This window comes from Spea bombifrons, chromosome 12 (assembly GCF_027358695.1).
Source record: "Spea bombifrons isolate aSpeBom1 chromosome 12, aSpeBom1.2.pri, whole genome shotgun sequence".
Classification (NCBI taxonomy): Eukaryota; Metazoa; Chordata; class Amphibia; order Anura; family Pelobatidae; genus Spea; species Spea bombifrons.
In genome coordinates, this window is record NC_071098.1 from 31,683,777 (window position 1) to 31,744,724 (window position 60,948).

At 42.3% G+C, this 60,948-nt stretch overlaps 3 protein-coding genes across 6 annotated transcripts; 1 reads left to right on the plus strand and 2 right to left on the minus strand.

Annotated features, from left to right (window-relative positions):
* Positions 1 to 175: 175 nt before the first annotated feature.
* LOC128469604 (uncharacterized) lies at positions 176 to 7,591 on the minus strand. Of its 2 annotated transcripts, XM_053451419.1 has the most exons (7): positions 7,460 to 7,591; positions 6,366 to 6,410; positions 5,853 to 6,052; positions 5,629 to 5,757; positions 3,105 to 3,380; positions 2,543 to 2,593; positions 674 to 825 (listed from the first exon to the last, which is right to left on the minus strand). In XM_053451419.1, the coding sequence occupies exons 2-7, from the start codon at positions 6,404 to 6,406 to the stop codon at positions 689 to 691; spliced, it is 834 nt and encodes a 277-aa protein (XP_053307394.1). In that variant the 5' UTR covers positions 6,407 to 6,410; positions 7,460 to 7,591; the 3' UTR covers positions 674 to 688. The 2 variants fall into 2 exon arrangements, with proteins under 2 accessions (XP_053307395.1, XP_053307394.1); XM_053451420.1 differs by lacking the exon at positions 2,543 to 2,593 and having other exon boundaries at positions 176 to 825.
* Positions 7,592 to 33,721: 26,130 nt separating this feature from the next.
* LOC128469608 (uncharacterized) lies at positions 33,722 to 44,212 on the minus strand. Its single transcript, XM_053451424.1, has 8 exons — positions 44,087 to 44,212; positions 39,384 to 39,445; positions 37,786 to 38,159; positions 37,505 to 37,570; positions 36,979 to 37,242; positions 35,942 to 36,071; positions 35,608 to 35,739; positions 33,722 to 33,990 (listed from the first exon to the last, which is right to left on the minus strand). The coding sequence occupies exons 2-8, from the start codon at positions 39,416 to 39,418 to the stop codon at positions 33,951 to 33,953; spliced, it is 1,041 nt and encodes a 346-aa protein (XP_053307399.1). The 5' UTR covers positions 39,419 to 39,445; positions 44,087 to 44,212; the 3' UTR covers positions 33,722 to 33,950.
* A 2,666-nt stretch (positions 44,213 to 46,878) lies between these two features.
* Positions 46,879 to 58,655, plus strand: HPN (hepsin). 3 transcript variants are annotated; one of them, XM_053451414.1, is made up of 14 exons: positions 46,879 to 47,041; positions 50,512 to 50,605; positions 51,360 to 51,437; positions 51,926 to 52,027; positions 52,619 to 52,660; positions 53,014 to 53,143; positions 53,761 to 53,883; positions 54,042 to 54,082; positions 54,340 to 54,505; positions 54,667 to 54,857; positions 55,709 to 55,804; positions 56,238 to 56,380; positions 56,532 to 56,696; positions 56,834 to 58,655. In XM_053451414.1, exons 3-14 carry the CDS (start codon positions 51,398 to 51,400, stop codon positions 56,870 to 56,872), a joined length of 1,278 nt encoding a protein of 425 aa, XP_053307389.1. In that variant the 5' UTR covers positions 46,879 to 47,041; positions 50,512 to 50,605; positions 51,360 to 51,397; the 3' UTR covers positions 56,873 to 58,655. The 3 variants fall into 3 exon arrangements, with proteins under 3 accessions (XP_053307389.1, XP_053307387.1, XP_053307390.1); XM_053451412.1 differs by lacking the exon at positions 46,879 to 47,041 and having other exon boundaries at positions 50,288 to 50,605; XM_053451415.1 differs by lacking the exon at positions 46,879 to 47,041 and having other exon boundaries at positions 50,288 to 50,605; positions 53,019 to 53,143.
* The last annotated feature ends 2,293 nt before the right edge of the window (positions 58,656 to 60,948 follow it).

Here is a 60,948-nt window from a genome sequence, read left to right on the forward strand (position 1 = left end):
CTTAGACTGCAGAATTCATATTCCCGTTGGCTTGTGTATTCCCATTGGCTTGTGTATTCCCGTTGGCTTGTGTATTCCAATTGGCTTGTGTATTCCCGTTGGCTTGTGTATTGTCATCTTGGCTGCGGACCCCAAGGTAATTGCCGGTTGTACGATTGTTCCTCCTCCGCAGAAAACCCACACGCGTAGACAAATATTTCCTAAATGCGCCGGAAAAACAGAAAATTACTAATCATCTTTCCAAAACAAATGACATTGTTCTCCGCTAACTAAACTCTATGAGTAGAGGACATCGGCCACCGGCCTCAAGTTCAACACCAGCTTGAAGGCACATGTCGCCAACCACCTCTCAGGAGCAGCTTCAACGACCAACAATAAAAATGGAATAATGATGATCCATCTAAGTCATATATGCCCACGGAATCTCAATTAAAGGGGGTCTTTAAATTAGTTTTATTGTTCAACTACTAAGATTGCAGAAGTTGAGCCCCTCCAGAGTATTATAATTTGCGACATGTTCAATTTTTCAATAGCAGAAACATGTCTAATCAATAAAAAAAACACTAGTTTTCCTTATTTCAGAATTTGCAGATAGTGCTTTGAACATATAATAAAAATAATAATAATAATAACATGACATGAATATAAAGTTGTCCTACCCTTTTAAACGATTAGCTGTGATACTTTCTTACCATATCAGATATATAAATCCAATCCCTGCGACCATTGCAATGGGAATAACGATAGCAATCCACCACGGGGGAGAATTATTATTATTACTATTAGGGAGCGTTTCATTGCTTTGACTTGAATTATTGGTTTGTTCTGAAATAAAACAAAAAAAGCAATGTATACGTTATATAAGCTGCCATTTAGAACAGAGTGGGTATTCTGACATCTGTATGTATGTCTTTGCTTGGTATAAATAAAGTTGCAGCCTTACAACTTCCTGTTCAAGGTTATTCCACTGTAAGCAAGTCTGAGGAGAAGACGGTTAGAACAGTTATGAGCTCTCCCTTTTTCTTACACACAGGCCTTGGAAATATAAGTCTGTAAGTAATTGTTTTCAATGCATTAGTATATACTTTCACTGAGTTAAGTTCTGTTTCATGTTGGTGTATATTATTTTCATGTCAGTAAGGTGATATGAGCCTCGCTAGCTAGGCTTTTGTTTTCTGTCAGTTGACATTTGAATAGTCATGTATGCCCGTCACTTGTATGCATTGTAGTTTAAAAATGTGTTCAAACAACGTCCTAATATATGTTCCTAATTCTGTATATTTTGCAGTTTTACAAAAAAAAATAAAATATATATACTAAAATAAAATCAAATAAAAAGTAGAAGTTAGTAAGAATCCAAACGGTACCCTTGCTTCCTGGGTATTTATTGAGAAGTTGTTTGCTGTCGGCCAAACCTTGCACCGGCAACACATCGTGAGGGCAGAACAGCGGGGGGTATTTGATTATTTCTGGCGTGCTAACTGCTAACGCTAATACTGTTTAAAATATGTTGTTCCGACGGTTGAATTAAATAAAAAAAACACAAAGCAATATCAAATGAATATATATACCGTATTTGCTTGATTATAAGATGACCCCCCCAAAATTTGAATATTAATTTAGGAAAAAAAAAGAAAAAGCCTAAATATAAGACTACCCAATAAGACAAAAGTTTTACTAGTAACTATTCCTTCACATGTAAACTATTTTTTCATACTGAATAGAAACTATGATTGAGAAAAATGCATTTTTTTGTTTTTATTTCTTTTTTTATTTGCAAACCTGCCCCCAGTTTTGCCTTATACCCCCTATTTGCCTCTCTGCCTCCCATATATGCCTCTTGACCCCCTATTTGCCACTCTGCACCCCCCCCAGATATGCCTTATACCCCTATATGCCACTCTGCCCCATATATCCCTCTTTAACCCCTATATGCCACTCTGCCTCCCTGATATTCTTTTTACCCCCTATACGCCATTCTGCCTCCCTGATATTCCTTTTAACCCCATATATGCCACTCTGCCTCCCTGATATTCCTTCTAACCCCCTGTATGCCACTCTGCCTACCTGATATTCCTTTTAACCCCCTATATGCCACTCTGCCTCCAAAAAGCCCTTATACCCCCATATGCCACTCTTACCCTGCCCTGACTTACCGATGCTTGCCTAGACTTTTCCCCATGCTGCAGATTCTTTGGTGCCTAGTTGGGCAGCCGGCGAAGGTCTGCGGGATGTGCACAGACAACCTTCACTGCTGCTGCCGGCACTTCCACCTATGAATGAGCACCGGAAGGTCATGTGACACCGGCGCTCCTTCATAGAAGCCCCAGAGGATGTGCCGGCAGCAGCGGAGGTTGTTTGCGTGCATCGCACAGACCTCCACCGGCTGCCAGAGTGGGGGATCCGGGTCCCTACAGCGCTGCAGAGGATCTGGATTTTAGTCTTGTAGTCAGAGGTCTAATCAGAATACGACCTTGAATATAAGACGAGGAGTATTTTTCAGATCAGAGACTAGACGGGGGCCGAATGAGGTCTAACCTACCGAAAAATCCTTGTTTCTGATCTGAGTCGTTATGTTCGTCACAAGGCAGTTCTGAAATAAAGCAAAAACCAACATATATGGCAAATAAGCTGTCAAATAGAACAGAACGGGGGATATTTGTTTGGTTATCTCTGGTATGCTAACCGCTAATGCTAATACTGATAACGTATGTGTAAAGTGCGCTGTTCTGACAGTTGAATTAGGCGAAAAACACAACACAATATATAGCCTCCATCAACGGCGAGGAATAATCCTCTAAACCCTTAAAACAGGTAGTTGAGGTGGGTGCTTTCATGGTACCCATGCAAGGGGGGGTTCTGATAAATATGAAATGCAAATTGTGTTTGGAGGACAGCCGGAGTAATATGACCAGTCCGTTTTAACCACGTAAAATAATTTGCCCCCCCTTTATTGCACCCACTAACTGTATGCAGATGAACGACCCTGTATTGTGGCAGTTTAATTACATATGGCGTCTTGTGGTGACGGCATTGGAGGTCCGAGACTCATAAAGCCCCCTATCATCCTTTTAATAATTCGGTCCCAAAGCGCAACTACTTACCCGTGAGCTTTAAATATTCGGAACTCCCAATCTTTCCGTATCCGTATTCTATCCACAAGCATTCTAGAGAGGCTGGAGTTTCCAGAACGCCACAGCTGTCATTGGTAAGGAGGACTGAAGCGTTAGCGTTACACGGGAAGTTTTTAGCCGATGCTTTCCATACGCAGTTAAAATCACGTAAAGTTATGATTTGGCCAGTGAGATATAGGGAATTGTTGCAGAACGTATATCTGTGCCAAACGGCTGAGTCTGTTGAGTTTGTTGCTGAAATCCCGCCTGTTGAAGGAAATTGATATTACAATAAAAAATTCACTGGAAGTTTCACTTTACTGAGAAGGTGGTAGATAAGTGCAATAGCCACCTAGCAGAAGTGGTAGACATACCTGGTAACTTCTGAGCTCCGGCTACCCGGAGCCTTCCCTTGCGGGACGTGGCCAGGAATGCCCACAGGAATAATTATTTATATATATATATATATATATATATATATATATATATATATATAAAAGGAAATATAGCTTTAGCATAGTAGTAGGCTCTTAGGCCCGTGTAAAATAAAAATACTACTAGTAATTTTACCAGTTAGTTGATTATAGTTAATCTTGAGTTAATAACACCATTTAGTCGCTTCAGTTAACTAATTTTTAAATAAATTGAGCACTTTGGCAGATTGCACAGCACTGAAGAGAAACTTCCTCTAATTTTGGGGGGTTTCCATTTTTTTCTATTTTTTAAATCCTATTTTTCTTTATAAAGTTATTTTCCTCGTCCCCCTAGTTTTAAACACTACACTACACACACAACACAAAATTTGAAATGGATCCTCCTTTTGGGACTAAGAAAAGGAGGGAGGGACAAGCTCTACCACCACCAGTTCTTCTACGATGCAGCCTTTGCGTCAGTCTAGTCGGCCAAGTAGGCCAAGCTCTCGCTTATCATTTGGGGAAGCATTGCTTGAAGGATCTTTGTCATCAAGTAAAGGAAAGGCACCAAAATCAGGCAATATGTTTTTTTTACGGAAAGCCTAAAGCACCAGAAGGACGTTCAAAATTAAAGGGTAACACAACTAGTACTTCTGCTTGCCCAATGAGTAAAAAGAAGTGCCTTTTGCCCCAAGCAGCATCTTCCCCATCTACGAGCAGCATGCAAGGTACCAAGCAGAGCAGAATTAGCAGCAAGACTCAGAGGGGTTTTCCCCAAACCAAAGCAAGGAAAACCACCACCTCTACCACCACTAGTGCTGCGCCTGCTGTTCCCCCCGGTACCACCATGTCATGTCCTCCTAGTACCACCTCTAGCAAACCACCAAGTCTTGGAAGAGGCACTTGGGAGTATAGTTGGGCCATCTGAGAATAGTGCTGCTTAACCTCAGTTAAGTTCCTTCTGTGCCTAATGTTTATCCTCTTAGCCACTGGGATGAAAAGAAGAGTGTGTGGCCTGCACTCTCATGGGTTGCACAGCAGCTTCTATCGTGTCCGCCAACCACTGTTCAAAGTGGCACCTCATTTGATGGAGCAGATTGCCTTTTTTAAATTCAATCTGCCCAAGTTCCAAGAGTTTCCAGCTCTTAGCTTGGAAAGTAAATTTTCCCTAATGGAGAGGGTAGTTTCTCCCCCTGGCTGCCTCTGTTTGCGGTGTGGCAACGCCTGCTACCTCCGTTGGAGTAGCCAAATTACGCTAGGGCCTTGTGTCTGAGCTCTGGAAGTCCGCTCCCAAATGTCAAGGACTGACAGTGTTTGGATGCTTTGTCCTTTGCCAGGCGCGCCCCCCTGCCGGAGACCAATACCGTCGCACACACGGACGTTTAAATCATGGCCCCAAAGCTCCAATGTGTTTCTCAACCCCGTATTAACCCCTGCTAGGAAACTGAGAAAAAAACGAAGCTGAAAACAAAGAAGACAAAGAATGTCCACGAATATTCGCCCCGAACCGAAGACAGGAATGGGCGAATATTCGAAGAATATGAAGAATTCTTTTCCCCGAAGACAAACACGAAGACTTCATCAGCGCCAAAGTCTACTCAAAACCCTCCGTTACGGTCACTGTCACACGATCCAACTCCCATCAGTCTGTGGCTGCTACCGACAAATTAAAAAGATTGAAAAAAGGGAAGAAAAACCCCCCACAGATTTCTTTTGGCTACTTCTACCAGTCCCTCCCACTTTACCTCATCAACGAGCGCCAAAAAGGCTTGTAATGGTGCCAAAATGTGGAAACTGAGTGTCAATGAAATTTTTGAAACATTGCCGTTCATTTTCATTTGATTGGTTGGGAGGGCCTTCTTCATTATCGGAGATTCGTACAAAATTGAGAAAATGTATTAATTACGAATCTGAATGCAAAAAGCTACTATGCAGTGATTATAGAGCAACGGAACCGTGTAAACCAACATTTTTAGGAATATTAAGAGAGGGGGAGAGGTTTTTTTTGGGAAAAAATAGTATTTTACTATGGAAAAGGTTGCCCACCCCTACATTGAATTGTCGCCCCCCCCCAGCAACATAAAGTAAAATTAAAAATTCACCTTTGGATAAACAAGGGCTAGCGGCAGTTGAGAGTGCACACGTACTCAGCATCAGCAACATAGCGAGTCCAAACAGAAGTCCACCTTCCATCTTTCTCGAATTGCGTCTTGATCGAAGACTCAAAGGGCCTGGAAAATTTAAAATTCACCTTTGCATAAACTACAAGGGCTAGCGGCAGTGGAGAGTACACACGTACTCAGCAACATAGCGAGCAGAAGTCTACCTTCCATCTTTCTCGAACTGCGTCTTGATCGAAGACTCAAAGGGCCTGGATAATTGTCTTCAGGCGTCTCATCAGAGACATGCAGGTCTTCATTCTTACCGCCAACGTCCATCTCTTCATCGGCCGCAGTTGGCTTTTGCAAAGAACTTAAGGGATGCGTATGATATCCTCTAGCTTTTTCCAGGTTGACGAATCCTGTCCTGGAAAAAAAAAAAAGAAGAGACAAATAAAAATGAATTGTTATTATAAACATACACCGTGGGGATCGATACTCCATAACTGTTATTTTCTCATACGTCCTTTCTTTGTTTTACGTTTATACAAAGCTGTTAAACCCCCAGACCCCCCCCCCCAGATTTTAAATTATCTGCCATCGTTACGCTTACAGAGCTTGTAAAAAAACAGCAAATATACTAAAAGATAAATCAATTTTGAAAAAAATATCGTGTCCCACGGAACATGTAGATAGTTCAAAATACGACAATTATAATAACACAGGTTGGTGTTTCTTACCCTGTTTCTTGCACAGGAGTCTTCAAGTCCATGACTGCCATGATTCTGCAATATTTCCTTAAAGACATGAATAGCAGTCAATACATTTATCTCGGGTGTTTTTTTCATTGAGTGAGCGCACGATTTAATATCTAGATTTCTGGTTTTTGTCACTAGGGGGCGCACATGGTGTTAAGACAAATCATCCCGGCACACAAACTGTGCGGCGCCATATTGATTTCGAGAAACACTGATTTGGGCCATGCATACAGTAGTGACCAGATAGAACTGGCCATTACCATTTTCCAGGACTGTAAAAGCAACTTCTTTTGTTTGAAATTAGGCCCTCCAGGGCTGGAGACTGCCACTTACCCAGGGAATATCTACTAAATGGGGAATCTCAGAGTTTATAACTCAGGGAGTTATGGGAGCAAAAGCACAAATAGCACCAAAAAATGTTCTTAATTTTTTATGTCCATGTAGGGTTGCCACCTTTCTTGCCAAAAAATACCAGCTCACCCCTTTTTAAGACGTGGGACGAAGTTCTGAGGCAGGGCCCTGGCTCTGGGCCCCTCCCCCTCCCTGCAAAAATACCGGCAGGGTGCTCTAAACACTATGTCCATGACCGGCGCATATCTATAAGTTAATTATGAATTAAGGGGGGCCTTAAAATGGTTATAGGTTTTCTGTTTGTATATAACATAAGCTGACAAACTGTATAATCGATACCAAAAATGTTAAAATACATGTATCCCTGTTGATTAGCTAAAACACTGTTTTACCATTCCACTGTTGTGTATTTTTTTCTTTAAAAAAATGTTTTCTTTAAAATAGCACCAAACTTTAAGGGTGCGGCCTCTATTGGAGCCGATACGGTATATCACATATACACGGATTCACATTTACACACCGTCACATACACAGAACGGACATTTTATATTATTTTATATAAATTATTAGGAAGCCCTGGGAACCATGTTGATTTCAGATTTAATATTATATATTTTTTTTATTATGTCTATATACAATCATAACAGATATGAGCAGTTTTGCATAAATAACCCCTCTATTAGCAGACGCGAGCAGATTTACAGAACTAAAGTAGCAAGGATTACCTTGTCGAATGGAGAGGTCTCCTTAAAGGGGGGTGAGAAGGTCCAAAAGTTTTAGCACGGATTGCGTAAAGTTAGAACAGGAATTCAGTAGGGCAGATGCGATACCCCTACCGCTCGGCAATGCAATGAGCTGTTGTGTGTAGAGCGTGCCTTTAGAAAGGTAAGGAACGTTCCATAGCAATGATGTCAGTGTAGGTGGGGCTTCCGGTGACTGAAGGCTAGAAGGTCCGTCGACAGGAAAAAGACCTGGTGATTACGCGGCCCCCAGCAGGTAAGTGGGAGCGACTCTGAAGTGCAGCAAATGTAATCAAAGTGGTCAGTAGATTGTAAAGTACCGATTTGGGGAGGTCTAATCCAGTATATATACATTGTGTGACCGAGCTCCTGGGCGATCGCTCTCAGAACAACCTTTAACAACGTCACTTCAGACATTTTTGTTGACTTGTTCGCTCCGTCTTTAGCCTGTTAAAAGAAAAAGGTAGAAAGTAGTAAACTTTTGGGGGGCCTCGGAGCTCACTTCCTCCGAGTGTTTATGAGGAAAAGATTCAGCTTTACGGTTTTTCAACTGCCAGATAAATGGTATAAAACTTCGACTAAAGACTCGCTACATTGTGTCCTCACACGAGCAGTTATAACGTACCATTCCCGATTAACAGACAAAGTTAGAAAAGAAATGTAACCCTCTGTGACACCTCACTTACCTCCTTCAGAGCTGGAAGATTGCTACCTTCGATTAGCAAAAGTTTAAGCCTTCCTTTTTTTTCCCTTACTTCCTTGTTGTTGCAAAATCAGCACACAGCTAACTATTAACCATTTGTATGCTTGCAGGCAGGGTTCCCTTCCTGTATTGTTGGCACTATATCAATAAAAGATAATTATCTTGGCGTGGTGTTTGAGCAGGGAAAACCAACCAAAATATCACATGACTGACAGCAATGGCGGCTTCCAGGTCTGCAATTGTTACACAATGTTTGAACGAGAGTCCTAGCCCCGCAGATGCCAAAAGCCCCGGTGGGACATGGCTCCTCAAACCCATTATGGGCAGGTGTATATTCTTTTCGTACAGATAGCTTGGGAAATCTGATGCTATTTTATTCATCAATAAATCTGTGGCCAACACAGTACCCCACAATCAGCGTCTGTTGGGGTAGTTGGGATAGGGTCCAAGCACTCCAGCACAAGGTGTTAGTATGTTGTAACATACATGAGAGATAGCTTATTGGCCTCATATGTAGGCCAGCAGTCATGCTCCTTCTTCCTTAGTGGCCCCAACGTTTTGTGTTGGCTATTTTTGCTACTGGCCGAAGCATTGCAAGGAGTGGCCATTTTGTTATTGGCGGCAGCCATTTTGGTTATTGACGGTGGCTATTTTTGCACATGGCTGTTAATCATACACAGAGCCTGAGCCCAAACTCATCTGCTCAACTAGTCACATGTAACAAAGTAACTAAATTTACTTTAAATGGAGCCCACAAGGGTCAGAATGGACTAGAGTGGGCCCTGACAGAGTGCTGAGCAGGGCTAGGCTAAGCAGGAATTGTGGATTTTAGGGGAGGAGTTTTGGTCGGAGGAGATTTAAGTTTGGTGATCACAGGGGTAAGGAGCCATTTTGTTTAACCTTACCTGGTGTTGTTTGTCCCACCCTCCCTCCACCTTATGTGGTTGAGTTTGTGGAGTGGTGTTGCTGCATTATTCACAGTCGTGGGCGGTAGCTTGCCAGGTATCATAGGGGTTAATGTGGTGTTATGATCATTGGTGGTCATAACCGGTGGGAGGTTCCTTGCAGGGAGTGGTGCTCGGAACCTCAGGTCTGGGTTGGGGCATCCGGGTGTGTCCCCTCCCACAATTTCTGTCATAGCTTTAATTAAAATAAAGCAGCAGCTGGGGAATTTAACCCCTGATGTGCCAGAGGTTCAGGAGGCTTGCAGTGGCTCTTCTGGTTCCTTGTGGGTGACCGGGTGGCCACGGGATTCAGGGATGATGGGGGCGAATGTGCTCACGTGCCTACAGAAGTTGTGAGCCCTGAAGGTAGTATTCCATGAGAAGGTGCTGCACTCACAGACATGGGTGTAGGAACTGGGGGGGACGGGGGGACAGATCCCCCACTCATGCGGGGGGACCGATAATTAAGAAATTCCCCCCTTCGCCAATAGAAACGTCGCAGGAGGAGAGAGAGGGGTGCCGAGCGGTCGTTTTCAGCAACCGCTCGGCGTCCTTCTGTCTCCTCTGCTCCCTGCTGCTGCCGCTGCCCCGACTGCAGTGGCGGGAGTGTGAGGCGTCTGTCTCGGTGCCGATGCTGAGTGCCTGCATATGACGTCATATGCCGGCGCTCAGCAGTGAAGCCGCGAGACAGAGGCCTCGCGCTCCCACCACAGGACTGCAGGGTAAGTGAACTACAGGGGGGGGGTAGCTAGTGAGAAGGGGGGTAGGGAGTGGGTAGATAGTGTGAGAAGGGGGGGTAGGGAGAGGGTAGATAGTGTGAGAGGGCTTGGATAGTGTAAGAAGGGGGGAGAGGGGGAAGATAGTGTCAGGAGGGGGTGTGAGAGTGGGGATCTGATGGGGGCAAACCGATGGGGCAACAGCTACAGAGGGTAATATAGTATGAGTAGATGAAAAAATAAAACCGCTGACACCGCAAGGAACTCCTGGCCACGCAGAGTTTGTCAGCGAGGCCGAGAGCCTGGGATCCATACAGGAGGACAAGGCCAATGAACATCTGTTTTCTATCTTGGTTGAAAATGAGTCACTTTTAGTTCTCTCAAGCAGGACATGAAAAGAGGAACTCACCATCGCCATTCACCCTCTTCATTTCATCTGAGTCAACCAGAGGGAGATTGTGATCTGCAGGCTGCAGCTGCTGATTTGCGGCTGTGTCCCCCCCCCCTGCAGCTGCCCCCAAGGCTAGTACCGCTCTCGCCTCTCTCTTCCACCGCTCCTGGAAGAGATTGATTCAGGGGTTGGAAGAAAGTGCTTAGCTATGGTGTGTGCTTTGCAGATGTTGCAGCCATGCTTGTATGGTTGTGACATTGGGGTTATAATTTCTCACAATTCCCCTCCCAGGTCAGATAGAGTTATCTACCCGCGTAGATTCGCGTAGAGCTCTACACGCGGCCCGGACTAAGCACCGGATCCTCCTGTGTTATTCCCCCCCCCCAACTTACCGGTGCTTCTGAGTCCCCGGTGCTTAGTCCGGGCAGTTCTACACGCTGCCCAGACTAAGCACCGGGGACTCAGAAGCACCGGTAAGTTTGGAGGAGGGGGGGAGTATTAAATGGGGGGGCATAAGGCATTTCTGTAGGCAGAGTGCTCTGTGAAATGCCTTTTAACCCCCTTAATGCCACGTTGCCTCCAGAAATGCCTTTTAACCCTCTATGTGCCACTCTGCCTCCTGAAATCCCTTATACCTCCCTATATGCCACTCTGCCCCATAATATGCCTTTTAACCCCCTAAATGCCAGAGTGGCATATAGGGGTATAAGGCAATTCTGGAGGCAGAGTGGCACATAGGGGGGTCAAAAGGCATATCATGGGGCACAGTGGCATATAGAGGGTTAAAAGGCCTATTATGGGGCACAGTGGCATTTAGAGGGTATAAGGCATTTCTGGGGCAAAGTGGCAAGCCTGGGGGCAGATGTGCATAACTGGGGGGGGGGCAGGTTGAAAAAAAGGAAATAAAAACAAAAACAAAATATTTTTCTCAATCATCTCAGCTTTTATTAACAAACAATTGTTCACATAATTTACATGAATTAACATTTACTGGTAAAACTTTTTTCCTATAGGGTCGTCTTATATTCAGGCTTTTTCTTTTTTCATAAATTAATATTCAGATTTTGGGGGGTCGTCTTATAATCAGGGTCGTCTTATAATCGAGCAAATACGGTATATATAAAATGTATCACATAGACACACCGTCGCATACACATGAAATTAATCTTATATTGAGACCTCCTTCACTCAGACTTCTCATCCCGGGACAATAGGGAACACAGCAGCATTTTCAAATGAAAAGTAGGAAGACAAAAATCTCTTTATTTCATTACAGTTGATTGTAAACATAAAGACGTAATAAATAACGCTCGGTACCTGAGTGCTGCTTCCAGGCATCTATAATAACTATCGGTATACGGCCGGAAAGCATAGACGAGGTGGAGATGTCAGGTTATATACACCGTTGAGTTTTATATTTACAATCAGAATAAGAATAAGCTTGTCACAGGGTAAAATTCTATTTCTTTATATAGAGATCCTAATTCTAGAATCGGACACGCTATCCTGGTCACAGAAATCCGCTGTCCATTATATTGGCCGTTTCTTAAATATTTTATAAATATACACATATATACATATACATACACACACACACACACACACACTACCGTTCCAATGTTTGGTGTCACAAAGCAGATTTTGTCCATTAAAATAACATGAAATGGATCAGAAATCCAGCACAGATTGGGTTAATGTTGTAAATGACTATTGTAGCTGGAAACGGCAATGGAATCGCTTTATCACTCCCATCACTCCTGTGTTCCAATGGCCCTTTATCCCTCCCATCACTCATTCACTCGCATCACTCCTGTTCACTCCCATCACTCCTGTGTTCCAATGGCCCTTTATCACTCCCATCACTCAATCACTCGCATCACTCCTGTTCACTCGCATCACTCCATTGTTCCAATGGCCCTTTATCCCTCCCATCACTCAATCACTCCCATCACTCCTGTGTTCCAATGGCACTTTGTGTTAAGTTTAAAAGGCTAATTGATGGTTAGAAAACCCTGTAAATGTGTTACAGACAGAAATGTGACCCCAACAGTATATGTATTTACCAGTAACAGCTAATAAAGCGGGGCCAAAACTGGCAATAAGGCACAGAAAGGCAGATGATGGAATATTTGAGGGAATGTTGGCAGCACCTTAGCGGGTGGATCAGATGTGGACCTCAGTTTTCTTCTGAGTCTCCTTAAATACTCTGCTGGTTTTATTAATTCACATTTTTTTACTTCATTGTGGATCAAAAACACTCTCTGGCCAGGCTCTCCGATTTATTGCACGCCCGTTATAGAAGGGCCTCCCTTTATAGCCAGCGTTTTTTCCACGAACACGGCAATAAATGCGGAACTCTGCTCGCTCGGATGCTCCGTCCCCTTGGCCGTCGTTCTCACATCCACAAGATTCGGACGGCGGGTGGTCAGGTGTCCCCTTTCCCTGCTAAGATTACGGAAGCCTTCCACGCATACTACTCTTCGCTTTACAACATACGGTCGGGGGACCCCTGGGGCGCCCGCCAGGATGTGCACGACCGGGTCTCTCAATACCTGGCCCGCAATGTTCGTCGGCGGCTTACCCCTGAACAGGCTTCCTCCCTGGAGGATCCTTTCTCTGAGGAGGAACTCACCTTGGCGCTACGTGCCAGCCAACGGGGTAAGTGCCCGGGACCGGACGGCTTGCCCTTGGGTTATTATAAGACCTTTTCTAAGCGGCTATCCCCCTTTCTCCTCCGGGCTCTAAATTCCATACGGGAGGGCTTTCAGGTACCGCCCCAGGCCTTGGCGGCCACGATTGTTGTCCTTCCCAAGGACGGGAAGGACCCCAGCCTCTGTCAGAGCTACCGACCCATTTCTTTACTTAATGCTGATTTCAAGTTGTTTGCGAAGATGTTGGCCCTCAGGTTGGGCCGCTTTCTTCCGTCCTTGGTCCACCCCGATCAGGCGGGTTTTGTCCCCCAGCGGGAGGCCCGTGACAATACAGTTAGAATCCTCAATGTTATCCATCGGGCGCGCGGGGCGGCCCGGGGGGTCCGGCTGTTGTCCACTGATGCCGAAAAGGCGTTTGACAGGGTGGACTGGGCGTTCCTGCGGGCCACCCTGGAACATCAGGGTCTGGGCCCCGCTATGTTGACGTGGATCGATGCGTTGTATAGTAAGCCCACTGCTCGCATTCGGATTAATGGGGCCTTGTCGCCCCCGGTTGCTATCAGGAATGGCACTAGACAGGGCTGTCCCTTGTCCCCGATGCTGTTCGTGCTTTCTCTTGAACCATTCGTGGAAGCTATTAGGGCTAATGCTGACATACAGGGTTTTTGCTCAGGGTCGGTGGCTCTTAAGGTGGCAGCATATGCCGACGACCTCCTTTTTGTTGTTACTAATCCTAGTGTTACCCTACCGAACATTTTGAACGAGTTTACGCTTTATGGGGCCCTGTCGAACCTGAAGATTAATTATTCCAAGTCCGAGATCCTTAACATTTCTGTCCCTCCCGCTCAGGTTCCAGCACTTCAGGCTAGTTTTCCTTTCCGGTGGTGCCCGGAACGGATGCAATATTTGGGGGTCTGGTTGACCGCTGATCTGGCGCGCCTGTACCAGGCTAACTTTGTGCCGCTGCTTTCTGCTATGACTGCGGATCTCCGCAAGTGGGCGCCCCTTTTCCTTTCCTGGATAGGTCGGGTTAACGTAATCAAAATGAATTTGCTCCCCAGGGCTCTTTACCTGTTTCAAACGCTGCCGATCCGCTTGCCGCGGGTTTTCTTCACTACACTCCGCTCAGTTGTAACCAGATTCATCTGGGGAAATAAGGGCCCCAGGCAGACATTTTCTCAGCTCACTCGCCCCAAATCGCGGGGTGGGCTGGCTCTCCCTGATTTTCAAAAATATTACCAGGCTTCCCACTTGCTGCGAATCATTGAGTGGAATATCTCGGGGCCGCACGAGAAGCGCTGGGTTGAACTGGAGTTGGGGGAGTTGAGGGGGAGGGTGCTTCATGCTCTCTGGGGCCCCCGGTTTGGCTGTGGGCTGGAGCGGCATCCTTTGATTTCCGCCACTCTGGCGGTCTGGAGGCGCGTGGGTCACTTCCCTCGGCTCTCCACGTCGCCTTCTCCCATGCTGCCCCTCTGGCGGAATCCGGACTTTGCGCCGGGTCAGGCCTGGGGGGGACTGGCGTTCCTGGGGGTCCCGCTGCCGGTTCGTCTGCACTGTCTTTTGGGGGAACGGGGTATTCTGCCCCTTTCGGACTTCCATGCACAGGGGTCCCCTTCCTGGTTAGACCGATTCACCTACCACCAATTGTCCCACTATGTGTCCTCTCTCCCGAACCAGGGCTGCCTCTACAGGGGCCTGACGGTCTTTGAGTCGCTGTGTACTCAGCCGCGCCCGCCGGTTGGGGCCATCTCCTTGCTCTACAGCTTGCTGCTGTCGCTGTTTTCTGACACGTTGCCTTCTTTCTGTCGCTCCTGGGAAGCTTCCTGCGACATTCGACTTACGGACGCTGACTGGTCTAAGCTTTTTACCCTTACCCACCAGAGTTCTAGGGCTACCAAGACGCAAGAGACGAACTATAAAATCCTGACTCTTTGGTACCGCACGCCCGCAAGACTACATGCTATGTTCCCGACGTGTGCTTGCGTTGTGGGGAGGCTGTGGGTTCCGCGCTTCATATTTGGTGGGCCTGCCCTGTTATTCAAGTTTTCTGGCGGGAGATCTACCGCGTCATCTCTGAGCTCTCCGATTCGCCTCCTCCCTTCCAGGCTTTTCCTATGCTCCTGCACCACACTTCGCTTTCTGTTTCCCAATTCAAAAAGTCCGTGGTTCGGCATTTGCTTGATGCTGCGAGATGTCTTATTCCTTTGCATTGGAAGTCGGATCGCCCTCCGTCTTTGCAGGAGTGGATCTCTAAGGTGGAGGAGATCAGGGTGATCGAGGACCTCTCGGCTTCGTCTCTGAAACAAAGGGACGCCTACACTGCTACTTGGTTTCACTGGCTTTTGTATGTGGGTGGTCGCTCTCAGTAGGCGCCTTGATTGTTTCTCATTCACACGTTGTTCCTGTTCCGTGCCTACTATTGCTCTGTATCATCACTGTATCCTTTGTGTTCTCCAGGGCGTTTGTATCTGTACGCCTTTGCATTTTTCTGTATCGCGTATCTACGTATGATGTTTTTTTTTTTTTTGCCTTATTGCCATGTCATTCTAGCCTTTTTGCGCTGTTCCCCTTGTTTTGATTCCTCCCCCCTCCCTCCTTCCTTTCTGTACCCCTTTCCCCTTTTACTACAAAAATTTGAAAACTCAAATAAACATTGGATTTTGAAAAAAAAAACACTCTCTGGCTTCCTATCCAAGAATACGAAGCTTCCTATCCAAGAATACGAAGCTTCCTTCACGGTCTGGATTGTAGAAATCCGAAGGGTGAAAAGATCGTTTTGGGACAATAAAATAGGTAGATTCCGAATAAGGCTTAAGGAGTAGTCTTTAGCAGGCTGGTTGTTTTGGCTGTGCTCTTTTTGCCTTTTATTCCTCATTTTCAATGAGACTCATTCTGTAAATGGCCATTTGGCACCCCATTGGAACTGGATGGAGGATCTGTCAACTTTACACTTTCAGCTTCAGTCCCCTCTGGTCTGTTTGCCGCGCGACTTCTCTGGCGCCTGCTAAGAAAAAAAATATTGATTGATATGATTATTTTTGTATGAATTTAATGGATTAAACAATATTCTGAATGGGAATATGCGCCGAACAAAAAGAAGGAGCACAGCTAATATTAATGTACTAATAAAAGGTAACTTCTATTTTTACTTCTTAATTCATAAATTCATTTAAATTAAGATCATTAAAAATTAGAAAAAAATATTAATACCGAAAGCGCTCTAATTCCTAGCATGAAATGTCCTAAAAAACAAACAAACACCCATTTATCCAAGCAGTCCTTTACTTCAAGGGTCACTTTGCATTGTTTAGAACATAAAATGACTTCCTAGGTTTCCCACCGTTTATTTTACTACTTATCTTATTTTGGGTAAATAAGCCACTTTTACAGTCAATAATTATATAATTTAAACAGTTTGAAGGATTGAACATACCGGCTATAGTTTTAATGAGAACATTTAGTTTGTTTGTAAGTCTGGCTTGTATTCCAAAAATGTAAATGAGAAAAAAAATATATATATATGACATGACACTTACCGACATTTATAACCCAAAATGGGTATAATGATGATGATAGAAACACCACCAAAAACACCACCGATTATGACTCCAATATTTGGTGGATTATCATTATCTGCAAAGAAATAAGAAAGAAACACTGAGTTCTATGAAAACCATTGTTTGATTTCAGCTCTCTTGTTGGATTGGGAAGAGTTGGATTGGGAAGAGTTGGACTGGGTTGGGTTGGGAAGGATTGGATTGGATTGGGTTGGGTTGGGAAGCATTGGATTGGGTTGGATTGGGTTGGGAAGGATTGGATTGGATTGGATTGGGAAGGATTGGATTGGATTGGATTGGATTGGGTTGGGAAGGATTGGATTGGGTTGGGTGGGCTCATAAACTAGAATGCCTCATCGCATAGTCTTTCCCTCTTCATTCATGACCCAGCACTCAATATTTCATATTTTAGTGAAGGAGGCCTGTCATCTTCTGGAACATCTATACTTTATGGTTGTACATTATTAAAGTTATTTATTTGGCCACGGTTTCTTATAACTGTATAGTGAAGCTCTTGAACAGGTCCAGTTTTGTCTTTTTTTCAAATGCTTGTGCAGAGATAATAATTTATCTCAAGATATTAATCTCTGAGGAATGTATCCAGAAGCCCCTTGGCTGGTGATACAATGTTTCCTCGCGTTCCTCCAGTTTTGTTGACAACATTGCTAATTCAAGGCATCACAGGTGACCATCTCTCCAGGATTTCAGGATCGCGTTACAATAGGGAGATATAGAACCTCAGCTGTTCAATAAATTAGGGGTCGTTGGCCTAGCCTCTCTAAGGAAACCAACGCCAAGAACCTCCAAAAGATCCGTATGACCTGAAGAGATGCAGCTACAATAACTTCCATCACAAAATATGTAATAAAATGTCCAATACTAAAAAATACTGACCGGGTCTTGAGGTTCCTTTAGATGAGGAATTTCCTGGGTGCTCAAAATTAGGCATTGTTTTGCACTCTGAAATACATATACATGGCTATATCAAATCACATTCTCTCTGGAAATATGCGGCTAACATTTATTATTTTTTATAAATTCAGATATTTGTCCTTCTGCTAGGTTCTAAGGATGGGGATCCTCTGGAAACTGCAAAAGACCTGGAGGCCACCATCGCTGTCAGTCATGTCATATTTAGGGTGACTTTCCCTGATTAAACACCACACTGAGCTGATGCTTTATGGCAATGCTAATAAAGTCTGCTCTTCCATAGCCTTTCATTGGTCAGAGAGTCTGACTGGTGATTAAGACCGAGCCATTCTATTGTCTCCCACAGGCAGTATGATAAGGAGTCGGGGGGTTTAGTAGATTGGGGCGCGGAGAACAGAGTAAGAACCTCATACAAATGGCTGATACACAGCTGCCTGAAAACATTATATTATGGGGCAAAAACTACAACTGGGGTTAAAAGAAAACCGAGCAATATTTTTTAAAAAAATTTTTAAATCTGATATGAGGAATAATAAAACTGGTCAGGCATCTTTATTCCTTACCTATCTGTTCCAGCTTTGCACTTTTCCCGCGCATATTCTTCCCGTATTCCAAAACCATGTTGTTGGAGAGTGGTGTATGGGAGGTCACCCGCAGCGCTGCGTTGTTGAACAAAGTGACGTGGGCACCCGTTCTCATTTTCTGACATTTTGTACGAATGCTCGAATTAGGCAAAATTGGTCAAAATGAAACATCACTTGAATCTTGGTGCACACGTTTAATAATAGAACATCGATGCCAGTTTCAGAACATTTGACAAAATGCAAAAGAATGGAAGAGAAAGCCCAGATGTTTGGCACACGCACTTCTCTAGTACAGACAGGATCTAAAACTCATTATGTGGGATTATATCTGTTTACTATGGAATGACAGATGAATACCCGTAGGAGACAATGGGAGATTGCTGTAATCTCAACTTGATTTCTTATGATACGGACGACATATTCCACCAAGACTCCGCTTAACGTGCTTTTCAAGTGGCCTCACAGGGTTGGAGACCCCGACACATCGTATTATTCATTACACCGAACCTACTGGCATACGATACCCTCTGTCGCTCTAATCTCTCGACAGGGAGGCTGACCGGTTCACCTTCCGAGCCAGGAGAGATTTGTCACCGGCTCTTAGCATCGAAAGGATTCTCCTACATCCACTTTATTAGACATTCAAAGCAACAGCCTAAAATGTTAGGGTCCCTGCACTGTACTGACCCCCATCAGTGTAGCCCACTCAGCGATATTAATCAGTTGCACAGCACAGTCACGTAATACATTCACTGTATTGAATAAATAACTTATTATATATTTATATTTATATATATATATTATATAAAATGTATCACATGCACACTGATTCACATTTACACACTGTCACATACACACAAATACATTTTATTATATATATATATATATATATATATATATATATATATATATAAAATGTATCACATATACACACCGTCGCATACACATAAAATTAATCTTATATTGAGACCTCCTTCACTCAGACTTCTCATTCCGGGACAATAGGGAACACAGCAGCATTTTCAAATGAAAAGTAGGAAGACAAAAAACTCTTTATTTCATTACAGTTGATTGTAAACATAAAGACGTAATAAATAACGCTCGGTACCTGAGTGCTGCTTCCAGGCATCTATAATGACTATCGGTATACGGCGGGAAAGCATGGACGAGGTGGAGATGTCAGGTTATATCCACCGTTGAGTTTTATATTTACAATCAGAATAAGAATAAGCTTGTCACAGGGTAAAATTCTATTTCTTTATATAGAGATCCTAATTCTAGAATCGGACACGCTATCCTGGTCACAGAAATCTGCTGTCCATTATATTGGCCGATTCTGAAATACTTTAAAAATATATACATATATACATATACATACACTGCTGTTCCAGTGTTTGGTGTCACAAAGCAGATTTTGTGTTCCAATGGCACGTTGTGTTTGCTGATCCGAGTTTAAGTTTAAAAGGCTAATTGAAGGTTACAGACAGAAATGTGACCCCAGCAGTATATGTATTTACCAGTAACAGCTAATAAAGCGGGGCCAAAACTGGCAATAAGGCACAGAAAGGCAGATGATGGAATATTTGAGGGAATGTTGGCAGCACCTGAGCGGGTGGATCAGACGTGGACCTCAGTTTTCTTCTGAGTCTCCTTAAATACTCTGCTGGTTTTATTAATTCACATTTTTTTTTACTTCATTGTGGATCAAAAACACTCTCTGTCTTCGAATCCAAGAATACGAAGCTTCCTTCACGGTCTGGATTGTAGAAATCCGAAGGAGTACCGTATTTGCTCAATTATAAGACGACCCCCCAAAATCTGAATATTAACTTAGGAAAAAAAGAAAAAGCCTGAATATAAGACGACCCCAAAGGAAAAAAGTTTTACCAGTAAATGTTAATTCATGTAAACTATTTTTTTTTAATAAAAGCTATGATTGAGAAAAATATTTATTTTTTTTGTTTTTATTTCCTTGTATTTTCCAACCTGTCCCCCAGTTACGCACATCTGCCCCCAGGCTTGCCACACCATGGACCGCACTGTGGTCCATGAAATGCCTTTTAACCCTCTATATGCCACTGTGCGCCATGGTATGCCTTTTGACCCCCTATGTGCCACTCTGCCTCCAGAAATGCCTTATACTCCTATATCCCATTCTGGCATTTAGGGGGTTAAAATGCATATTATGGGGCAGAGTGGCATATAGGGAGGTATAAGGCATTCCAGGAGGCAGAGTGGCATTAAGGGAGTTAAAAGGCATTGTATAGAGCACTCTGCCTCCAGAAATGCCTTATCCGCCTATATGCCACTCTGGCATTTAGGGGGTTAAAAGGCATATTATGGGGCAGAGTGGCATATAGGGAGGTATAAGGCATTTCAGGAGGCAGAGTGCTCTATTAAATGCCCCCTTAAAGCCACTCTGCCTCCTGAAATGCCTTATACCTCCCTATATGCCACTCTGCCCCATAATATGCCTTTAACCCCCTAAATGCCAGAGTGGCATATAGGGGTATAAGGCATTCCAGAAATGCCCTATGCCCCCATTTAACACACACACACACTTACCGGTGCTTCCAATTTCCTGCTGTATTGCCGGGGCAGCGGGTTGACGTCGCCTTCCGCTGCAGCCGGAAGGAGGTGGAGTTGGTTTGTCTGCGTCCGTCGCGTATACTTTCCCCGGCTGTCAGAGATCAGAGTTCCCCGCACCGGTGCAGCAACGGTGCAGGGAACTCTGACAGTCGGGGAAGGTCTGTGCGACGGACGCAGACAACCCCCGCTGCTAGCCACACCTCCTTCCGGCTGTAGCGGACGTTGTCTACGCGGATCGCTGCCCCAGCAATACAGCAGGAAGCACCGGTAAGTGTGTGTATGATGGGGGGGGGTGAGACAGGAGGATCCAGGTCCCCTGCAGCGGTGCGGGGGATCTGGATCTTAGTCTCATAATCAGACCTCTATTTGAGGTCTGATTAGAAGACGACCCCGATTAGAAGACGAGGGGTATTTTTCAGAGCATTTGCTCTGAAAAAACCTCGTCTTATAATCGAGCAAATACGGTAGTCTTTAGCAGGCTGGGTTTTTTTGCCTTTTATTCCTCATTTTCAATGAGGCCCATTCTGTAAATGGCCGTTTTGCTCCGCATTGGAATTGGATGGAGGTATATCTCTCAGCTGTACACTTTCAGCTTCAGTCCCCTCTGGTCTGTTTGCCGCGCGCCTTCTCTGGCACCTCCTAAGAAAAAAAAAATATTATAATTTTTTTTATATGAATTTAATGGATTAAACAATATTCTGAATGGGAATATGCGCCGAACAAATAGAAGGAGCGCAGCTAATATTAATGTACTAATAAAAGGTAACTTCTATTTTACTTCTTAATTCATAAATTCATTTAAATTAAGAAATCATTAAAAATTTGACAAAAATATTAATACCGAAAGCGCTCTAATTCCTAAAAACTAAAAAAATAACAAAAACACCCATTTATCCAAGCAGTCCCTCACTTCAAGGGTCACTTTGCATTGTTTAGAACATAAAATGACTTCCTAGGTTTCCCACCATTTATTTTACTACTTATCTTATTTTGGGTAAATAAGCCACTTTTACAGTCAATAATTATATAATTTAAACAGTTTGAAGGATTGAACATACTGGCTATAGTTTTAATGAGAACATTTAGTTTGTTTTTAAGTCTGGCTTGTATTCCAAAAATGTAAATGAAAAAAAAAATATATATATATATATGACATGACACTTACCAACATATATAACCCAAAATGGCTATAATGATGATAAAAACAACAATAACAACAACGATTATGGCTCTGATATTTGATGCATTATCATTATCTGCAAAGAAATAAGAAAGAAACACTGAGTTCTATGAAAACCATTGTTTGATTTCAGCTCTCTTGTTGGATTGGGAAGAGTTGGATTGGATTGGGTTGGGTTGGATTGGGTTTGGATGGATTGGAAAGGATTGGATTGGATTGGGTTGGGTTGGGAAGGATTGGATTGGGTTGGGTGGGCTCATAAACTAGAATGCCTCATCGCATAGTCTTTCCCTCTTCATTCATGACCCAGCACTCAATATTTCATATTTTGGTGACGTCGGCCTGTCATCTTCTGGAACATCTATACTTTTATGGTTTGACATTATTAAAGTTATTTGGCCACGGTTTCTTATAACTGTATAGTGAAGCTCTTGAACAGGTCCAATGTTGTCTTTTTTTCAAATGCTTGTGCAGAGATAATAATTTATCTCAAGATATTAATCTCTGAGGAACGTATCCAGAAGCCCCTTGGCTGCTGATACAATGTTTCCTCACGTTCCTCCGGTTTTGTTGACAACATTGCTAATTCAAGGCGTCACAGGTGACCATCGCTCCAGGATTTCAGGATCGTGTTACAATAGGGAGATATAGAACCTCAGCTTTTCAATAAATTATGGGCCATTGTCCTAGCCTCCCTAAGGAAACCAACTCCAAGAACCTCCAAAAGATCCGTAAGACCTAAAGAGATGCAGCTACAATAACTTATCCATCACAAAATATGTAATAAAATGTCCAATACTAAAAAATACTGACCGGGTATCGAGGTTCCGTTAGATGAGAAATTTCCTGGGTGCTCAAAATTAGGCATTGTTTTGCACTCTGAAATACATATACATGGCTATATCAAATCACATTCTCTCTGGAAATATGCGGCTAACATTTATTATTTTTTATAAATTCAGATGTTTGTCCTTCTGCTAGGTTCTAAGGATGGGGATCCTCTGGAAACTGCAAAAGACCTGGGGGCCACCATCGCTGTCAGTCATGTCATATTTTGGGTGACTTTCCCTGATTAAATACCACACTGAGCTGATGCTTTATGGCAGTGCTAATAGAGTCTGCTCTTCCATAGCCTTTCATTGGTCAGAGAGTCTGACTGGTGATTAAGACCGAGCCATTCTATTGTCTCCCACAGGCAGTATGATAAGGAGTCGGGGGGTTTAGTAGATTGGGGCTCGGAGAACAGAGTAAAAACCTCATACAAATGGCTGATACACAGCTGCCTGAAAACATTATATTATGGGGCAAAAACTACAACTGGGGTTAAAGGAAAAACAGAGCGAATTTTTTTTTTTTTTTTTAAACGTTTTTTTAATCTGATACGAGGAATAATAAAACTGGTCAGGCATCTTTATTCCTTACCTATCTGTGTCAGCTCTGCACTTTTCCCGCGCATATTCTTCCCGTATTCCAAAACCATGTTGTTGGAGAGTGGTGTATGGGAGGTCACCCGCAGCGCTGTGTTGTTGAACAAAGTGACGTTTATTTCTGGCCCACACGTGAATGGCGTGGTGTTGAAGCTACAGCGGGTTTTATTTAAAAAAACTGTCTGATTTAAGATATCTTCTTCAATAAAGACGTATCCTGTGCAAAGTAACTCGGCCGAGACCCTCCAAAGGAGAGAACCTAAAGGAAAGAGCAATAAAAATCAGAAGTGACTTTGTGTCTCCAGGTCTGAGAAATGGGGCGTATTCACTAAACACAGGGTGTCTGTCGAGTCCAACTGACCCTTCTTAGATAGCCAATCAAGGTTACTTTCAAAGGTTGGCTGTGTTTAATTAAAGAAGACTATATACTCTATATAGTAATATAACACCCCAGCTCTGTATACAGTAATAAACCCCCTCAGTGCTGTATACAGTAATAAAGCCCCCCGGCACTGTATACAGTAATATAACCCCCAGCGCTGTATACAGTAATATAACCCCCCAGCGCTGTATACAGTAATATAACCCCCAGCGCTGTATACAGTAATATTACCCCCAATGCTGTATAGAGTAATAAACCCCCCCAGCGCTGTATACAGTAATAACCCCAGCGCTGTATACAGTAATATAACCCCCAGCGCTGTATACAGTAATATAACCCCCCAGCGCTGTATACAGTAATAACCCCAGCACTGTATACAGTAATATAACCCCCAGCGCTGTATACAGTAATATAACCCCCCCAGCGCTGTATACAGTAATATAACCCCCCAGCGCTGTATACAGTAATATAACCCCCCAGCACTGTATACAGTAATATAACCCCCCAGCACTGTATACAGTAATAACCCCAGCGCTGTATACAGTAATATAACCCCCAGTGCTGTATACAGTAATATAACCCCCCCAGCGCTGTATACAGTAATATAACCCCCCAGCGCTGTATACAGTAATATAACCCCCCAGCACTGTATACAGTAATAACCCCCCTAGCGCTGTATACAGTAATATAACCCCCCAGCGCTGTATACAGTAATATAACCCCCCAGCGCGGTATACAGTAATATAACCCCCAGCACTGTATACAGTAATAACCCCCCACATTACATTGCACATATAAACATACTAACATAGGCAAAAACAACTAGAACTGTTCTAAAGATTAACCCCTTAAGGACAATGGGCGGTCCCTAACCCATTGAAAACATTGCATTTTTACCCCGTACATGTATGGGCTTTGTCATTAAGGAGTTAAAGTTTGAAAAACATCCTTTATTGAATGAGTCAAATAAAAGAGTCCAAGAAAGCTCCTCGGCCAAGTTAAAAAAAAAGGAAGTTGGTTTCTCTGTGTGTTACAGATTTTGTGTTACGCTGTTAGTTTGTTGTATGTTTCTCTCTGAGTACTGGAGTAATAATTATTGAGTTTAATAAAAGTGTTTTCTTTTCACTATAAAGGTGATTTTGTTCTATCATTGGGATGTAAAATATTAGTAGTATTATTATTTTATTATTACTATTAATTATTATTATTATTATTATTTGTTTTTTTTTATAATAAGTGTTTATTGGAGAGTTTTGATTAAAGATTTTTTTTTGCATGTATATCAAACTCTGTTACAGAATAAAGAAATGTGTTGGTTAATGACAAAGATATTACAAGGTCAAGGGAACACCGCGAGATCATTTCATTCTATGTGACCGCGATACTCCGTCACAATACATCATAATGCCAAAAACACAACACAACATAAAGATTGAATTATAAGAAAGTGTAAAAGAAAACCGAAGGGAAAATTAAAGTATAACAAAAACAACCATTATGGTGAAAGTTGTGTATGTTTTCAGATATTTATGGATAAATTTATATTTCCAAGGAGTGCAGTCATTGCTGCGATATGAGGTCGTTTATCTATGTATACGTGTCATCTTTATTCTAACCCTCAACTTAATGATATTTGACATATATATGTATAGCTAGGGATAATGAATGGATTTTAGGAATATGTTATTTATTTATTTTAATCATGCTCCTTTGATGGAGTTTTCCCGTATTTTATTGAAAGTGCTCAGTGCCCGCATGAAAAGCCAGTTCCATTTTCCTAGTTTCTCTCGTTCTTTTGATGATCGTTGGTATGGTTGGAAGCTAAAAACTGTTTAAAAAGCATAAAAGCTCTATTTAAAGGTTTCCTGAATTTGTATGGTATATAATGCGGATAGATTCCCCAAAATCCCTATCTTTGGATCAATTGGAATCTGGATTTTTAGGATTTCACTCATGTGTTTGTATAATTGAGACCAGATTTGATATACTTGTCCAAAATATATGTAGATGAGTACCAATTTGGTTGCATTTCCGCCAACATAAATTCGGTCTTTGGGGATAGAATGTGCGCAGGTGTGTAGTGCCGCCTATAAATTATTATATATATTATTAATATTCTTTTCATGCTGTCTCTATAGTTTGCTTGAATATCTAGTCGTTTAAGTGGAAGTCATTTATTCACCATCTAAAATCCCCAATTTAATTCTATCGGGTGAATCTAATTCTGGACAAAATAAGGTATTTAGATCACCGCATATTATTGTCGATGCATTAGAATAATGCATTAATTATAATAATGACCTCATATATGTAATAATTTTACAAATTCTTAAAAATAATCAAACATCCTTTTTCGGTGCCCTAAATAGTGAGACGTTTCCTGCGTTACGTGTGATTCTTGAACACACAGATTATTTCTGCTTTTAAAGCACAATGTTTTTCTTTTGCGTGGTGACATTGAGGGGCATTATGTTATACATTTGTAAAAGGGTGTTGGTGTGCTGTATGCTCGCTTCTTAACACTTCTAGTTTGGTTAATAAGTAACATTTCTGTCTCATCCAATCCATTGTCTCATCCAATCCATACAAGTGATAGAAATGACAGTCTATTCTAGGATCTTCTAGACATTTGGTTGTAAAATTTAAGTAAAAAAAATGTAGTGATGAAATAAAAAGAATATATAGGAAAAAAAAATGAATAAGTAAGGTAAATAAAGTAAATAATTATTATTATTATGTTTTATATGTTATACATTTTTAGTCCCCATTCCTTTTACAATTGAAATATTCATAGTGCATATACTCAATAAATAGTTCACAGAAAAATCTTTTGAATGTCTCCGATAATACAAACTCACCCAGGAGGAATATCTGCTTCCCAAACATCTTCTTCAGTGCCGAGATACCTGCGATAAATCGGGATATAACAATACTGTCAGTGTCACATGAGCCACATGCCAGGAGCGCAGAACTGTTCTCACACACTTCTTCTTCACACGCTTCCACTGTGAGAGAGAATAGGCGGGCGAGGCTAACGGGACGCTGTCACAAGTCATCAATAGTCACTTACCGAGACACTTCCCCGGCCGTATCCCCATTAAACGGAGCAGGGATCGGGGGTAAAGAGCAGGGATCAGGGGTACAGAGAGAGGATCGGCGGGTACCGAGCAGGGATCGGGGGTAAAGAGCAGGGATCAGGGGTACAGAGAGAGGATCGGCGGGTACCGAGCAGGGATCGGGTGGGAGGGGGTACGGAGAGAGGATCGGGTGGGAGGGGGTACGGAGAGAGGATCGGGTGGGAGGGGGTACGGAGAGAGGATCGGGTGGGAGGGGGTACGGAGAGATGATCGGGTGTGGGAGGGGGTACGGAGAGAAGATCGGGGGGTACCGAGCAGGGATCGGGGGTGCACAGGGCTCTGAGCGGTGTGCAGGGCAGAGAGAACTACCGCACCCGGTTTGAAATGACCCCAAACCCCGGAGCTTCATTCACCTGCTTCGTGAAATCCACTGACTGACTCAATGCATCGATGTACCGGTATATTCTGTGTTTTATGCGCCACCCACCTCTGTCATACCTCGCCACTACCAGCACCCCGCCCCTCCCTCGCCAGCGGTGGGGGATTTCATTGGGGCAGAGGGGTAGAGGGGGTTTTTTTGCACACCCACCCCCCTCTCTACACCTTTTGCTGTTTTCTTTATTGTTTTATTATTCGTCTTGATTTCTTTTCACTTTTTCTCGTTTTTAAAACTTTTTTTAAAATCTTGTTTGAGGGGTTAGCCCTGTCCTAGAAAAACTACATCACCCTCCGAACCGGCGAAACCCCCATAAAGTGACAAGCGATAAACTTACAAATATGAGAGAGAATGGGGCTAAAAAAAAGAAGCTTCAAAGGGTTAACTAAACATTAAATCTACAGACACAATTTGTATTACTTTAGCAGCAAGTGAGTATTTTAATTATAAGTGATAATAGAGGAGCTCTGTTACATTGCATCTTAGTCGCCCAGAGCCCTTCCCTGATCAAGATCATGAAAGGTTTAGGTGAACAACTTGTTTTGACCCAAAATTAATTTGTAATTAAAAAGTAATCACTTTAGGAAAAATAAAATCACCGTGCGTCACTTTGCACAGCGATTCGCCATCTGTGTTCTGGGAACTTGGAATTGCAAAGAATGCACTGGGCTTTTCTTTGTCATTCAGGAGGATTTTCTCAAAGATTTGTGAACATATAATAAACAAGTATGCATGAGAAAATTATAATATAGTGCGCCGTGGAACGAAGAGGCAGAAGGTGAGTTATACAAATGTTTAATCAAAGTGCAGTATGCTCACAATGTGGTTTTAAACAGATTAAACATTTGTATAACTTACCTTCTGCCTCAGGGAGACCCCACATCTCCTATCTCTCTTATATTCAGCCCTGCTGGACACCACTTGCAAGACCAAACCGTATTATTATAGTTTCTGGGAGAACGAGCTGGGGGTCCAATTCTCGGACCTGGAGTGGGGTAACATTGCGTATCTTACTCACAAGGGGTCCATTTCTAGTAAAACGCAAGAATTGGCGTTTAAGATACTCACCAGATGGTACAGGGTCCCAGTGGAACTCCACAAGTTCTTGCCTCAGGTTTCTGCGCAGTGTTGGCCCTGCGAGCCGCACACAGGTTCATATGTTCATATTTGGTGGGACTGTCCCTTGGTACGTCCATTGTGGTCCACTGTGTTTGCGGTTATCAAGGAGGTCTGTGACCCTGACTACCGGTTGACGCCTCAGCTAGTTCTGCTACAGGTCCCTCCTATCCCAATTGGTCGGTATAAGCGTTCCCTGACCCTTCACTTTTTGAACGCAGCCAGGGCCCTAATTCCTCAGCTCTGGAAATCCCATTCCACACCTCCGATTCGGCTCTGGTTACAGAAGCTTAACTTTCTCTGTCATATGGAATCCCTGGTTATGGCTTCCAAGGGCTTGTCGCATAAACATGAACTGCGCTGGTTCCATTGGAAGACCTTCCTCCGGTCTCCACAGTTCCCTACCATAGTGGGAGTAGATGCTCCACAGTCTCTTTGAGGGCTCTGCTCTTCCTGTCTCTCACACACACATACCCCTATACTTGCGATTACTTATTGCTTTCGACCTCTTCTTTCATTTTTGATATTACTGTCGATGCCGCTCACGCTTGATTGTGTTATGTTTTCTTATTGTTTTGTTTCTGGGTTATTTTTGTTTGTTTTATTTTTCACCTCACTCTTTGCGATTCCACACGCTAAGGCGGTATGCATACGATTACTGCCAGTGTTTATTCGATCCTCACAGACCTTTGCATATGTTGCTTTTGTTTTCTCCATTGAACCACATACTGTACTACTTACCTGGTGACGTTCTGTCGTTACGGATATGGGTAAATTGTCATATGTGCCTTTTTGCCTCTTGTCTCTTGATTTTGTTTCAAGCCATGTATTGTTCCTCTGTATGATTGTACCTATGTTCCTTGTACGCTCATTTACTTTGTGACTATATGCCGTTGTGGTTCTCGTTGCAATAAACAGAATTGATTAAAAAAAAAAAAAACTTACCTTCTGCCTCTGCGTCTCGTGCTCTTCGTCCCGAGGCGTTACTGTGTGGAAGGAGAATCGTTTTTCGGGAAGGAGTTCTGGAAGCTTACACTATCTATCTGACGGGTGGAATCGCCTTACATATGCCCAAAGCACTATGTCTTTGTTGTTTTTCTTTCCGTATATATGTTAAAACACTGGACCAAAATCCACAATTGAAAGATTGAACACAGAGACGAAAAATATAAGTATTATTCATTTATTAGTATTATTATTATTTTATTATTATTGCGCAACACTATATTATAATTTTTACTTGTATTTTGGTATTCAGGGGTTATAATCAAAGTGTTTGCAGCACCTGCTATAAGTATAATTTAAATCTTTAATTCACTATATACCGTATTTGCTTGATTATAAGACAAGGTTTTTTTTCAGAGCAAATGCTCTGAAAAATACCCCTCGTCTTATAATCGGCATTGGGCAACTCTAGAAACAATATATAGGGGGGGCACACAAGATATCACAGTCAAACTGCGGGGCATTCATAATTTCCAAAAGTAATGTGCTATGGAATTATACTTTTGTTATTGGGCTAAAATAATACTTGATCATTCAACATGGGAAGCCTGAAGCCACAATTGAGTGCGACTAATCCTTGAAATAAATATTATAACACAATAAATAACTTTTCCACTAAATGATTTCAGGGCCTTGAACGTTTTGTCCCCTGAAGTCCCTACAACTTCAGGAGGGCATTTAATCTCTGGATAAATATAAATTAAATAATTCCCAGGAACAGATGACCAAACAAACACACCAGGACAGGCTCTGCCACACAGACACCCAAACACACACCCTAGGACAGGCTCTGCCACACTGACAACTGAACACACTCACCAGGACAGGCTCTGCCACACCTTCACCCAAACACACACCAGGACAGGCTCTGCCACACCAACACCTATACACACACACCCGAGGACAGGCTCTGCTACACTGATAACCAAAAACACACAAAGAGCAGGACACAATCTACGTCACGACGTCTACATCAGGATGGATTTTTCACACTGCATTGTCGTTTATACCCCCCTTGGTGTTTTTGCCCCTTGTGTATTGATGCCCCTGCTGCCCATATATATTAATATTAGCCCCAGTTGCTGATAGCAGGTATAGATCAACACATTAACACACAAACCAAGCTTTACATGTATAGATCAACTGAAATTCACCTGTGACCTCAGCACTGAAGGTATATATCAAACAAACAGAATCATTTATTCATGTATTCATTTACTTTATTTTAAGCTGCATATCTTATTAAAGGCCATATTTTCTCACAGTGAAAAATGAGTGCGCCCCTCGCACGTAGACAATTCTGATGAAGTGGCTCACTGCAGAAATTTTTTTTTCTGCAATTCCACCCCTGGTTTAGGTGAACAACTCGTTAGGAATGTCACTTGCACAAGTACTGTGTTCTTGGAGCTTGGCATCTGCAGACGCATCCACCATAAAGGTTAAAGGTAATAGTTCATGGGTTTTCTGTGGGAAATCATGAAAGGATTGAGTTTCTAAAGACTCAGGGTCACCAGTCTTTTTTCTTTTCTTTTTTTCCAAATCGTCCCCTGCCTGTAGCTTCCCAAGTAGACCTTCAACGCTGTTTATTTTACCTGGGCTATTCTTTGTCGTTGAGGAGGATTTTCTAAAGGAGTATGTGAATATATAACATACACAGTGTAATAGGAAACAATTTCCAGCCTATTACTTTATATCATTATACTGATACAATAATAATAATAATAAAAAATAAGATTAATAATAGTCCGATGGAAAACGATACTGATCCCTATTCTTCCTCTACCTGGTGGTCTCAAACCCTTATAGGAGAAAAAAAAAAACCATTATATCCTATATCATATGAACAGTACAGGACCTTATTGGAGGAAAAATACATAAATCGGTCAATTTGTTCACAGCCAGACATTCCTAGCAGATTTTATGCTTGTTTTTTAGTGATATGGAGTTGTTTCTGCTACCTCCCAATTCCATTCTAAGTTGGAACTCCAGTTGTCTTTCACATTTATACCGCTCAAAAACTCCGGTTTGTCTCCACTCTCTAGCTATTATTTTTTTTTAGCCGCTAAGCAGCCGTTTATCGCAAACACCATTTTTGATTGGGGCGCGGCAGGCCGGGCTATCTGCGAGAGAACTGATTCAGGGGTTCTAGGTATGCGTGTGGGAACATCCGGGCTGGCGTCGAGGGGACGTAACACCTGTTTTGCTACCTTCTATGCATAGATTGATGCATCCTCAGTTAAGGGTGAAACAGGCTTCTTTATTATGCAGAGCTTCGTAACATACAACTGCCATGCTGAGCTGGTTGCTGTTTATAACCTTATAGTGTGTTTCTATTAACCCCTTAACGACAAAGCCCATACATGTACGGGCTGCCGTTAAATGCCGTTTTCACTTGCAGGATCCAGGGAAGCCTCACAAGTGCCCGGCTAAAGCAGCTTAGGAAGCGATCGGGATTTAAAATACCTTGGGGTGTCTAGTTTTCAAAAATATATGACTTGATGGGGTAAATTGCATTGGCCGGCTTCAAAGATACCCGAAATGGCACATGGGGGGGAAGAATTACCAGATTTGGAAAAATGGTTTTGAAATAGCAAAACGCTACCTGTACTTATTGCCCCATAATGTGCAGAAAAAAAGCAAAAAAACATAAAAACATTGGGTATTTCTAAACTCAGGACAAATAGTAGAATCTATTTAGCAGGTATTTTCATGAGTTTAACAAAAAATCCCCATATTTTATCATTTTTTTATGGTAAATTAGATGATATGATAAAAATAATGGTGTCTAAGAAAAGTCCTTCTTGTCCTGAGAAAAAACAATATATATAATATGCGTGGGAGCGCGAAATGAGAGAGAAGAAAACCACAAGTAAGCAGCAACACTGAAAAATGTTAAAGGAGCCATTGTCCCACAATGTACAATGTATTGTCCTTAAGGGGTTAAAAATAAATCATGAACCCAGTTTATACATTTATCGAATGAGGCACCCCATTCTTCCTGAGGTATCGAGAGGTTTCATTCTTTCGCTATGTTGAAATCTATTGAATAAGGGAGATCTTTTAGAACTATCCACCTGACTCAATCGGTATTACCGTATTTGCTCGATTATAAGACGAGGTTTTTTTCAGAGCAAATGCTCTGAAAAATACCCCTCGTCTTATAATCGGGGTCGTCTTCTAATCAGACCTCAAATAGAGGTCTGATTAGGAGACTAAGATCCAGATCCCCCGCACCGCTGCAGGGGACCTGGATCCTCCTGTCGTCGCCCCCCCCCACACACACACACTTACCGGTGCTTCCGGAGGTGAAGTTGGCAGCGGGGGTTTGTATGCGTCCGTCGCAAATACCTTCCCCGACTGTCAGAGATCAGAGTTCAAGAGTTCCTGATCTCTGAGAGCCGGGGAAGGTATTTGCGACGGACGCATACAAACCCCCGCTGCCAACTCCACCTCCTTCCGGCTGCCGCGGAATGAGACGTCAACCCGCTGCCCCGGCAATACAGCAGGAAATTGGAAGCACCGGTAAGTAAGTGTGTGTGTGTGTGTGTGTGTGTGTGTGTGTGTGTGTGTCATTTCTGGAATGCCTTACACCCCTATATGCCACTCTGGCACTTAGGGGGTTAAAAGGCATATTATGGGGCAGAGTGGCATATAGGGAGGTATAAGGCATTTCAGGAGGCAGAGTGGCGTTAAGGGGGCATTTAATAGAGCACTCTGCCTCCTGAAATGCCTTATACCTCCCTATATGCCACTCTGCCCCATAATATGCCTTTTAACCCCCTAAATGCCAGAGTGGCATATAGGGGTATAAGGCATTTCTGGAGGCAGAGTGCTCTATACAATGCCTTTTAACTTCCTTAATGCCACTCTGCCTCCTGGAATGCCTTATACCTCCCTATATGCCACTCTGCCCCATAATATGCATTTTAACCCCCTAAATGCCAGAATGGGATATAGGGGTATAAGGCATTTCTGGAGGCAGAGTGGCACATAGGGGGTCAAAAGGCATACCATGGGGCACAGTGGCATATAGAGGGTTAAAAGGCATATCATGGGCCACAGTGCCATATTGGTGTGGCAAGCCTGGGGGCAGATGTGCGTAACTGGGGGACAGGTTGGAAAATACAAGAAATAAAAACAAAAAAAATATATTTTTCTCAATCATAGCTTTTATTAAAAAAAATAGTTTACATGAATTAACATTTACTGGTAAAACTTTTTTCCTTTAGGGTCGTCTTATATTCAGGCTTTTTCTTTTTTTCCTAAGTTAATATTCAGATTTTGGGGGGTCGTCTTATAATCAGGGTCGTCTTATAATCGAGCAAATACGGTAGTTTTTTTTTTTTATAAGGTTTTTGAAAGATTTTTTGAGATCTCTTCTTTCAGTTCTCCCCCAGAAGAGTCCCAGATGATTATTTTTTTAAAACAATTTTTTACCCTAAAGTATTTAAAGATATTAGAATTAGAGAGGTTATAATATTGATTCAATATAGGAAAGGGTAAAGTCTTTCCGTTTGTTTCCAATCAGTAAATTCAAGATCAGGGATTATAGATTCAAGAGATTGAAAGTTCAAAGACTTAATTTCCCAAGAATCCTATTCTCTGCCGTGTAGCTTCCCATACTGATCATTGGAACTGGGACGTTGTTTGGGCTTTTGGAGAAATGATTTTTCTAAAGGATTTTTTTGTTCTTAATTTTTTCGGCAAAACCGGAAGGTCCGCGATGTGATTCGTTTTCCGGGCTTTTAGCCAAATCATCTCCCCAGTAGACGTTCTACGCTGCTCATTTTAACGGGGGTCTTCTTTGTAATTGAGGAGGAATAATTTCCTAAAGGTTTAGTGTATTTAAAAAACAAAAACAGTAAGCACCAGATTGTATATTTATTCAGTTAGAAAATATATCGAAGCCAAAGTGAAGGGGGGCGATAATGGGGCGTTACTCACTTTATTGGGTGTTTCTTACAGATTACATAATTAAATCACATAAACACAGTAGTTATTCTGGGTAAAGAAGTTTGATGACATCATTAAGTTTGATTAATACGAAAAGGATTGCTGTAATCCCAACTTGATTTCTTATGATACGGACAACGCATTCCACTAAGACTCCGCTTAACGTGCTTTTCCAGTGACCTCACAGGGTTGGAGACCCCGTCACATCTTATTATCCATTACACCGAACCTACTGGTATACGATACCCTCTCTCGACAGGGAGGCTGACTGGTTCACCTTCCCAGCCGTCCTTCCAGGAGAAATTTGTTTAGGGAGGGAAAAACAATAAGAAAAACTACTAATTGGGTTTAATTAAATTGGTCAATTTGTTAGTCCATCCTCATCCGCCAGAAGCATCTCAGATAACAGCTACACAAGGGTATATTTTATAGCAAGAATGTCTCCTACATCCACTATATTAGACATTCAAAGCAACAGCCTAAAATGTTAGGGTCCCTGCACTGTACTGACCCCCATCAGTGTAGCCCACTCAGCGATATTAATCGTTCGCACAGCACAGTCACGTAATACATTCACTGTATTGATCGCTCCCAATGACAGCAAAAGACCACATTCCGTAGCCTTCGGATCATGAAGTGCTCTGGTCTCACGAGACAGCGTGGAGAATGGGGGTTATTCTAGGAAAATGACTACTTTGTTGCCCTAAGCCAACTCCATTGGACCATCAGGAAACAGACACATGGGGCAGCGAGTCTTAAGAGGGCACCGCCACGGCTGGTGACGTAGCCACAAGGAGGACGTTTCCACGTCACATCCATGTGACATCATATTGACCTTGAAGTTGTCCACGTCTAAACACAGACGCGCCAAACCTCGAAGGAGCCTCCACTACTTTCTAAACTACAGAATCAAAACGCCACAGAGAAGATCATCGCGTAACATCGGAGGAAAGGTCGCCTCCCCAACAGTGTTCTGTAGGCTGCTTTATGTGTTATTTCCAAGCTTGGCTGCGATGAAGGGTTAATGTAGGGTTTTCATGACAAAAGCCACACTTCATACACTCCCCAGCATCAGTGTTTTGAATCTAGGAAACTTTTTGGAATTGGTCCATGCTCGGCCCACGCCTTTAAACCATCTTGGTCATTTTTTTTCTAATCTACGCGTATTTACTAAGCAGCGAAGTCTGAATTGGTGGAATGGCCTCTGTATCATAAGACTTTCTGGAGAAGGTGCGGTTGATGCTATAATTCAGAGCCGTCTATCTGGAGCGCGGTGGGTCGGATTTACCACTCGAGGGTTTTCCATGGGGTCAGTTCTCAAGACCATCGGTAAGCGAGATGGAACAAGTTCTAAACTATAAACCTCATAAGTTATTGTCCTGTTGGGTGGGACAGGAGAATAGCAAGAGGACCAAAAATGTGGGCAGTCCGACCACCTCCGCTGACTCCGACACCCAGCTCTAAGTTATAGGCGTATGACCAGCCGCCTTACACAGCATTTTTTAGGCTGAGGAACGCTCTGCCTTTTTCCCAAACTTTTTCAGTCTTCGGTTTGCCTTCCTCTTCCTCTTCACCCAAATGTTCTTCCAACGTTTCTTGACCATGGGAGGTTTTAATCTTTTTCCTGAAACACAAAGAGAAACATCAATGAAATATTCAAATGTCTTCGAAACGGGGCCTAGAAGCCATTTCGGGGCCAAATTGTCACCTCATTCTTATCTGCCTCCTTTTAGGTCAAGGCAAAAACATCAGTTAGGAAAATACGGAAATGATTGATCCTCTGCGGGAGCCACAGGTCAAGGAACCAATGTGCTTCCCTTTCTCACCTCAACAGATAGATCATCAGCCCTACAAATAGTAGGGCTAAAAGTAGTAGCACCGAAGAGATCACTGCCGGTGTATGTGTTCTGCCGATTAGATGATCGGTTGGTTTGGTAACTGATGTATCTGAACAAACTAAAAAAAAAACAAGTCTTAGTGTTGATCACTCAATTTTTTTTATTATAATGTTTATTATATATATATATATTTAGAATTAGTAATTAAGTGAAGATCTAGAAACTAAAAGACCTAAATCAACAAAACAAATTTCTAATATGATTTTTAAAGTTTTTAAAAAGATATTGAAATAAAAATGTACTGGAGCATTTAAAAAAAATTAAAAAAAAAAGAGCACGGATTATAGACACAAAAGGGCACCTAATAATAATAATAATAATAATAATAATAATACACACACACAGAATTTAGTTGAACAAATAAAAATGATATAAAACATTTGTTTGAACACAGAGAGAAAATAAAGCTCACAATACACCGGAGGCTGGCAAACATTGGTAATATTATTTGTATTTTGCATCATATTTGGAGATTTTGTGGCAAATCTCCTTGAGGGCATGACCTACTTTCTTTCGCTATATGTCTATTTGTTTTCTTCGTTCTGTTGTTCCGTTCTCATTTTCTGACATTTTGTACGAATGCTCGAATTAGGCTAAATTGGTCAAAATGAAAATTCACATGAATCTTAGTGCACAGGTGTAATAACAGAACATCGATGCCACTTTAAGAACAGCGAAGGACTTTATCATTGGGGTTTAGTAATCTAAGGAAAAACAGAGCTTGTTGTGGTTTTGTGGATTATGAAAAAAAAACACGGTGTTCTCGAGTTGCGATATTTGTTATCTCGAGTTGCGATATTTGTTATTAGATTATTTATATGGATTAAGACTTGGGTTAAAGAGTTGACTCAACTTGACCAATTTATGGGTCACCATTATCGGACTCAAACATAATAGGTCTAGAAGTAACGTGACTCTCGGCTCTACTCCATTGGCTATGGAGACCATCTCATAAAGATACTCACAATGCTTCTCCAACTTCGAGCTTTCACCGCGGCCCCTTCTGCCGTATTCCAGAAGGCAGTCTTCTTCTGGCCATTCCTCCATTTTGATTTTCATGCAGGTGTTGTTCAGTATATGGGCCGTTATGTTGTCTCCACAACGGTAGGTTTTTGGGGTGTCGTCCGTGCTTTTGAATGAACAGTAAACGTCGTGGTCGTTCCGAATGATCAGGGTTTGATTTAGAAGATCCGACGCGAGGAACCATCCCTCACAATGGCTGAGCACACCTGTGAAGAGAAACAAATGAAATCCCAGCACGTTCCAGGTATATCTACCCTGCCACCTAGAACCCAAACTAGAGACAACCATCATTATATCTATAGTAAAAGTATCAGTGACTCAGTATTCAGATCGTGAGCCGTCTCTAGCTCTTCTCTATGCGATACAAAGTTTCAAACCAGATCTGTCCTGTTTATATAATTATACGGTGTAGTTTCGGCACAGAAACAATATTGCGGAAATTCATATTTACCGAGCGGATTTACTTACAGGGGAAATTCAAGAAAACGTATGCGGCAAATAGGATTCCAAGTTTGATCCGTTTTAAGAAATAATCTGTAAAAAAAAAAAAAAAAAAAAAAAACAACAAAAACTATATATTAAAGATTTTTTTCCTTAGTTAAAATTATTTAAAATTAAATAATAATTATGAATTATATATTAATGCCTCGGGGGAGGGGGGGTTACTTACTAGTTTCTTGCTGTACATATTCTACATTTATATTTTATTACTTAATTCTTTACTGACTTAAATGATGAAATAAACTCACGTGGCATCTTAAGTTTCCCAAAGGTCAGAACGAGCACATACGCAAGGAACTGGCCAGCAAGTAACAGGACTCTGAGAAGAACCAGTAAGATGCCATAAACACATTGTGGGATCTTCTTGAGAACCTCCCAAACCTCCTCAACTTTGTCACGGATGTTCTGGGCTGTCTTCTTCATCTCAGACAGCAGATATTCCTGCGCGTTCCGCTCCTCCACTTTCTCAGTTAGGTCCTCATTCCACGAATCCTGGTCTTCTTCATCCTTCAAACCGGAGTTTTTATCCGGTCCATTGTGCCATTCTTTTTCCGCATCATCCGAGGTACGATGGCTCGTCTCGGCGACGGACGTTGTCTCCTGTACGCTGAGTCGCACATTCCTGCAAAAGACAACAAGGAAAGGAAACAAATGTGCAGAACTATTTTACCTGGATCACCAGAACTAGGGCCATCAAGTTTACGACGTAACTATGAGAGCTTAAAGCGTTTTATGAGCGTACATGACAAGTGTCTGAGGTCTTTGGTTTAGATACAAAGCCTTGGTCTTGGATGAGTCCCACGACACCCCTGTTCGTGCTACGGAAACCTTCACAATCATGGCCCTTGAAAATGTGTCCCTCTCTAATGTCTACATTTTGCGAGTTACACATTAAAAGGGTTTTCCCGCGCTGCCATCGTCGCCACGTCCGTAACCATAGGAAATCCTTGTTTAAAATGTCTATCAGTAACAAAGATGGTCACTGGAAGAGATAATGGTTATCACCACTGTCTGGAATATTAGATAAGCTTATCTCCAAGATACTGAATGTAACGTTGTATCTTACATTCAACTTCAGAAACATTGTGCACGGAAATGGATACTTTTGTTCATCCCCATCCAAAAAAAATGCAAAAGGTAATGGTAAGCGCGTGTGTCTGCGTTATATGATATATAATTACATATAATAAAAGTCGTCTTTAGGATTATGACATAATATGGAGGCTGTTTACATAGGGGGGACTTCCTTTGGAGCATAATTAGGTGAGGATGGGGTGGAATGAATGGCGCTTGTAGACTGTTTAGTGATACCCGTGAAAATCCAGTCTGCGTTTTCATAATTTAGGTCTAAGCATTTTTTTTGGCATTTTCTAATTTTATTCTGATTCAGCTAATAATTGGGATATTTGGCAGCAGGTACATATAATAAAGACATTATTGTTTTGTGGACAGATGGGGGGGGATAAATCATTCTGATAATGCAGGCAGGAAACATGCAGTTTCGTAATCTGGGATCTCAGCTCTTCTCTTCTACTGTTTCCCCCTCAACCACCGACTAGATTGTAAAAGCGCTACAGTATCTGCTGGCGCTATATAAACATTCCTGTAGTTAATCAGGAATACTGAATCTCGGACATTCTTCCCGGGCATTATTCCTTAAATATATAAAAATCTGTTGATTTTGGGTGGGAATCAGGGATTAAAATTGGAGCATTTTCATATGATTTAGGTAAAGGATTGTCACAAAGCTGTATACGGTGTATATATATATATATATTTATATAGATTATATATCAAATTCCATATAGAATAAAATATGTAAATTGTTTTAAAAATGATCACTTACTCTACGACTCTAAAGTTTCGCCAGGAAGCCACCATGATCGCGTCGGGGACCAGGAAAAACTCCTACAGATAAACAGACATTACAATAAATAAATAAATATACATTTTTACCATTTTTTTTTAATATTGTTGATAATTTACATTGCCCAGAATATCAAATAAATTCCTATTTAAGATGCCGTTCCACCTACTCTGCCCAATGGAACATTTTTGGTTAGCGTTGAATGACATGAACCTTCTTTAATCGTATTATTACTGTTTATCTGATATTTATAGCATGTTTTTAATCCAGAGAAAGAGGCTCCGGTCAGCTGTTGTGTAATAAATTGTAAAACAGGTTTGTTTGATCTTCTTTGCCGGGAAATCATAAGTCCTATCTGATAAGGTTTATTTGCTTAACACACAAGCGAGTGCCGTAATTGTTCCGGTTACATAGATTTTGCCCCCAAAGTGTTTGCACGATCCTTACGACTGTTTGTACAAAAAATATGATTTATCTAACATCAGATAATGCATTATTTGATAAATTAATATATAAATAAATAAATATATTAGACTTGGGCGTCGGCGGAAAGTTTGTGTTCGTTTTCGGAGGGGGGGGGGCGCTTCCTGTTTGTTGAAATTCGGTCAACATTTTTCGTTTTCCGGAATCCTGTTCTTCCGTCTGGTTGCCGTGGAAACAAGATATAAACGCGTAGAAGAAGTTGAATTAAAATGGCGTGATTCATCCCCATTTTAGTGTAGCTAAAATGGCGGCCGTGGCGGTTAACAAAGATTTTCGTATTGCGTGCATTCGATTTTCGTTTCTTGGACAAAACGGTAAAAAAAAATTGGGGGGGTAATGTGCAAGTCTATACTATATGGATTACAGTATTGGGGCACCTGACTATTACATCAACACTGACTTTGATGACATCACATTCTAAATACATAGACATTAATATGAAGTCGGTCCCCCCCTTTGCGGGTATAACGGCTTCCGCTCTTCTGGGAAGGATTTCCACCGGATTTTGGGGAGTTTCGGTGGGATTTTTGCCTGTTTATCCAGTAGAGCGTTTGTGAGGTCAGGCGCTGATGTTGGACGAGACGCCCGGCTTGCAAACGCCGTTCCGGTTCGTCCCGTTGGGGTTCGATGGGGCTGAGGTCGGGGCTCCTCGGCTGGTCAAGTTCTTCCCACCCCAAACCCATCCAACCATGTCTTTACGGACCTTGCTTTGTGAGCCGCAGTGCAGCCACGCGTCCAAACTGTCCCCACAAAGCTGGAGGCCGAGCAGCGTCCAACATGTCTTGAGATGTCCCCTTCAGGTCACCGTACAGAACCCGGGCTGATGACAGACCGTAGACTCCACCAAAAGAGTGTGAGAACACAGGAGAAAACGTTTGCTTAACCCCCTTAACCCTACAGTGCAAGCGTGTGTATCTGTGTAAATCATTATTTAACCTCTTCAGGCTGAAGGGCAAAGCCTCCACGGCTGGGGTGGAGGGAATAAAAGAGGCGCTGAAGGATGCGTATATGAATGACTTAAGTCAGTATGAAGTCTTTTCATGGTTACGATAAGGGTGTATGAGCATGATTGTTGGATATTTAGTATCCGGGGGGTTAATATAAAAGAATTTAGGTCTAGAACCTCACAAACATGATTATTGCATTATAATATCTGGGGGGGGGGAGAACTTTCTACTCCCAGTCCCAGACATCACAGAAGTGAAATTCGAATTGATGCTCCAATTCCTCTACCTCCTATTCATCCCGTGTATCATATGTACTTTTACTACATGTGTAATATCCCGCATAGTATGTGTACATCATACGTCAATCAGCTTCGGAGGGCGATATCTCCAAAACAAACAAAAAAACAAAACAAAAAAGGAGTTTAAACGCTAAAAAAAAGGCTTTATCAGCAGAGGCGGCTTTTCTGTCCACCTGGAAGCTCCGCATTCTATTTCTTTTTATCTTTTATTCTTCTTTAAACGTTTATTTACAAGTCTAAGGTAATTTATAACGTTTACAAACAAATGAAGGTATCGATCGGGTGTCTCGTAAAGCGTCTTTATCGGGAGCGCAGAAAGGAAATGTGTTTTTTTTTTGTTTCCTAAGGGGTGAAAGTAAAGTAAAACTTCATTACATCCCCTCTGAGCCTATTGTTTTTTTATTATTGTTCTCCTCTCTTTGAGGAGCCGATCCCATCCATGTACAGATCTGTCTGTGTGTAAGAGGTACGATTTTGTTTCTGTAACTTGAGCTGGGATTAAGTCTGAACGACACAGTATGTACATAGTGTTTTTTTTACAGTAATATGTCAATTTCTGTCGCTCTAAGCGGAACTGGGCTTTATTTCTTGTTTATTTAAATTTTATGTCAGATCTTCAGGCCCGTTGGCCGACATTGCAGAAAGAGATGTGTTTTTTTTCCCCTAAGGGGTGAAAAAAAAGTTATCTGTGTAAATTTGTTATTTTTGTATCATTATCCAGAGATCAAATAGGACACCGCACGCCAAAACAGGACTGGGCAGGGCCTCGTTCCACCACAGCCCCCGTCTAGTCACCCGTTTCTCCTGCTGTAAAGATTCAAACCTTAATCAGTCGTTGGTCTCGTCTTAGATTCAGGAGCCGTATGTCTATCCCATGCGTGTTTAATACCCTCACTGTATTACCCTCTACCACTTCTGCTGGGAGGCTGCTCCACTCATCTACCACCCTCTCTGTAAAGTAAAAAGTATGCCTAGTCTATGTATGTTCCTTTAGAGAAAAGGCTCTAAGGAGGGAGGGGAGAGAGCTTGCCTTTTTTTTATAAGCTCTGAAGAGAAGGGGAATTCCAGTGGTGTGAGATATCAGGAGATCTGCTGATGGGTTACCACAGGCCATAACACCTTTGGTTACCATGGTGATCTTTACGTTTCCTGACCTTAGAAGTAATAATGACCTTGAAATCAAAAAGAAGGGGACGAAAGTATAAACTTAGTATTATGTTTCCTTAGTTTTTCCAGAACGTTGAAGAATGAGGAAGTCTTCATAATCTATATGCTCTTATTATTATTATAATTATTGATTTTATTTTTACTATTATTGTTTTTAAATATACTTTTTAGCATTATTAGTAGTAGTAGTCGTACTATAGAATGTATTATTATTTTTAGCATTATTATTGATTGTATTATTATTTTTAGCATTATGATTACTATTATTATAATTATTGATTTTATTGTTATTATCGTTTTTATCATTTTTAGCATTATTAGTAGTATTAGTATATAATGTATTATTATTTGTATTATTATTATTGATTGTATTATTATTTTTAGCATTATGATTACTATTATTATTATAATTATTGATTTTATTGATATTATTATTGTTTTTATTTTTAGCATTATTAGTAGTATTAGTAGTATAGAATGTATTATTATTTTTAGCATTATGATTACTGAGACAGGACAAGTGATTCAGCGGAGTCTGCAGGTTTTTAGCGCCCCCCTAGTGTAATATAATATAAGAGTAACATATTCCAGATACATAATTACAGGCGTGTTAAAGCACGGCACTGGAACGCCCTTGGGACTCGTCTTTTCATTTCAGTTTGGGATACTATGCTTTGTTTTGATGTAATGACATTTTTTTAAACTGCAATTGGTCATTTTCATTTTGACAGGTTCCCGGGTCGCCGGCGGAGGATCCGGGCGCTCTGCGGTCTGATGTCTGCCGAGGAGCCCACAGGCTGGATTACCAAGCAGAGGCGAAACGCGTCGTCCACACCGTAGTTGGAGCGTTCTGTTTTGGATCCGGAACTTTACTGCTATACGGACTTTTATTGACTTATTTATTGTGTTATTTAATAATGTTTCAAGTTAACTCTGCTATCGGGTTCCAATAAATGATACTTTTTTTTTATGGTATTACGCTATGTCCGTTTCTCCCGTGATTTCGTTTTGACGCTTATTCATCCCGCTCGGTTGCTTGACTATTATCTATTTTAGAGATTTTCTGGATGACATGCATGTTTAAAAGCCCTCTACCACTTCAGCTGGGAGGCGTTTCCACTAATCTACCACCCCTTCAGTAAATTATGCCTACCGTGTGTTTTTATTCAGCATGCTTAGAATAAAGACACCTAGCTTCATGTCATGAGTAGTGTTGCTCAATGTACATGAGATTAACATGTCTACAAAAAAACGGCATTTTAGAGATTCTTTGTCTTTCTCCATAATCACGTGTTTTTAAAAGATTGATAGAAGACCAAGCAACATGACCCACAGTGCCACCTTTGCCCCAAACAGCTTGTGAGTGACAAGCATCCTATCAGTGCCATCCTAACCTCCCACACAGCTTATTTGTGTAATCTTTGCCCCATCTTATCACTGCCCCCAAACAGCTTATCTGTGCCATCTCTGCCCCAAACAGCTTGTTTTGCCATCATTACACATTCATGCTCACAAACACATAATTACACATGCATGTCACACACACACACTTACACATCCATGCTCATGTTCATATATATCACATGACGTATCAAACAGGGCTGGGCTCATTGCATCACGTCTGAGAACTACAACTCTCATGATTCTCTGCCATGTTGCTCCCTCTGCACTTTTTTAGAGACTCAAAAAGTTCTGGGGTTGCTGCGTCCTCCAAACCAATATTTTGGGTCATTCGCCTTCATTGATTCTCAAGTAAAAAAATGCACTTAAGTCAACTTTTACTTACTTTTCGGTTCTGTAAACTTGGATCCCAGAAGGCCTCGACCTCTTTTACGTCCGGGGTTTCAGTTCTGGGAGTCACACCTGACAGCGGAGTCGGACAGCTTGCTTTAGAGATACTTTGTAGACAACTGCGAGTGATATTTAGCAATAATCAGCGAGGGTTGCAGCCCCAACCGGCGTTGTGTTGACGCTGAGCTCGACGGCAGCCCTTCCTGTGCTTGCGCACAGCCCCTTCCTCCTCCCTTCTGGGATGGCGACATTCTTTCAGTGCAGGTGTTTAACCCCTTCTTGACAAAGGCTGATTTTACTTTTTGTACCCTTCGTGACAATGGCCGTTTTAACATTTCTGCGCTGCTCGTGTTTAGCTGTAATTTTCTTCTTTACCGAAAAAAGCATTCATGCTGATTGGGACTTGAAAATCTAAAGCTGTAACTTTAATTAACCCCTTAATGACAAAGCCCGTACATGTACAGGCTCAAAATGCATTGTTTTCAATGGGTTTAGGGACTGCCCATTGTCCTAGTTTACTAATAGCAATAATAATAATAGCAATAATTATAATAATAAACTATACAGAGGGACAAAGATATATAATCTATAAACACCAGCTATATGGACAGTCTGCAAAAACAATCCACCGATGCACACGAAGTGCCCACTAAGAGGGTGGTAGATAAGCAGAACAGCCTCCCAGCAGAAGTGGTAGAGGCTGATACAGTGAGGGAAGGTAAACATGCATTGGATAGGCATATGGCTCCTAAGTCTTTTTTACAGCAGGAGAAAAATGGGGCCAAATGGGGGCCGGCCGTAAGGGCAGTAAACCTGAAAAAGGAAGATTAAGACTACAGACTGGAGATCAAAAGACAAAATAAAAAAACAACAGAAAAGAATCCGTTAAACCAACAAACGCGAAGGGAAGCTATTTGGGTGGTAAGACGCGGTCAAAGGGGTGAGAAATGGAATTCTGTCACCGGGATTCTTTCTTGTGGTTTGTGTTCAGAGTACTGACAAACGGCTACAATGTTTTCAATTATCGTATAGTGTACGAAGAACCACTAATTGCCCCCGCATTGTGTGAAGAACCACTGGTCGGCCCCTGCATTGTGTGAAGAACCACCAATTGCCCCCCGCATTGTGTAAAGAACCACTGGTCGGCCCCCGCATTGCGTGAAGAACCACTAATTGCCCCCCGCATTCTGTAAATTCCCAATGCTGAAAGATCGAGTGTTAATCAAGGATTAACTACGAAATAAATGTATTTCATTGAAATGTTCATACATCACGCCTCGTGCCGAACAGGGCTCGTTCCATCACGCCTGAGGCCATGTAACCAGGTGTTCAGAACTTGGCACGTGCATGAAGATCCACCGATTGGCCCCCGCATGGTGTGAATACCTAATGCTCACAGATCGAGGGTTTATCCAGGATTAACGATGAAATAAACGTATCCTTCGCTTTAATCTCATTACTTCCACCAGTGAGCAAACAGAGCTTAGTCTTGATCTCTGATGGTCGAGTCTGGTTGGGCCACCCCTAAGTAAGTTGGGTACTTACATGGAGGCTGGGGGCTGACGGGCCCCTCTCGTCTGCTCTGATTTTAATATTTTGGACCCCTGCCTTAAGTCTTGTCTTTGGTACTAATAATGTCCCCGGGGCATCTAGAGTCAGCAGGATTACGAGGCAGATCCTTTCTCGTGCAGATACAGTGACACATTGTGGCCATTTGCTATAATTTCATCACTGCTTCCCGCTTCTTCCTTACAGGGACAGTTTTAAAAGGAGAATATGTGTTAAAGTACTTTATCAGCCAGGGCCGGCCCAAGACAAAATGCAGCAGTCCTGCGGCGAGTCTCCCTGCTCGGTCTCGGTGCCGGCTTGCAATGCTGAGCGCCGGAAATGACGTCATCTTCCGGCGCTCAGCATTACAAGCCGGCACCGAGACCGAGCTAGAGGGCTCGCAGAGCAGTTGCCCCACTCGGCTCCATTGTCGGGCCGGCCCTGTTAGCAGCACATTAACATGTATTCTCACCTGCGGAAATGACCTTGTCATAAGTACACCACGTGCCAGAAGATGTCTTCGGCTGATATATAGGGGGCGGGGAGAGGGACAAAAGCATTTGGGGGCTTCTACAGAATCCATCCATTCTTTTGCAAGGAGGACACGACAAACATTTAAAGGACCCTCTCAGCTCTCATTTGCGTTAAAGTGCATGCGATGGCTGGAGACTCCCGTTAACAAGACGTGAACCAGTCCATTGTGCCAATAAAATGAGGTCATCGTCATCATATCCCTTCCAGCCCTCGCTCCAGTATGCATATCTCCAGTACAGATTTCTTCCAGGACCTCTAATTTATCTTCATCTTTCACGTTCTTGCTCTGCGGTCTGTGGGTAGTCTCATTCCCCTCCACTGCGGTATCTTATCTAGGCGTGTTCTCTTATCAGTCATAACACATTATCTTCCACTTTGTTGGGGTTTTTTTGGCTGTAAAATTCATTTGATCAAACAACGTTGAGTCATGGTTGAATCATATAAGCTCCTCCAGACCTCAACAGACTCTTCAAATCGTGCCGATTCTTGAAAATGCTGTTACATTGTATCTCGTGCCCATTCCACAAATGTGGACCAGACCACAACCAGCCCCGTTGAGATCAAGAAATTTCAAATAAAAGAAAGAATTAAACTCTTCCACCTATCCATCATTAGCTGCATGATATCACAACGGAAGGTTTCAGGTCGTTATCTGACGACAGCAATGAGCGTCTGATCAGTTTGTCCCTGAATGTGGATCTCTGGCCACGTGCCTGTTGAGTTAATCAGTGACCGACAGTCCAGTTGAAGGGTCACTGCTGACTGCCCATCATATCCACCAAGTTCCCACACGGAACGGGAGGCACATACGCATTTTTAATCCGAAATCCCCCCCACCTTCTGAACATAAAGACTGGAGGCTCAGAAGGTAAGTGACCCTTATTCGCCTTATTCCACGCCGTTAGGAAGAAATTCCAAATAAGAACGCACCAAATTAAAAAAAGAAGGCCATCAGATTGTAGATGGACTTTGAGTTTCTGGACTAGCCGTTAACACTTTCATCTACAGAAAGGGGAAAGTGTTCTTCTGCGGCACAAAAGGAAACAAAAATCGATTGATTAGACTGTTGGTAGTTGGAAAGTTCAAGTACCCCTGGCAACTAGTCCTTAAAACTCAATGCCGAAGAACAATATGCATTCGAGTCCGATCTTCTCCATATCTGTTCCACGGACATGGAGAATCTACACAGCAAACAAGTGACTTCATTTTACTTTCCGGTGGGGGAAGTATTTTTTATGTACACATTCCACTTCCTAAAGATTCTTCCTATTTCCTGAACACATACTCAAGTATTAAGTGCCGCGATAAAATACTTCCCCCACGACACTGTTTGAAAAGTTTGCAGACAGGTGGAAAAAAAAGTTCCTTTTTCTAGAAAACACCTCTTGAAACACAGATCTTAAACCAGCGTATTGTATTTGGACCCAAGCCTCGTAATGGTATCAAAGTCATTTTTCCCAGTGTTTATGGAATAGAGGTAAGTTCCTGGCGCCTCTAGCACAAAGCCTACCAGCTCCACCAGAAAGTCCAAGACCTTTCTTGAGTAGGCCGGAGCATAGATGGGAACTTGGTGCCATATCCAGGTGTGCATTGTAGTCAGAGATGACTAGGTTGGGCAGATACGTTCTAGAGCTCTACTGGATCCACCAGTAGAAATGTAGAACACGACAGCTCTGCCCTATAGGATATCCATACCATATGTACAACCTGCTTAGTTAAATCCACTTCAAACCCGAGAAGCAAAGAAAGGGTTAAAGGCCGTGTTGCCCCATATAAGAGCTTGGCTTGGAGGCATGACATCATTAAAACACATCACTGAGGAACTGAAAGGGCCAAAAAGTTGATTGGGGGGGGGGGGTTTCATTTAAAAAAATCACTGGGGATTCTTCATTTAAAAAAAAAAAATTGAATAATTTGGCAGTTAATGAAATTAAATTGACGTCGTATTTTTTTATTTGTTGTATAATTTTAGTCTTTATTAGGACTTCTTGTGCGTCTGTTTCGGGTACGGGAGGTTTATCACAGGTTCATTTACTTAACAAACCGCAAATGTATTTGAAATGCAAAGTCATCAATATTTTATTTTTGCTCTTTTGCAACGTATTAGTCAATGAAGCAACGTTTTCAATACAATTGCACAAATCTGGGCTAAAAACCTGCATTTTAGTGTGTATTTTTTTTCTCTCCATTTTTATTCTGCTTGGCTAATTAATACACTTATATATAAATATTTTTTTTAATTCAGTGTTTATATATATATATATATATATAAAATCATATAATATTAATAATAATATAGTTAACCCTTTTTTAACTAAATGCAGCATTGGAAACACCGTTCTTCATGCTATTCCCAGTGATAATTATATAATAATGGAAAGAAATTGTCAGGGAATATATAATTGTCATGTGATATACCAAATTTTTTTTTTGAAAGGTTGATTTTTAAGAAAACACTTCTTAAAAGTTTCTGTATTGTGTTTTGAAGATTGGATATGACCCACTGAATTGATTAATGGGGTAACGAGTGGTGTTTCTATGATGTGCTGTTATAAAAGGAAATTGCCATTAATAGAGCGCCACTTCGATGGTATCTGACGATACAAAGGGTTCCTTGTAATTCCTCCCCTAAGGGGACCTGCGCTGGTCCTTGGTGGTGAATAATTAGTTCACTAACTTTCGGCTCCCGTTCTGAGATGTTTCAGTAACCTCTGGTTGGCTTCTCACTGTCTCCTTCTCAGCACACCACCTGTCTTGGTGGCTGTATGAGGAATACGTCCCACGGCCCGTGTGGTGTGTCGTGTTTTGGCAGTGTGTGTGTGTGTGTCTGTGTGTGTGTCTGTGCGCAGGTGGCATCATGACCGCAGATTAAAGGATAAAGTCCTCTTAGAAACAGACATTTAGTTCCAGGCTAATCATTACCCACAGCTCGCACTGTAACATTGGGTTGCTCGGTGTTTGAGTAATCTGCCGAAGGCTCAGTTGCCCCAATTACACCATGGGGTTAATATTCTAGAGTAATAATGAATGGTATCCTTAGGTGGTCCAGGGCAGTATTAATTAATGTCGGGAGAAGACATTCTCTAGGCTCCTGGAGCCTTCTGCTCTTAAGTAAGATGGACCTAAGATGAGACTGGTACCCAAGATAAGGAGACTATAGATCAGCATTGGAAGAACCAAAAAACCTCTAATTTCTTCATCTTATTTCTATTCCTGCAGGAGTCAATTATAGTTAATAGGCATCAATTATACACTTCATAGTAGGTGGTCGTTTTGGTCTGAGGTTGGTTTCTGCTCCATTTAGTTTGGTTTTAACGAACAGTAGAATAATCAGCTCAAGTTCTTCCAGTAATCGTTTTCCCGTGTTAAGTGACACAGGTTTAGAGAGAGGTAGATAAATAGAACAGCCTTCTAGCTGAAGTGGTAGAGGCAAGTAGAGCAAAGGAGTTTCAACATGCATGGAGTAGGCAAATGACCAGGGCTACCATCAGAACTAGAGGTCTGGACCACACACCACCAGGGTGTTTTATTTGACTCATCTTTTTGTGGCACTCTCAACCTGTTTGGTGGCAAAAGATGAAACAGACAATCTATTTGGGGGGCACTAGCAAGCTGTTTGAGGACAAAAAAGCCAAGGGCAGCTGTTTGGGACAAAGATGGGACAGGCATGCTGTTTGAGGAGCACTGGCAGGCTGTTTGAGGCAAAGATGGAACCGACAAGCTTTTTGGGGCAAAGGTGGCACTCTGTCTATTAAATTAGAGATATATTATGCACAATGTAAATGTCTGTATAAACCAGAACGAATGCAAACCATAGCTGTTATTTTTTTTACATGAAACCCCTGTCTGTGTGCTCCCTGCTGCCTGCGCAGCCACATGCTACTCACAGAGATTATCCAGAATCAGCCATTCTCTTTGCGACCTCCTCTCAGTTGCTATAAAGTATCAGAGAGGGTGTCTGAGACTTCACTGTGTGTACGGGGGATGGAGCCAGGTGTTTTCAGGTCTCTGTATTTCCTCCTCCCTTTCCCCTGACAGTCCTGCCCCTATACTCCCCCCCTTACCTGCCCCCCCCCCGAGGCATGCATACCTTCCTCCCCTGATCCCTCCTGGACACAGACATTTCTCTTCTTCTCTCCTTTGCTTTGGGTTTCTGTTATATCTCCTTTCTTCTAATTTAGCTATGTTTGTCTTCTTCCTCTAATCTGCCCCTCGCCTGGGGCAATCTGCCCCTTCAACACACTGTCAATTTCAAAGTTCTTTTGTTGGTTCTTACCTTTCCTATCAAGTTTGTCTCCAGTTAACCTCCTCTTGCCGCTTGTCGTTCTCTGTCTTTAGTGGAATGGTTGCCCGTGACCCCTGGCCTCCTCGGCTGAGATTTCGAGGGGAGCTTTGCCCCCTCTCCTAAAGCACACAGCACTGACCCTGCAAGGTAAGGAACCATCTTTCCCATCGTAGACTCCTCATTTAGACACTTTGTTCTTTTCTTTACCTATAAAGTGCCAACACATATCATGGCAGCCAGAGGGTAACCTCTACCTGCACCAACCAATGAGAAAAAGAAGGGTAATGGAGACCCCCAATTCTATTCCTAACTAGACATTATTATGTCATCTTAATTGGCGGTCGTTCAAAGATTCAGGGGTCTCTCGATACCTCTCCCTGTACGGCTGAGCAGAAGACTTGGTAACATCAACAGACAGAAATAATTTGTGACAATGTATCAAACGATGGTTGAGATAAGGGTGACTTCTGGGTTTGTATGTTATACATTTTTATTGATTGCTTTTTTGTATTTCTTAAAGATTTTGAACCTTCTGAATCTTGCTAGATTTTAATTCTTTGAAGAATAAGGGCTGGAGGCTCCCCTCTTGTCGGCCACCCCCGTCTTAGAAGTTCGTCGCTCGGGCTTTCACCTCTTTGTCTGACTTGATAAGGAAGTCGAGCCTCACCCTCCCTGTTTCCATCGCTGAAAAGAGCTTTGAGACAGAGAAGTTATTTAGGCGATTCTTGAAGACCAGTGTTTAGGGTGTGACTCACAGGTTCCCCATGGCCATGGTCGGCCCCTCTAAAGCACACCAGTTCTTCTACATTTCTTATTTGGAATGACCTGAATATCCCCAGGTTCTTTAGGGGATTAACCTGTTCAGAGTCCCGTGTGTTTGACCCGTGTGCTTGATTCACAGTATCCAACAGACGCCTGATCTAAACTCACAGTCCGGTGATGTTACATGTCCCATCCTCAGACATGGTAGAAAAGGAGGGTACGTCTCTACCTACTACCTGCTTTCTCTTCTACCTACTTTATCTTCTGTTTCTTTAATATCTTCTCGGAAGCCAAAGCAACCACTTAACCACTCGGGCATATAATAAGGTGCGTTAACCCTTTGTAAACTAGAAAAAGCTCCACAAATCAAAGCTTAAGTAGCTGTATGGCCGAGGGTCCCCACCTGCAAGCCAAGTTAGATGAATCTCGAGTAAGTTAAGCTGCTTTGAGAATCTGAAACTATATATATAAGTATCTCATGACATTGCGTGTCCTGCCTCATAATGTGTTCTTTTTCTTTTTTTTTTTCCCTTGTGTAATTTTATCTGCGCTAACATTCAGTTTCTCCTCTTGAACTTCTCCTCTTTCTAATCCTCACCTTCTCGTAATAATTATTGGGCAACCTGACCTCTGTTCCTCGAAAGGAGCTGGAGGAGGTTTTTGGGCCACGTGGTCATGGATAACATCATGTTTTTGTATTCTTAGGAGTAGGTAAAGGCTGCCAATGGACCCCGCTGAGGATTCTGGGAGTGATTTTGTGTGTTTTGGTCTCCTTGGCTGGGATCGGGGTCACAACCTGGGTATTAGGTAAGGGCTTGCAAATATCCTTCAAGGTAACACATCACTAATCATGTTATCTCTTTATGAGAGATGTCTATTAAGATGGAGACCATAATTATCTTCATCACTGGTGGAAAATGTCTTCAGTGTTTCCTTATTCCACTCGATCGTTACGTAATCTTTGGTTGTAACGTCTCAGGGCTTCTAAGAATTATGGTTCCGTTCAAAAGAGTTGAAACTGGATACCAATGAGTGCCCGTGAGCCTAGTTCCAGCCTCATTCAGAGTGATCTAAAACATTTCTAGAACCTTGGCTAATACTACAGTAACATTGTTATCTCCTGGTTAAAGATTTAGCCAAAAAACAATACTAGGTATAGAAATTAGGGCCCATAAACCACCACATTCCAGGACAAACCTTGGATTCTGTGATATTGTCCTCTAAAGGCTCCCCTTTTCCATGAAAACAAACTGCCAACGTCCTATCTGCCACAGCATGACATCATGGGAAAGCTGTTTGTATGTAACAATGTAACCCTGTTAATGAATACATTTATAAACGTCTAATTGGCCAGGAACAATAATACATCTTACAACCTTTTTTTATTTTTTTTTTCAGTGAAGTACATTTGGAAGAATGAAAACTCAAATTTATATATAGGTAATAAATCATTGGGTGAAGCCGCTGGAATGTGAATAAAACGGGCATGAAAAGCTAATGAACAAAGGATACAATAGGAGGGGCGTTGCGTACTTTGTTGTTTGGTGCAGTCTTTTTCCCCTCCATGAGTTCTACCAAGCTTCTTGATTTCTGATTGGTTATGTGTTTCGACCAATCAGGATAACAAGAAATGAGACATTACTCTGCCATTGCGTTGATTAAAAAAAAAAAGCTGTCCCCATGACATCATCCAAAAATCAAGTGGATCCGCTCATTCCTCTGGCACAAACATCTACTAAAAGTTGACCATGCGCGTCTCCCTTCCACCTCTAACTGTCTTCATGTTGTCTCAGTCCAGGTGAACTCTCCAGATCAGCGCATTTCTGTATACGATGAGGGAGAGAGAGTATGGCGTCTCATATGTTCATCTTCATCCAACTCCCAAGTCGCGACGTTGAGCTGCGAGGAAATGGGCTTCATCAGGTACCGGGGATCCCGTCTTTCCCGCGGGAGGCAGGAAGCCATTTTTTACCTTCTTGACACGAAAGGGAACCCTTTTTTATACCAAGATGTGTAAATAATTCACCAATTATAATGAAAGTCACCAGGTTCAGCTGTAGCTAATTTGGAACGTAAATCATGACTCATTCTGCAAGTCATGACCCCGACTTTCATCCTGCTACTTCTTACCCAGACGCTGGAGGCCAAGGTCTGTGACCTTTAGTCGCGTTTCATCAGCTTCCACACACGGCTTGTCAGCAGAGATTTAATTAAACATACATTAGAGAGAATTACAAGCTACGGCCATTTGGTTTTACGGGCTCAGATTTAATTATCCAGCTGACACGCCTGTCGGGAAGGGAAACCTAGAAGCCCAAAACCAGCCAGCAGATCGGCCCCATTCGGCCCCCATCTAGTCTGCTTGTTTCTTCTGCTCTATCTCGTCCTAGATTTAGTAGCCGTATGCCTATCCCATGCATGGTTACATTCCCACGCTGCACTGCTGGAAGACGGGTCTATGTATCTACCATCCTTTGCTTCTCTAGATTTTAGATAATTCTGGGGGTAACGTTTCATGTTTTTGTGTCCCCCATTCCCAGGTCCATGTCTCATACAGAACTCCGAGTGGAGACGGCTGGAACCAACGGCACCTCGGGGTACTACTGCGTGCAGGAGTCTCAGATAAGCAGCGCCAAGAGATTGTTGGACGTCCTCTCCGTGTGGTGAGTCTCTGTGTCCAAAGGGCCGCGACTACAAGATGGATCCATCCTCTTCTTCACGCTTCCCTCTTCTTCGTGAATTTACAGCAAACGTTTATATTGATTCTTAACGCCGAATATTTTATTCTCATTTTAATTCTGGCTTCCGCTTTCATTCCCAGTGATTGTCCAAGAGGACGGTTTCTTTCTACCCAATGTCAAGGTAAACATAATATCTTCACCGAGAGTTTTAAGTTATTACACGGAAGCAAACGTAATATATATTCATGTAAATTAATCGTACTTAATCTGATTATGTCATGTGGTCATGTTCCGGATTAATAAAAGATAATAATAATAATAATTAAGAGAAATCGACTCATTATAATTATTAATACATTCTCTATCGCTATGATAGACGTTGAGGGCTATGTATAAATCCTCATGATTCGTGCACTGTTTTTCTCGATGGTGCTTCAGAATGCGGCCGCCGGAAGCTGGCAGTGGATAGGATCGTTGGAGGACAGGATGCTACCCTGGGCCGCTGGCCGTGGCAAGTGAGCCTGCAGTACGAAGGTGCCCACCTCTGCGGGGGCTCTTTAATCTCCAGTGAATGGGTCCTGACGGCGGCGCACTGCTTCCCCCAGTGAGTAGCTTGAGCGCCGTTATCGCTAACTATTATACAAGGTCCATCAGATGTGCGTCCATCGAGCCCGATGGACTAGATCCGCCCGGTTTGGAATTGGAAATAATGCAATTCTTCTGCTTTCTTAACCCAAAGCGACCCTTTCCCCTTTATTTCTATAGGAGGAATCGGGCAGTTAGTCAGTGGCGAGTGTTCGCCGGGGCAGTATCCCGACTATCTCCAGGGAGATCCCTGCAGGCTGTGAAGGGGATCATTTACCATGCCGGGTATTTCCCCTTCCTGTTTCCAGATAGTGATGAGAACAGCAATGATATCGCCCTGGTGCACCTACAGACACCGCTTACCCTCACAGGTATCAACATCATTTTCCGTGCTCAATTACTTTATCGTCCATAAAATGGACTCTCTTTGTTAAATGCAGAGTTTGTCCGACTCATGTTTGTTCCACATGTTCTCTCAGTGTCTCCTTCTCCGACAACTGCTTCTCCTTCTCCACTTTTCTGTCTGCTTCTATGCAGGTCCGCTTCTCAGATGTTCCTTTACTTCTGCAACAAGGTGAAGCCTCCGTACTCACCACAGGGACAACCTTTCCACCATTCCTCCAACTATGGTGTACAAGGAAGCTCCATCATGTTGTGGAAGTACTCGGAAGAGAGGAGAATAATGCAGGGGGATCAGCGGAGAGGGAGAGCATCAGAGAAGGAGATGAGAAGCGGAGAAGGAGATATGGAAATGGTTGTCAGAAATGGTAGGGCTAGATTGACAGAGAGTGAATGGGGTGCATGAGACGTAGAAGAACATTGCTCGACGTGAACCTTCTCTTCCCTTTCCCACACTCCCCATGTTCTCTGGTCGTTGGGCCACGTGTGTCTATGGGTGCCTGGTTAGCAGAGGAATCCGGAACTATACAATCCGGTTTCTTCTGAGATATTTAACCACAGCTGCTACTTTGATAAAACAAAGTTCTCTCCACCGTCACCTAGTTGTGTAAGAGCTTAGTCATCTCAGACTAGCGTTCTCTACACCGTGTGGGTGTATAACGCCCAAGAGACTTTATGTGGCTTTTCATGGTTTAGTTTTTTTCTGGTCGTGATCATATTTGAGTATAATGATAGATTGGCCAGAAAAACAAATGAAAAACAATGGCAGAGTTGCTTGCTTTTGTGTTTCTCACTCACACAATATGTATCTCTGTTCTGGTAGAATACGTGCAGCCCGTCTGTCTACCGGCTCTGGGTCAACAGATTGTGGACGGGAAGATTTGTACGGTGACTGGATGGGGTAACACGGAATATTACGGTCAGTGTAACATCCAAAAAACGTTCATTAAAGCACCAAATCTTTCTTTTCTTAAACAATGGATTCTTTGAGTAGAGCCCTTTGATGTCAACATTATTATCAGATCTTATTTCTCCAGCCAATCTCTGCTAAATCTAAATAATTATTAATCTGGAATGTTCCAATCTAACTAGGTGTTACTGTTAAGGTTTTAAAAGACAGAGTAACAGCTAAATTCATGTTAAATGGTTCCTACATTTTTTCATTGGTGGCCGGTGGTGGCACCAAGTGGACAATTAGCTACTGAGGTTTTCTGTCCTTGTATTATTCTACGCAATTTTATCTTTGCTGTTGGGAGCCAGTTGGGGTTGGGTCCATTTTGTTCTCCTTCCGAGGACTTTCTTTACAGTCCCATTCTGGTTTGGTTTCGACTCAATGTCTTTGTACCCCGTAGGCCATCAGTCCGACGTCCTACAGGAAGCTTCGGTGCCAATCATCAGCAGCTCCGTCTGTAACCAGCCGGAATATTATCTCAATCAGATTACTGGGAAAATGTTCTGCGCGGGATACGCGGAGGGCGGGATCGACGCCTGCCAGGTAATTAAAGTGCTGGAAATAAAGAAAAAGAAGAAAATGTCTTCTTTATGAACGTAGTCATTATTGTTAACGGTCTTTGCCCCCCCTATTGTGATAGCGCTAGGGAATGTGTCGGCTCTCCGATGTGATATTTTTCACGTGTGTTGTATAGGGGGACAGCGGCGGCCCCTTTGTGTGTGAGGACACCCTTTCGCGCACTCCACGCTGGCGTCTATGTGGCATTGTGAGCTGGGGAATAGGATGTGCCCTTCCCAACAAGCCTGGAGTATACGCCAAAGTCGATCAATATCAGCACTGGATTTACAGGGTCATGAAGGTGAGTGAGGATCAAGCGAAACGCGTTGCGGACGCCATCTTACTTCTGGATTGTACAAGCTTAGTTAGTTCCGATGGACCCCTTTGACTTTTAGTTGACATCTTCCATTATTTATATTATTATTACTTTTTTTCCAGACGAAATCTGAGTTCACTGGCATCACAGAGATGATATGAAAAAGAAATACTGCCTTCCATCAAGAAATGGATACAGACTTAAATCGCGTAGCCGGGGGTTAACAGAGCGTCCGAACACCTGGAACGAAAAAGCATTCGGGACTGTGATGTACATTTAAATCTTGTAATTAGTGTTATACATAGTATACAATGTCACTGCAATGAGCTGCTACTACGTTACCGCCAGGACAATGAATCTCAGGAGCCGAAGTTCTATAAACCAATTTAGTACCTATAATCCACGGGGGGGGGGGGGTGTTGGGAATCACTTTGCCTTAGAACCTCTTTACCCATTTCTATGCTTAAAATTGAATCTAATTGTTGTTCGTGGGCTGGTGAATGGAGGGACGTTGTACTCGCGTAAAATGTATTTCGGTTCCGGTTATATACGGTTGCCAGATAGAATAACCAAAACTCATTTCATGAAGGGAATTACAGTGAATGTATCAAACATGTTGAGAAAGCGTTTTGGGCTTGGAATAATACCAAGCTGGGATGGCTGCCAACCATGTTGCCAACCACAAGAGGGAGCCATCAGCCGGCTGCTGATTTCCTGGGTGCGACCTGCTTATATAGGATTATGAGACGATGGAGGAAGCTACGTAAAAAGGACACATTAGAGGGAACGTGACAGTGAGCAACGGGCTGTAGCAATTGGTCCATTACTCTTTAACCCCTTAAGGACAATGGGCGGTCCCTAAACCCATTTTGTCATTAAGGGGTTAAAAAATCTCTTAATTTTGCAATAAACAAAAATGGTAGAGCCGCCCTCTGTAAGGTCCTCCTTTTTTCTCAGTTCATCCAATAGCAGGTCGATACAATAAATAAAATCGAATCGATAACACAATTTATAGAATTGTATCTCTGTTTAACTTCTAACACCCGTACTCCAATAATATAATATAGAAGGAATACTTGAAAGATGGAACCTATTGTTATTTCCCCTCTAGAGTTCTCAAAGCCGTTCTAAGTTCTAAGTTATGCGCTCCCCAAGAACCTAAAGCAAGTGCTGTCTGATTGTATTAAAGGATCATGTTCAAAATTCTGGTCCAGATTTAAGTAGTAGATTCCCCAATACCGTCCACTTTTAGGCGATGGAGAGAAGAAGATGGTCCAGACAGGACAAGTGGTTGAGGTTTGAGTGAAGTATCACCATGAGTGAATGATGCTTCCCTCTTGTCAGATCCTCAAAAAAGTTTAATCACATATTGTCTAGGTGATACCTTAATTGGCTGAATAGAAAAGGCTAAGAATGTTGGCATCTTCAATATTGGGACTCCAGACCTTCTTAAGTCCAGAAGACACATCACAGAAGTCCACGTCCATAGAAGGTCCATGTCTACTTTTATTGGTTCCCCATGTGTCCCTTCTCTCAACCTTCCATTTGTATGTTTAGGACTTTGTATTATTTCAATTAACCAATTTCTCAAAGAATAATAAATATTTTTTAGAATATTTCTTTATCCAATATTGGGAAAAAAAATTGTAGCGTTCTAATGTGGCGAAGTCACCATAGAAACGAATGGGCGCCATATGCACCACCATGTTGCAGACTAGCCTTTTCCAAACATAAACAATTGTTCTTGAAAAAAAATATGAAATCTCAAGTTATGGCAAAATTTACATGTAACATCAATATGTAAAAAATTTGCCCGGGATGGAGTCGAAGGCCGACATTGGATGCCAAGCAGGTTTGCTTTGTTGTCTGCACACATGGTCATGTAGTATCAAGGCATGTTTGCTTATGTCAATAAAGTATTATTACTTTGAATAATGAAAAAAATTGAAGTGTTTTTTTTTTTTACTGCTGCTGTAAAAGTACAGTCCGTAGCACGGGGGCGTTTCCAATCCATTACAAAATGGCTGCCCGCAGAATACAATCTGAAAAATTCAGAAGAACTTGCCGGGACTGACAATTTCATGATTTATTTCTTACAATTAAATATTGTAGCATTTTCTTATTTTATGGGGAAAACGTATGTTGTAATCTAAAAAAAAAACAAAAAAAAAAACAACAAAAAACAACAATTAGCTGAAATATGTTACTAGAATGAATTTATCAGCTTTACACCCAAAATGCTGTTCTATTAAAATTATCACGGGTTTTAAAATCATGTTATTTACTCGATATAGAAGTTTTCTTTGGGAACATTATTTTTCTTTAAATGCACATAAATGATAAAAAAAAAATATATTATTGCATACAGGTTGTAGCGGTACATGGCCACAAGGGGGTGCTGTAGAACATAGAAACGAGACGGAGACCGTGTTAAGAAATATTCGACGAGTTTGGGTTCATACTAAATAAAGCACTTTATTATTTATTCAAATCATGTGTCCTTTGCTTACACGGATGTTTTTATACATGCGCGGAGTCGAATTCTAACGTAACCATGGAATAAAACTCATTTAATCTCCTGAAAACTGAGATCGGTGGCAGTCTGTGGCACAGCCAGCATTACTTAATCACGTTTCTTATCCTGAAGATCTCTCCCTGGCAAAGACTGCCTGAACCAATGAACATTTAAATTAACGGGGAGGAATAATCACGTACAGATTTCCCAGCTATAATATACCGTTTATTTGAATCTAGAAATATGTTTTTTTGGTATAATGAGCTTAAAACGTGCGCTTTGGGAAAACTGACAGCTTTTATATGTTACAACGCATGGGCCCTGGAGCGATTGCTCCAATGTTAATCCAATATGATGTATGTATCCATTTTATGTGCATACTGTCGAAGCAGCCATCTTAACTTCCTGTTTACAGGGTGCAGACTTCCTGTCTTCTTTGAAATGTCATGGCTGACCATTTTTACATTTTATACAATCCCATAGGCCCTGGAACTGTGATTTTTACCCTGATACAAAGTAACACTCCAGGGTCCAAAAGACGTAGAAATCGTTGTTTGATCCAAAGTTTATTTCTAATGAACATTAGTTGCGGATCCCACCGGGTCCCCATTTGTCTCCTTGCTATTATGTTTTATCCACCAAAGGGGTCGAGGGGTCGGTCAGTCTCATAATTTTACATCTCTCAAATTGGTTTTAATTAACGTCATGTACGGGGGGGGGGAAGCAGAGAAATCAGACACGGAGGGTCTCTAAAGATCGAAGGAAGATGCCAAGTCCAGATGAGTCTTTGTCTCCTGCACGGGCTCCTCTGTGTCTCCTCCTATAGAAAAATCAAGTTTAACCAGAAAACACTTTGTTTGAACTGAAATGGATTGTTGGCCAAACAGGTCAAAGTGGTCAATCCTGATCGTGGAGCCGATGACCGTGAAAAGGCCTTGTCGTGGACACCTCAGATGCCTTCAGCCACATGGTGTCCTGTCTGAGGCAGGTCATCGGGAACCTAAACTACCAATGGTGTTTGTCAATGATGTCCTTTGGGATGCAGACCAAAAAAAGACCATTTCCAGCACAAAAGTCAAATATGTTAACGCGGTCAACAAACATGTTATCGGCGCGGGAGACAGTCCCGTTTTTCTTCTGTCTGGGGTTATTAATGAAAGCGGGTTTACAGGAATGGTGAGCAGACGGTGCTTTCACAACCTGCCTGTTCTGTCTGCAATAAACATGTTCCAACCTCACATAAATTTGTGAAGAAAGGAGCATCCTTGCCTGCAGGGCTGTTACAGGGTGGAGCGAAGCTTCACGGAGATCCTTCACCGTGTACTCATACTCGGGGTACGCAAAGGCCGCGCATGGGGAAAACAGCACCATCGACGTGGACCGTGGTGGCCCTGTACCCCTTTTATTATGGAGAAGGAACATTAAGAGGCTTCTCCGATATTAACAACACCATTCAACTGATCGTATCGGTCAATCAGCCGTTGATCTTCATGATGGCCCTATAACTGCCCCGTGCGGGGTTAATTTTTCTCACTGTATTACCCTCTAGCTGCTGGTCCACGTATCCATCACCATCTCAGTGACCAAATATGTTGTCACGTGACATCTAAGCCTCCGACCCTCTAGAGTTAGACTCTGGCCTCTTATCCTCGGACGTACACATCTCTCCTGTTCTTTGTTTAACCCCTTAATGTATCCACGTGTTTCTTTCACAGCCCCCGG

What these genes read in the sequence shown, in the direction of transcription:
- LOC128469608 (XM_053451424.1), bottom strand. Translation starts at nt 39,418, where the DNA reads ATGGTGGCTTCCTGGCGAAACTTTAGAGTCGTAGA. An exon ending in CGAAACTTTAGAGTCGTAGA is followed by an intron (nt 38,160 to 39,383) that starts GTAAGTGATCAT and finishes TGTCTTTTGCAG; the next exon opens with GAATGTGCGACTCAGCGTAC. An exon ending in CTCGAAGTTGGAGAAGCATT is followed by an intron (nt 36,072 to 36,978) that starts GTGAGTATCTTT and finishes TTTTTTTTTTAG; the next exon opens with TTTGTTCAGATACATCAGTT.
- HPN (XM_053451414.1), top strand. Translation starts at nt 51,398, where the DNA reads ATGTTACATGTCCCATCCTCAGACATGGTAGAAAAGGAGG. An exon ending in TCTTTCTACCCAATGTCAAG is followed by an intron (nt 54,083 to 54,339) that starts GTAAACATAATA and finishes ATGGTGCTTCAG; the next exon opens with AATGCGGCCGCCGGAAGCTG. An exon ending in GGATTTACAGGGTCATGAAG is followed by an intron (nt 56,697 to 56,833) that starts GTGAGTGAGGAT and finishes CTTTTTTTCCAG; the next exon opens with ACGAAATCTGAGTTCACTGG.
- LOC128469604 (XM_053451419.1), bottom strand. Translation starts at nt 6,406, where the DNA reads ATGGCAGTCATGGACTTGAAGACTCCTGTGCAAGAAACAGG. An exon ending in ACTCCTGTGCAAGAAACAGG is followed by an intron (nt 6,053 to 6,365) that starts GTAAGAAACACC and finishes TTTTTTTTCCAG; the next exon opens with GACAGGATTCGTCAACCTGG. An exon ending in TCAGAAACAAGGATTTTTCG is followed by an intron (nt 826 to 2,542) that starts GTAGGTTAGACC and finishes GTTTTATTTCAG; the next exon opens with AACAAACCAATAATTCAAGT.